The sequence below is a fragment of the Ixodes scapularis genome, unplaced genomic scaffold, assembly GCF_016920785.2.
Source record: "Ixodes scapularis isolate PalLabHiFi unplaced genomic scaffold, ASM1692078v2 PGA_scaffold5__190_contigs__length_132052651, whole genome shotgun sequence".
NCBI lineage: Eukaryota > Metazoa > Arthropoda > Arachnida > Ixodida > Ixodidae > Ixodes > Ixodes scapularis.
This window is the reverse complement of record NW_024609880.1, coordinates 104,111,784-104,183,872: the sequence shown is the minus strand read 5'-3', so window position 1 is coordinate 104,183,872 and position 72,089 is coordinate 104,111,784. Positions and strand designations below refer to the sequence as shown.

At 45.6% G+C, this 72,089-nt stretch overlaps 1 pseudogene; it reads right to left on the bottom strand.

Annotated features, from left to right (window-relative positions):
- Positions 1-45,686: 45,686 nt before the first annotated feature.
- On the bottom strand, positions 45,687-54,179 carry LOC120842720 (annotated as a pseudogene).
- Positions 54,180-72,089: the final 17,910 nt, after the last annotated feature.

The following is a 72,089-nucleotide window of genomic DNA, read 5'->3' as shown; positions in this document are numbered from 1 at the left end:
CGTCAAACCGCCTCCAGTGATCGGGTAAAGAACCACTATGGGAGGGCCTCCACCAGGCTTCCGACTGGCTGTTGTGAGGAGGGCTTGTTCCGTTGCGGCGGGGGTCAATGCTGCTGGGCTCCGGGTTTGCGACCGCACCATGCCGGTTTTCGCCAGCACTTGCAGCAGCAGACTGATGAAGATGGTTCGCTTGGGTAATGTTCTCCGTTGGGCCCCAGCTCACGATAGGGCACGGCCAACGACATCCCACCTGTCGTGGCGACCTCCGCCCAAGACCCTCAGGGGCCCCGCTGTGACCTTCGGGGACCTCTCGACGAGAGTTATCCGAACATACGCTTACGCGCATTGAAGATCACCATGTATGCCACGCCAACTCTCTTGGTTGACGTGGTGGGGAAGGGAGGTATCGTTTGGACAGTCCACTTGTGTGGAGGCTTCGGGGCTCTGCCATGCGTATGCTGGTTCGAGTGCATACTGAGCTGGTGGCGGCAGCACGTAGTTCCGCTCGGCATTAAAAGCTTCCTCGATGAGGCGGGCGCCCCGGGCTAGCTCTTCAAGTTTCTCAAAGGTGCGGTTGATGAGGTAGACGTGGTACCTTGGGTAGCACTGTCTTCTGACCCGAGCTACTCTGTCCGACTCTGGTGACTTTGGGTCCGCCCTCTTGAATAGTGCTTGTATGACCCGAACGTACCGGACCAAACTTTAGTCCGGGTGCTGAGTCCTTGCCTCGAGCTCTCAAGAATCTAGTCGCGTAGCCTGCAGGCAGAAACTCTTCTCGGAGCCCTGTCTGGAAGTCCGCCAGGCTCGTAAACTTGGTGAACCCCAACCACCACCTGGCGCTGGCTTGCAACGCCAGCGGGACAATGCGGTCCACGATGAAGGCTTCCGAGGCACCGGAGGCAAGGTGGTACGTCTGCAGCTCGCCCAGAAAGTCTTGACACGGACTTGACGTCGTCTTACCCCATGTAGACTGGAACAGAGAAGTGTGGTCGGGGCTCTCGCGGTGGGGTCTCCTGCTGGCCAGGCGTGTAAGTAAGGCGTTGCGTCACGGAGTCGCACATCTCCGTAACCTTCGTGAGCAGGTTCATTTGTGCCGCGACAGCCATCGCGGCTTCCTGCTCCCGTGTGAGCATTCCTGCAAGCACAAAAAAAGAAACGCCCCCCAGAACCGAACAAACGCGCAACACAAGCGCAAAACGTTTGCCGCGGTCACAAAAACACAGTCAGAGACACGCCAATACAACAAACGCGGACGTGACGGAAGCACGGAATGACGGTAGGAAACACGGGGAGTACCGAAAGAAGAAACCAACCCTCGTGAAATTCCTGCCAGTGGGTAGCATACCACGGTCGGGCGCCATTATGGTCGCTTTGCCTTGCTGCATACCCGACCCGGAGGAATAACACGGAGCCAAGGGTTTCAAGAACAAGAAACTACATTTAATAGGACAAGGGCGATTACAATACTAGCATAGTTATCCCAGCTCGGCGGTAATCGGCCGACAACCCTTCCCGCCGCTTCTGCCTCGCCTTATCAAGGCGAGCGGCACGAGGCGCGCGTGGCCGGCTGCTTACCGCCACCTTGCGGCCGAATGATGGCCGTGGTATTTCGGGGACCGGGCAACCGTGTAGATTGGGCCCCCAGGAAACCCAGCGGCTAAACAAGACCATCGCCGACCTGATGTCGACGTACGTCGACGTGGAACACATGACGTGTTACGGGATCCTCCCGTATGTCACATTTGCCTATAGCACCGCAGTCCAAGAAAATAATAATGTTACACCATTCTAGCTGGTGCATGGTCGGAAGGTTACCACGTTGCTTGACGCCATGTTAGCTCACGAGCCAGTTGATGACGGAAATGACGACGCCCAAGTGGTTACGCAACGAGCAGAAGAAGTCTGCCAGCTCGCCCGAGTCCGGATCCAATTGCAGCAACTTGTCGACGCTGGCCGCTACAATCTTCGTCGTCTGGGCGTTCGCTTCCAGGTCGGAGACCGGGTGTTGGTGTAGACATTGATACGACGTCGTGGCCTCAACGAGAAGTTTTTAAAGCGCTACTTTTGACCCTACAAAGTCCTTCGACAACTGGGAGATCTCAACTATGAAGTGGTGCCTAACGGAACGCATCCATCATCGAGGCTCCGACCCTGACCCGAGATGGTTCACGTCATTCGACTCAAGCAATATTACGCTCGATAGAACTGTGGACCTTATCTGTTCCAAATGACTATTTGTTTATTGTTCTTTGTATTTGCTTTTTTTTTTTTTTGTTTATTGTTGCATCTGGGTGATGCACTTCTTAAAAGGGGTAGTGATGCCGCGCGCAAAGCTGGTCAAGTAGGTAGCGCGCCCGTGGCCTAAAGGTTATCGTGCTTGCCTCCCACACGAAAAACAGAGGTTCGATGCCTGGCCGGGAATATATCATTTTGTTGTTTATGTGATGTCGTGTTATGGTAAATTCGTGAAACCTGTTGCTTGTTTTAGGGCAGCATGTTGCATGCGCCGAACCTTCTCCGCCGATTGTTCCAGAAGCCCACGCGTCTATATCTGGGCTCCGCGTGGCGAGCCGAAGGCTGTCTCGTCCCAGTGTTCGATCCTGCTGTTCCGCCGACATCGACGGCTGCTGCGCTAGCCTTCTTTCATTTTGCTTTGATCACAAGGTCGCCCCATTAAACGTTTAGTTCCTAAATTATTAAGGCAAAAGCCTTGTATCTCTAGTCGTTCAGTCGACCTTCGGAAAACACGTCGGCGACACAAAAGGCACCGAAACGAAAGGTACCAACGAAACTGCGTCAAAAGTGCGTCGTTAGAGATCGCGTTATTTTCGGAGGCTCGCTATCACCGGGACCACAGCCGAAGCCACGATTCAAGTTACCCTATGAAACGGCGCCAAATGTGCGTCATCAGAGAGCGCGCTTTCTTCTAAAGTACGCTATGACGTTTACATCGGCGCTTGGTCTTTCGCCTTCAAGTCGTCTTAGGGCAACGTTGCGAAAACCACTCAGTTGGAAAACTGCAATAGAGCCTGCTCTGAATAAAGTAGCACCGATCTGTACTCAAGAACCGAGCTAACGGCGATCGCAACGCCGCCATTTCTGCTCCAGCGGCGACTCGGGGAACTGCAAGGAGTACCCCATTCGATAGTGCCCGCTGTGACTTCTAGTTTGGCTTTAATCGGCCATTTTCGCGCCGAAACATATACGGTAGAAAGGGTTTCAGGGATGGAGAAAAATGTATTGACACTGTAAACTGTAAGACATAAATCACACCAGGAAACGGGTACACAAGAGAAACATGTACGCTACAAAGATCCAGGGGCGGATATAACGAACAAACATAACTTAGTGAACCAAACATGGCCGCTCTTTACATCTCACCAGCACACACAAGGAGGGTTCTCTCCTTTACCTAAGAAATGTCAGTGTCAGCCAGGTGTAGCGTTCAGCTGGCTGACGTTCCATCCCCTCCCTCCACACCACCCCGCGCCTCTCACACCTGTGCGAGAGGCGCGAAAATCAAGTGAGTGCGACCACCGACCAGCCGGACATAGCGACAAGACCACCGCCTAAGAAACTCTTCCCCGCCCAACCAAAAGAGCTCGGAGTCTAGGTGGCGGAGCAGGGTACTCCGCAGTCGAGAGAGCACGAGCCACATTGCACGAGATCGTCGTTGCTGGCCAACCGCCGCACAACGATTCTGCCAGAGAACCAGTTGGCCGACTGCCAACCGGAGCAGGGCGAAGCCCCCGCGGGGACACCTACCGCCCGATACGAAGTTCCGAATGCCGATAGCACGAAAGCCATGGTCACCAGGCTCCAAAATGAGCGCGCAACGGGACAATCAAAGAACACATATGTTTTTGTCTCCACCTGTCCACAGTTAGGGTCGGGAACAATGCCCCAGCGGTGGAGTCGTAGTTTTGTTGGAAGAACAGCCCAGCCCCGACGCCACTCAAAATCCTCCACAGTTCGGGGAGGCGACGAGAGACCAACGAGGTCCATGGAAAGGTGTTCGCCCGATCCCTCTGCTCAAGAGTGATTCGGGTCATGCAGAGTTCCTCGACGACGCGAGCTGGTGGCACTTCGTGCACTTCGAGGTCTAGTACGCCTGCCTCAACTCCTCATGGCAAGCCACCGCCGCTTGGAAAAACGGCAGCGTTGCCTCTGCGCTCGAGTAAAGGTTGCCCAACGCGCGAGGAGCAAGCGCTCGGCGCGAGAGTCCTAGAAAATAAAGAGCCATGGACCGTGCCGGTTGATCCCGTGTCATCTAACACTCCTAGAGCAGTGCCTAGGGAGAGGCGTCACACCGTATCGACGCGGGGCATGCCCCTGCGGCCCAGTGAAGTGGGAAGGCGGAGAACCGACCTTGTTGCTAGGTCGGTGCTCCTGCTCCAGTAACACAGGAAGAGACATGAGGTGATGCGCCTAGTGAACCGATGCGGGGGAAGTGCAATGTGGGCAACATAGAAAAGTTGCCCACAAAACACAGCTTTTCTAACTAAGCTCTGTCGCGGACGGAAAGCGTAAAGGTCCCTGCAATAGCAACCTGACGTTCAATCGCGGATGCCACAACCTCCAACGTGGTCGCAATGGCGGTGCCACAACCACTCCACGAAAGTAAAAAAATACGCCGAGAACTCGGAGCTCGTTTACGACCAGGATGTCCGCAGGTAGGGCGGGAGGGGAACCTCCCAACTCGAAAGCTTGGCTCTTGGTGGTGTTTAAACACACTAGAGAGAGAAAGCCGTACTCCAATAACAGCTGTCCAGCAGCCTCAACACTGTCAGAGTTGCAGACGAACAAACTGACGTCATCTGCGTAGGCGCTAACCACAACTGTGTCCCGGCCGGGGAGCGGAAAGCCACAAATCCGGGAGCAGGATGCAAGACGTCGGAGAAGCGGATCGAGGCGAAGCACGAAGAGTAAGGGAGAAAACGGGCATCCCTGTCGTACTCTCCCATTTACTGGAAAAGGCAGAAGCAGGCCCTATGAAAATGTCAGATACCGGCCGGAATAAAAAATGCCAGTTCCGCCTGAACCCAAAATTGGGGCACCAGTTTGTATCCAACCTGGAACCGCGGAGTTCTAGTCACCGCAGTTCCAGACGGTATACAAACTGGTGGCCCAATTTTAGATCCAGGCGGAACCGGCTGGTTCCAGTGGTTCTGCAGAGCCACTGGTACCGCGTGGTACCACCAACCGGTGCCCCAATTTCAGACCCACGCGGTGCGCCGCCGCAATTCCCGCTGCGCTCACCGCTGGGCTCGATAAAAGTACTTCGTGCGATGCCCTTAGCCGTTACTAGCGAGATCGTCGCGATTTCAGACCAGGGCGGAAAATTCCGGGTCGGAAATCGAGACGATCTCTCGCTTTTACCGGCTAAGGGCATCGCGCGAAATACTTTTGTAGAGTCCAGTGGTGAGCGGAGCGGGAATTCCAGCGGCGCACACGGTCGCCCAGATGTCGTCAACAAACACGGTTAACATAACAGCACACTTAAGTAAGCATCCAGTGTTGATCGCATCGGGGAGTTCCGGCGGGAAAGCGGTATCCTAGCTGTCCAAGTATTGTCACCAAGTACACCAGCGCAAAGTGCATCGAGATGCCGAGCTAAAGTGCAATAAGTCAGCAGCTTTATACTATATGAAGATTCAAATTCGACGCTATACACAGCGGCGCTGATGGTGGCGACGCTGTCACCGCCGCGAAACTCGGACTGTAACCGGGGGTTGGCTCCGGTCGCTCAGGTTATTTTCGAAACTTGAAGAGGCTTTGCGCACGCGCGCGCAGCCAGCAGCAGCCTATAGACTCACCGCTCCTGCTTCCATCTAGCGGAGATCAAATGAGGCGCTGCAGTCTGCTCATGGAGCTCATGGAGCTCATGGGTCATGGCCCTGGACGCTACAGTCTTTCCTTCTCACGCGAGTATCGCATGTCGTGAATAGGAAGAAGCCTGAACTAAACTAAAAACAGATGCTCAATCAGGCGAACGTCTCCGCTTAAATAAAAATATCAACGTGCCTGCGACGGCAACGCAACAACGACAGATCGCGAGAACACATGGGCCCATAGGTCGCAGTTGTATGTGTGTGTGTGTTTGTGCGCACGCGCGCTTGTGTGCGGTGGCGGGTTGGTGGTGGGGGGGGGGGGGGGAGGGATGAGTAAAGATAGAAAGAGAGATTCTGTGGCGGTTATCAGAGGCAGCTGAGCTTTACATGTGCGGCAATATGCGCGAGTGTATATGCGTACCAGTATATCTGCGGGTGCGTGTGTGCGTGTACGTGCGTGTGTGTACGTGCGTCCGTATTTCGTTTCCCCACGCAGAATAGCGAAGACGCTGCAACCAAGAGTGAAATTAATGGCGCCTGAGCACTTTATGGTTCGTAAATGGATAGCGTCGCTGAAAAAAGTTTAGGAAATTGTGCTCAGTACAAAATAAAAGAAGACCCCCGAGTGGGAACCAGCGTATATTCGTGCAGAGGCAAGTTACACACCACTGAATGATAATAAGATAATTAAATAAAGTTATAAATTAAATATTTACTTTTAGACGACACTCAAGCTTGAAGTCTCAATCCATCTATATTAACTGTAATGTTTTTTTTTTTTAATTTTGTGACATTTTCCAGGTAGAATAACTACCCTAATTCGGAGCTTAGTATGTCATCAAACGAATATTCGGTTTACTTTGTGTTTCATGCACCCATGTGAGTGCAGTATATAGAAATACGATGTAGGCAAGGTAATACTTTTTTAAAGAAATTGGAAAAGGAAAGCGAACTTGAGAAGAATCTGAGGCAAGAAAACCGTTATTCACCCGTCTGCCAATATTTAGCTCGATTGACAATGCTTGACAATGCCTCGCGAAACAATGTATAACAGGCGCAGGTCCAGTATAATAAAAACAAAACTTGTTAAGCTCGCCATTAGCAACTTGGCAACCACTATGAAAAATATGCTTGTTTAATCACGCGTCTGGTTTACATATTATTTTATTAACGTTTTAATTAGTAAAAATAAGCATATAATAGTTTCAATTAGAAACTTCCTGGACATAATCAAAAACCACTAAGTCAGTCAAACTTCTAAATATTGAGAGCGCGAACATCGTAAACATACGTCCGTCTGCGATGTTTCTCCCGATCCTTAACATCAGCATTTTCGCTGCGCGTGTCCCTGCGCTTGTATCACAAGTGGTAACTTCTGCATATCACTACGCTTCATATGTGATTAAAATCATTCTACAACTGACTGACTTAATGGTCTTCTGTAATGTCCAGTAAAATTCACATTGGAACTATATACAGTCTAGTTTTACCAATTAATAAGTTAATTTAAATATGTCTCTTGATTCACCCCGTAATCGCACAGGAAATATTTTATCTTGCTAGTTTACCTTGCCTCCGAGCCGTGCAAACTAAAGGCTATACAAAACGTGCCCTAACGCGGTCGCTGATCCTCTGAACTGCTGGCCAGTATCAGGTTCTCAAATATCGAAACACTTCAACTTTCTCAGCCCTTGTTAATGAGAGGATTCAAACATATACACACACCAGCCAAACGGAAGTTAGAAGATATGTTTCTTCTTTATTTTTACTTAGTTTACTAACTAGTCGATTCTCATTTTACACTCGTTTCTCGACATCCACTGCTGTCGGTGACGTTATTCCCAAGGAGTGACGTCATGTTTTAACGCCCCCGCCGAGCGACGAGTCCGAACAAAGACAAAGAAAGAAAGGTGACCGCCGCATACGCGTCCACCTTCAAGTAAAAAATCAGAAAGAAAGAAAATGCGAAGCCATTGAAAGCTACTAGCTAGCCGGCCCATTTTTAGCCATCCGTTCAATAACGGGCCGCTAAAATGTACGGGACGCCTAACGGGCCGGCTATGGGCGGCTCTGCGTTCATCCGTGACAGGGAAAAGCAAAAGGGGCACCCGCTGCCGCGAAGGAGGACACGGTTATTCCGGTGGACAGGCTATTTTTGCGTCGTTCTACGTTTGGTGCCCCCAGATTAAAAGTGCGGATGCGCCAGTCCCAAACACGTGACCTGCGAGAGACCAAGAGAAGAAAGCCGGAGTTCACCTCCGACCTTCCCCCCCCCCCCCCCCCCTCCTTCTCCGGTCATGCATGTGCGTGCCCGAGACCCTACTGCAACCAATGGGAACGGATCGGATCCACCCACCACCGTGCGGTTACAGTGCGCTGCATCTCACTGGATCCGACCGGTTACACTCAAAACCGCGCGGTTCCATATCGGATCCGCGCGGGTCTAAACTGCCCACAAGTTTTGAACCGCGCGGCACCGAACTGGAACCACTGCGATCAGACATCTTCGTACGGGCCGGCTGGTCACGCAGCCGCTGTGCCACAGCACTTCGAGATAACGCACCCAACAGACAGACGTTGGTGCCGATCGCGAAGAGCCGCAAGTACTCAAACATCGAGTAGCACACCGCCACGCTGCTCAATGCGAATCCGAGGGACAACCTCATTGAGGGCCTCCGTCGCCCCGGTGCCGAAGCGACTTTTAGCCGCCGTCGCGAAAAAAACCGCCAGGCAGAGTTTACCGCGTCCCACAAGGCGGGAGAAAAAGGAACAGCCGTCATTGATGCCCGAATCGATTGTCGTAAGCTGGAAATGGACAGTTCATCTCGCAGTAGTGAGATGTCTAGACGCCATGTGTCGCCGCGTGGGTACAAAAACACGACACATCAAAAACCGCTGAAACCGGGTGGTGATCGGAAACATAGCCCGCAGCTGATGGAAAGGAAAGCACCTCGCAGCTGAGGAGACGCGATGCAACATGTTGCTGGACATAGACGCGGTCCGGCCGGCTGAATGACGTGCCCCGCGACCACTTGGAATCGTACGCGGCGCCGTGTAGTTCGACCCAGGCGTCGCGCGGGTCGTGAAGCCCGAGAAGTCGAACCAGCCCCTGGGCGTCAGAGGTATTCTGCCCGCGACCAAGCCCGGGAACGTCTCGCGAAGAGTCTGTTACACAGTTGAAGTCCCCGCAGCGGAAGAGAAAACCGTCCGCGGGCACATACTGCACAAGGCCTCTAAAGGAATCCTCAGCCGGCGTGTGGCCGCTGCTAACTGGATCGTAGACTCTTATCGCCCGAAACTTGGTATGACCAACGAAAAAAATGTACACAAGGATGCGACCGTCCGTGTCCCACAGTGAAAAAACACCTCCCATAAATGAAGTGCAGATAATTAAAACGCCAACACCATGCAGGCAACACGGCGCGAGAGAAAAATAACAAGGAATCGAGAAGGCGGGCCTTGAATTCCGCCACGTCCCGGGCAGAAAAAAAAGAACTTGTTTCTTGCAGAAAGAACAGATCGCAGTGATTACACTGGACAAAGTGAATCAGCACGCACTGCAGTTCGGATTCTGAAAACCCTACACATTTAACGTAAAAATGTGTATGAGGCCCATGAAAATAAAAAAAAGCTAAACATGGCAAACAGTCAAATAGAATTCCAGTAATTTCGCATAGTCAAAATTGTCCGCGCCGAGACGCCTCTTTTGAGCTAACGAGGATGGAGTCGCGTCCGAGCCGCCGCTAGCAGGCGAGCGGTCGTCCGGCATATCGCCGTCGGGAGACGCGGACTCTGCGGACGTCTCACGTGGCGTCGTTGTCGTCGAAGCTTCTGGCGTGGAGCCACGTCCCTGGCCTGGAGTCACGTCGCCTTTCTCAGCGATGAAAAGGAGGCTGAAATCGTCGCTCAGATCGTCGACATCAGTGCTGCGAGATTCGAGGGTGGACGCCGCGATCGACGAAGTATTCGATGTTTGGCTGTCGCGTGCAGCGGCCTCGTTCGATGGAACGCGCGAAGCTTGGCTGTCTGAAGCTCCGGCGTTCGACGACTCGTCGGAGTCCGAGACAACAGGGGAGGCGGTGGGGTCCGCTGGCGGATGAAAGGGTCCGAGTCAACACCGGAATTTTCGGGTGCTCGGAGGGCGGGGGGCGTGGGTGGGCCTCCCTGGGTTGCTGGGCGGCAGAGGAGTAGAACTCACACTGGACGCAGTCCGTGGTCGCGTGGCCGTGGCCGCACCGCTGGCAAGGGGCCGTGCAACCTGCCGTCGCATGCCCAAACAGGCTGTATCGGTCGCAACGTGGAGTCGTGCAGGCGGGTCCGATGTGACCCTCCAGGCCGCACCGGCTACACACGCGTCGCAGATCGCGGCAGTCGATCATCACCCGGTGTCCCTGGATGTGGACGAAGTTGGGGACCGCGGCTTCGACATCTCCATCTTGACCACCCGAGTGCCGGTCCTGACGTCCGGGCGGTCTCAAAACGGGGCGTGGTCGATCGCCTTCACCTTGTTGAACTGTGCGAGGACTTGCACCAGTGCCACCTCCGTCACGTACGAGAGAAGGCGGTACACAAACACAACGTGGGCTCCCGCTGGCTTCAGGGGAACTTCCACGTCACCCAGCGACAAGAACCCTTCCGCTACAAGTCGTTGAGCGGTGGCCATGATGCTTACCACCGCCATGAACCTTGCTCCACCGTGGTGTTGCAGGTACGACAGGCCATCCACGCCGGCCAGGGCTTGAATGCTGTCCATGATGGCATCCACCGCAGTGTACGCCAAAGCGATGACTGAGAGGCACTGTGCTCTCGTAGGCGTCGACATGGCAGAGGCTTCGAACCCCGGGGGCCACAAATAAATCGAGGTCCCATGGCGCGCGTGAAAGGGGACACGCTTCCATGTTCCATGTTATAAAAACTTTGCGGGTGATCGGACCGCTATTTTATAAAAATCGTTAACATTGAAAAGAAACGCATAACAATCGTACTCTAAGGGAGACGAAATTCACAAATGACCAAAGGTATCAACTTGTTCGACTCGTCGTCTAAACTCCACTCGTTCTCTAACGCCTACATAGATATCAATCCGCAGTTCTCAAATACCCATTGGCTTCTTCAAAAAAAAGAAGAGAAGGTTAGCTTATCCCAATTGTTATGAGCTGTCAGTGACAAAAAGCATAAACGCCCTTTCACTATTTCGAATCTATAACAATCACAGCACCGTTCCGGTCGCCCTCCTCGCTGACTACGTGAAGTAAGTGTATGGTGCTTCAATCCACTTCACGCGGAATTTGCATGGCGGTGAAAACCTGTAAGCAGATATCGGCTTTTCAGTTGGGAAAACGTACGTGATTTTTTCTGTTTCCAACCTAATTGCTTCAGAAGTATTTTTACAAATTTGCACGCAGCGCATACTCTATTAAGCCTAGGTAGAGGCTGTCGATATCTAGTTGGTTATGTTCTAGTCGTGTTGCGTCATTCTTTAATCTTCTACAAAGTAATTTTGACAAATAAGCATACTTTTTCTTCAATATGTCTCGTTTTGCACGGTGTTCCCAAACGTTTCGATTGCATACTTGCATTAACGCACTCTCCTAAACACCTTCATTTTCTATTAGACGAAAGAGGTGTGGCTCGGGGCTATCACTAAAGTAATTGTTCTAAATTCTGTACACGCAAAAGGACAAGCGTAGCGAAGACCTGATATGGTCTTGGGTTGAATTAAAAAACCTCACATGTCACAGAAAATAAAAACCAATTGTTAAAATACATACATATTTACAAATACAAAAAACGCCAAATTAAAATAAATAAACCGAGCACTATAAATTCTTAATGAAATATATATCCGGTATTGAAGTTCGAGGCAAAATTACGGTGAGGAAAAAACCTCTTGCAGGCGCAGCCAGCAATTTTGAGGTGCTGTAGTTCTAGTCATTTCTGGTCTAAAATAAGACTTTTTTTCGAATTTTGAATTTTGAAATTTTTCCCGGGACTTCTTTCTGCATAGTTAAAGGGACACTGACAGGTTATTTTTGCTCGCCGTTGTTTCTATTTGTACATGGCATATGAGAGCCACACTACACAGAACACAGTTTGCGGATAGAAATTCGTTTTCTTTCCGCCCGAGAACCGCCGATCAAGAACTCGCCGGTTTGAATCGCGCTCACTCTATTCTCCATGGTCACGTGCCGTGTTCTATGATTTAGACACAACCACCAAAGATAATCAAAGTCGTGGGTCATTGGAAGGACACACCCAATATAAAAAATAGTAAAAAGATATGATACCCATTTTTTTATCTTCTAAAAAACCGCAAATGCGTTGATTAGAAAAAAAAAAAAGAAAGTTGCACACCTGCATGATTTTGCCAACTTTCTCCTCTACATTTCATCTTCCTTCCCCAGCCCATTTTCGGTTAATGTTTCAAGCAGTTGCGTCTTTTAACTTTATTCAAAAATATATGTGACGCTGTAGTAAAAAATTGATTGGGTAGTCTTCTGACACCATAATGAATCGCCTCCCAAAAAATAATCAAAATATTTTGGGGGGTGTCGGTGTCCCTTTAACAACCGAGAAGAACAGCAGCAGTTGTTGTTGGCAAATTGTGATGGCTTGTGTTGCAGGACAAGCTGGCACGTACATCTTCGTATCACCATTTCAACCATCTAATAAACCTTATACTTGAAACTTAACAAATGAAAATTTTGAATATTCCAATAATAGCTTAATTACTTCGCTTTATTGCCGTATCTTGAACTTATTAAATGAACGGGACAGATTACTTACCTTCATTTTGTGTTCTATAACACTTACCCATTTTTCGTCGCTGTTTTAATTCGCGTGCACAACTGTGCCACTACGTCGGTAGCAAACATTTTAACAGATATATAGCATGATTCGGTATTCGTCGCATCAAATTCCATTTTTTCGCGGAATGAGAACTTCGTGATGTAGATGGGCGTTGTTGTGTTAAGCCTCTTGAAAAGCTGTAAAAACCAGAAATATTGCTTAATTCTGAAAGTTCCCTCACTATATGACATTAGTGAGGATGCCCCGCCCCCTATGCACTCATTTCAGACCCCAGAAATGTGTGTGGTCTTTACAGATTGGTGAGCACCTTCAGTGCTGTACAATTTCAAAGTTGCGAATACCATACAAATTAGAATGTTTGTTGAAATAAAGTTAAAGAAGAAGAGTCGATTTTATTCAGTGGTCATAGAAGACAAAATACATGAGTAATAAAGCAGAAAATATGTTGCGTCTAGCCACTTGTAACAAGCCAGAGGCGAGACAAAAACTAAGGAACAAAAGGTTATTACAAACATGGGCTAAGAGCCCGCACCAGCCTAATATGACCAAACGAAGGACACGTGTGGTAGATGCTTAACTTTAAAAAAAAATAGCACTAAGAAAGAGAGAATAGAGTTTTCAGTTTGTGTCCTAGCCAGACTTAAAACATGACTCACAAGAAAAGTATATCCGACCTCGGCACTGGTGCTGGAGTTCACGATCTTTAGCCTGTTACATAATTCATTAAGCTCCTATATTGTTTTCGGAACTCACCCAAGAGAAGGGCTTCATTGCTGCTTTGTATGAAAAATGCATCTAATCCGTCTGGCGCGGCTGCGAATATGCAACTCCCACGCGTGTTCCATGAACTGAGTCCGAGTAAGTCCCAAGGCGACGGGAGAGAAAACAGAAAGCGTTCGAAGCGCTCAGAACGTGGGACCATATCAAAGACAGCATGGCGCGGAAGTGGAAGGCCGTTGGTGACAGGCCTGAGCTTTTCCTCACTTCTTCCTAGACAAGTTCTTGGCACTTTCAAGTCCCATACCTCCTCTCAAGTATGGTGTTTGTGTTCCCGGATGGCGACAACGTCTTCCCCAACACGACACCCCGAACGCCGACCCCGCTTCAGTCTCCACCCGCCACAGCTTCGTCCCTGAACCTTGTACCTCGGCTCGTCGGCGCCTCGTCTCCAAAGCACCCAGCGCTCAGCATGGCAGCGAACGGATAAGTTTCTCAATGAGCTATCGAGTTCGTTTCTTTAATTATCTTGTACTTTCCTACCTGTTCTCAGAGCCATCGCTGTGGAAAGCGTATATTTTCCGTGTCTTCCCAAAGTGTACTTTGTTCGTTTTAATGGATAGGTTTTCTCTCGTGTACATGTAAAAACGGCATCGTCTCATTTAACTGAGGTAAATACGTTCCGAGAGTATCACATCTAGAAAATCTGAACCTTTAACTCTTGTAAGTACACTTGTTCATGAATGTATAATCCGTAGCAAAGACTCCCCGCGTTAAAATTGACTAAAAGTTTGACGGAGGTAGCAGCGTTTGCGAAACGTCGGTTAATACACACCGATTATTGACGCTGGACCTTTTTAACCGATTAACTCTCAATTGACTGAACTAATCACGGAGATACATTGAGCACTAAATATACAATGTAAGATATCCAAGGCATTGTTTTTTTGTTTTGTTTTTGTAGGTTCCGTTATCTTTCAACCGAAAGGTATATACAATGTCATAGTTTTTTTTTATTCCAAATGTTACCTACATTCTTAACTGGTGGCTGAACACGTTGGACTTGCATACTAATTTAGTTTTGAAACCTTAAGGTGAAACGCGGCCCTTGGTTAGTGCAACTGTGACCCAACGTATGGCGATGGGATCGTTTTCCAGGCCTGCACATCAGTGCAATAAATCGTATGTGGTGGGGCTTGGACAGCGTGATATTTTTGTATATCCTGAAACTGACATCCCTGGTCCTTCACTTGTTTCTCCCTGCGCGTACTTTCTGTAGAACGCGCCTCGCCTGCACCAGTTCTCGTGCAAAGGGAGTAGTGGCCTGGAGACCTGGAGCGAGAAGACCTGGAGCGGAGCCAGGGTTCACCAGGAGCGAAGCCTGGGCTGCCGGGAGCGTTGGCGTGTCAGCTGCCGCCCTTCGGGTTCAGTCGTCGAATGTCTTGCGCGTGCTTCTCTTTTCCCTTTTGCTCGAGCATATCCTTTCCCTTTTGCTCGAGCTTGCCCCCTTCTTCGCCTTTCGCTTTCACTGTCACTTAAAGAACGTGACAATCGTTCTCCATCTCAGGGTTTACAAGATGTCGATCATTTACCAGCTCGCCTGCACTCTCTCACTGCTAACATGCACTCGCTATTAAGGTTTTGCGACACAGCGCCTGCTCACAGAGAGCTTCTGCCACATGATTTCATGCCCTCAAAGATGTATTTAACGCAAAAGCATTCACCGTGCCATAGAGCGAGTCGACGTCATCAGCTGCAGCACCAAACGGCGAATAAATTCCCCTCTCTAAGTGAAGTTGAAACACGATGGATAGGGGTCCTATTGGCTGGCGCGCATTACAGTTTCAAAGGACGAGGTTCCCATTGGCCGAGGCGCGTCAGTTTCGAAGAAAGCCACCCCATGGCGCTATGTGCCCGCGCCAGAGTGTGCCGGGAAAAGGAAGCGTATAGCTGACGGGGCCTCCCAGATATTTTTTTCGTCAAAATTAAAAATTCGATCCCAAATCCGTGCCTGAGTTTAGATGAAACCACCCAAATTCATTTATCCCAGCCCAAAATTCGTTTCATAGGCACTTTAAGGCAATTTATTTGACAGATCTGAGGAACGATTGTAAAGTGAGAAAATAGTTCTCCCCTCCCCTTCTTCTTCGTGTGTTCAAGTGTTCTAATGACCCACACATACGTTTTTTTACATTGACAAGACAAAGGCCGGACTCCCCGTTCTTCTATTGGAAAACTGTCATCTTTATTTGTAACTTTAAACTACGTTAAGTAGCATATTTTTATTCGGTATTTTCACCGATCATATGGACCACCTAAACTCACATACGTTGTGAATTATTATGTATTGTCATGTAAAACCGATTTTTCTGGTTTCTTCGAACTCAGTCTATTTCGTTTGACTTATTCGGTATTTAAAGGGTTACGGAAACGAAATACTGACACTTATTTCTTTGTTCAGATGTGGTCTATGCTGTGCCATTAACCCAGAAACAGTAGCCTATACTAGAGTGTCAGGGCTTCCGGCAGAAAAGCGAAGAAAACTAACTGTAAAATGAATAAACAACTTTCAAAATTCCATCAGGAGTTGTCTGTGAAGCTCCGTTGGAATGCCGCCATATCTTGGGTTAGCAGCGCCAGTTCGCGGCAGTATGGCTCGCTTGTGGAAGTTCTGAATGTGACTTGGCGGGGCAACGTGCATTCAGCACCATCAAGGTCGCCGTTTTCCGCAGACGGTAGGTGGAAGCAGAGGAGGATTTAGGGGATGGGGGCGGTGGGGAGCCGACCGCGCTCCCTTAAGCCCTTCAATGTCAAATTTGTAAAGAAAAAATTGATATACACCAGCCAAAAGGTCAGTGTTTGGTGGCATAGCAAGTATTAGGTCAACAAAATACATCCGGGCAACGTTTTAACTGTAACGTATTTCAGCAGACCCCCCCCCCCCCCCGCCTTCACTCCGAATGCCTACCGCCTCCCCTCCCCCCAGATGCGCTCCAAATAGCGCGCTCGAATATGGCACCCAGTGAATACCTTATATACATAGCTTACGGGTTTCGTCATTGCTGGGTGCTGACGGTTATTTCTACTGATCGATTTCTACAAGCAACTACTTCTGCTGTGTGAAACTAACACGACGAACCGAACACCCGTGGCACATAAAATACCGGCATGGCCGCGAATGACGTTGCGGGCACGCTATGCATAGGCCATAAGGTGTACAGTCCTCGGATATTACTGCTAGGTGGAATTGTCACGCGTTGACGCCACCAAGGGGCAACGCTCCGAACTACAGTACCCTTGGCCGTGCAGGAACTATTGACGTCATGAGCGCGATACGTATTGCGTTAGTCGCCGGCCGACTTTAAAGCGAGGGGTGGAGAGTTCGCGCCGACGTCATTTCGTTTCCGTACTCCTTCAATTTTCTAACCTATTCCTATATTTAATGTTTGCTTGAACAACTCGCAGCGCCTGATGGGTGTCTTTACATCATTGCAGGTGCACAGTGCTTAATATAATGTTCCAATACCTCTTGCCATATCACTTACTTTAGCAATGGTTTTTATTCCACAATTATCAGTACAAACAACATTTAATTTTTTTACATTATTTTTTTTTTTTTTTTTAATTATTATTTAGTGAGGAGGGGTACCGTAGGGAATATAAATTCAATAAATCACAGATTTATTTGTTTTTCTTGGTAACTTAAGTTAAACGCTTAAGGCGAAGAGTCTTATGGCTTGAATTCAAGGGGTCCTAGTCCCAGTCCTTTGATATTTCGGATGTGCTCAAAAGGCGACCGTACCTCTCCAGGTGTGAACGAGCAGTGACACACTGAATGCGTTAAGTCCATCGATCAGAAGAAGGTAAACCTGATCCCACACAGCGATAGTGTACTGTAGTGCTGGTCTGGTATTGGCATGATCTGCCCCCTAGTCGTATATATTAGGTTTTTCATCAGCACCAATCGTGTACCGTTCTCAGTGAATATATTCAGCCCCCGAATATTTAATGTAATTTATGCCTTAACCATAAAGTTAATTGTTTCATTACATACAGAGTATTACATATCTGCTAATTGATTGTGTTTATTTGTGAACCATATGGGAATACATTAAATGAGGTTCAATCATATGCCAATGTTTCTATCCAACGTTTCAATGTGTTTGAGGACCCCACCAAGCAGTGTGCATTCTGTTTCATCAGGCGCTGTAGTGTGCAAAAAACAACCATCTGCTAACAGACTCATTATAGGTTCAATTCGGTACGACATACTGATGCAGATATATTCTTCTTAAACTTTTTGAATACATTGTGTTGCGCAATACATTTGAGATTTGTTATTTATGTTTCCTGCCCTCACTGTATTGTTGCTCAAGTATTTATTTTCTGGTGTGCCAAAGTTAAAAACGAACATCGATACGTCTACTTTTATATGCGTCCATTTAACGCTTTAACGCAATAAAGTTCACTGTATTGTCTAATTATTTTTAGGTGCACGCAAATTTTCGTTGTTATCGAAGTCAAGGTTTAGTTTAATAGAGGCATAAAGGGGAAACCTTATTTTCCAAATACTTGTAATTTGCTAAGTCATTTTAGTCTAAAAAGAACTGACACAAATAAACTCAGCGAACATTAATAAATGGAACCAGGAACAGACCGTCTAATTGAGACAAAAATATAAATTTAGTGTAGAGAGCGAACATCAATAATTCTACACTAAGTACCTCTGTTGACTGCTTCGTACAGGGGACGTGGTATGGCACAAAGTAATAAACCGCGAAGGTGAAAACACGTGCAGGAAAAAGTACATGAAAAAATGCAGCCTGATTTTCAGGTTTTGAGGAGCGGATTGTTCATAAACGCTAACGTACTGGTAACGTTAGTTGAAGATCGAAGAGATACTCATTTGTATATCGTACCACATGACTTTAGAAACTCCGAGAGCACCTGGGATCAGTTAGTCAACAGACATAACTTGCTCCCAACACTGGTCATACGTCAAGTATAAACATTTAAGGGCTCTGGTGCGTGTATTGAGTATGGCCAATATCTTAAAAAAAGCTCAAAAACAAACCCCTTCACAGGCATTATTGAAGCGGCAAAATATTTTATATAAATCGTTCCCATAGAAAGGCAATACTCCACTGCAAATGTAAGACATGCGACATGCACCTAACGTAAAATGTTCATGAAATATTTTCCTTTTGCTGCTCAAATGTATGTTAATCTTCATATTCTTGCACACAAAACAATTATCATTAGTGAGTTATCAATTAAAATTAATCACTAACTTTGAACTTAGCAATTTTTTTCTCGGTTGAAATATATGTGGTTGGTCTAAAAGATAATGTCACGGAAACCCAACAAGTGTAAGTTCATAAAACTATACCTCAAAGAACTTGTCTGCTGTTGCCTCGGTATCGCTGGTACTTTCTGCCGGCGAAGGTATATGCATTGCGAGAAGGCTACAACCCGCTACAAATGCTAAAGTAGGCTGCATGTTCGCTCAAGTTGGTGTCTTGACTTTTCCTGGAGTCCTACCTTCTGATACTCGCTCTTTAAATGCATCAAGACGGGACATGTGACTGCAGTAAAAAATAAAAATCTTCCTTGACCTTTTGCCACGTAAGCTGTGGGTATTTATATCTTGTTGTTTCAAGTGACAAGAAATGTTGACAGTTGTCCCTTACGTTCTTGCTCTGTCCGTCCGCATCATGGCGTTTCTGTCATGACACATCTTTGAGGCGATTTCATTTCTTAAAATAGAGCTCCTGTGCTCTTTTTTACTTATCTGAAATAACTGCATTTTTAAAATGCCCAGAATTAACTCTTTCATGCATACTATTTATTATCTCAAAATTCCAACTAGTTATTAAGAAAACAGCAAATGAGGGTGATGTCAAGACCAGCATTTAACTTGTCCCGCTCCTTTAAGTAGGGTGACCTCACATACAAAACTTGTAGTTCCAGCGGGCACTCCAGAACACGCTTAAAGTCTCGCATACAAATGTTTTCCTTGTGGTGAAGGAACCTGCCCTAGCATTCATTTCACAGAACCAACTATTTGATAGCAAGAGCTGTTAGTTGCAATATCTTAGGAAAATCACATGGTCGTCCTTCGAGAAATGCCCGGTTACGTCATTATTCACATGATTGCTCCCAGCCACTGCCGCCGCCGCTGATTTATTAAGAAAACAGAACATTCGGATCCTCGAGGCATATTTGAACCAGTGAGTGAAGCCATGAAGTATAGCAATCGTTTGACGCTAAGAGGAAGCGCACCTCGCCTATACGAAAATGGTCCATGGACGTCTATGGAAAATCTTATGGTGAGCTATCACCATCTATGGCCCTATAGGGTCAGCCTTAAGAAACCATAAAACACGCTAAAGCCACCTATAAAAAAATCTATGTCTTCAGAGGTATAGAATCTCGAACATTCCGATCCCTATAGCTGGCTAAAGAATAACTTATGGCAACGCAGCTATAGACTTGCGAGTATTCAATATTCTTTAGCGAGCTATAGAAATGTGTATGTCCTATCACTGTAGATTCGCGACTATTCAATGTGCTTTAGCCGACTATAGAGTGGTGTATGCCCCTAAATCTATAAACTCGGGACCATTGAATTTTCTTTAGCCGTCTTTATAGTGTTTTATGTCACCAAAGCGGCAGGTCTCAGAGCTTTCAATTTGCTTTAGCCGACTATAGAGTGGTGTATGTCCCTAAATCTATAGAACCGCTTCCAATGATTTTTCTTCAGCCGGCTCAATAGCGTTCTATGTTCTTTCAACGTGCTTTCGCCGGCTATAGAGGTATGTATGTCCTTAAATTTATAGAACCGCGACCACTGATCTTTCTTTAGCCGGCTCAATAGCGTTCTATGTCCTTTCAATGTGCTTTAGGCGACTATAGAGTGGTGTATGTCCCTAAATCTATAGAACCGCGACCACTGATCTTTCTTTAGCCGGCTCAATAGCGTTCTATGTCCTTTCAATGTGCTTTCGCAGGCTATAGAGAGATGTATGTCTCCCGAGCTATAGAGTCGCGACCTTTCATCTTTTTTTAGCCGGCTCAATAGTGTTTTATATTGATTAAGCCATCTGTTTTCAACCATTGATGTTTAGCGGACCCCTTGTAGATAGGCGGAGATGATGGAGGACCCCGTTTGGGGTGAGGGTAATAGAAAGGTTTAGATTAATCATGGTAATGATTTTATAAGTGGATATAACTATTTTCTAGTGTGACGTAGACTTATCGCAATGACACACACATGAAAGAACACACCCGAAAATTGAAACGTTTCTTCTTAATGTGAAAAAAGACAACTTATATTGCCTGGCTTGACTGATGAGACAGGGCTTCGCGGACGGGGGTCCGCGAAGCCCTGTCTTAAGCTATAAGCCCTGTTTGAGGGCTTATAGCTTTAGCCAGTGGTTCTCAAATGGGGATTTCAGAACCGCTGGCTTTTTTTTTTTTACTGCAGATGTAGGAAAGTGGAAGAGAGTCATTCATGCGCTATCGGGGCGAGAATTTTCTTTAGCCAGGTTAACGGGACGTACGTCGCCGCGGCTACACGACCGCGATCACAAAGGCGTCCTCAGCTGCCTGTAGGACTAATGCAGTTTTGCCGGCTGCTTTCCCTGCGCATTGCCTTCTTTCGGCGTTGACGTCATCTTAATCTTCCGTTTTTTTCAGCTCTAATTATCTGTCTTTTCCAGTGTATTTTGTAAATATATGTATTTCGTAGTGCGCCTTCTGCTTTGTCCGTGTCCCTGCCGTGTTTGTATTTCTTTCTGCCTCATGTATTAAATATATTTAATGTTGTCTGTATATTTCGTCGTTCTTGACGCGCCATCAAAGAACATAACGCCGCTGCTTACGCCACTACAGAGGTGAGTTCTATTCTTGTCAGGACAGTCTATCGCACTATCAAGTCGTCTGTTGGACTCGAAGAAAGTCTCGGAAGGGCTGTTTCGAATGCCGATGCACATGTCATCAGTGTGTAGGTGCAGCAACGACGTAGCAATCCCGACGCGAGAGCCGACTGCGCCCCGATCTGGCCGGCCGCGCTCGCACTGTGGAAAATTTTAAGCTTGGGACTCTCGAGCAGCGTTAGCTAACTGAAGATGCAAGACGCTACTTTGATGTCGCGAATCCTTTGCCCTTCAAATGGCTGCGAAGCCGTTCCAGCGCCCGACGTACCCTACGCAGCGTCGTCCGACATCAGTCCGCACAGCATCGGAACCTTCACCTGCGAGCGCCGGCGGTTCGTCGTCGCGGGGTTCATGTTTGCGGGTGTTTCTGTTCGCGGGGTTTCATCTTCGCTGAGGCTCATAAACAGCTCCCATTCAAGTCGCGACGATAAATCGTCGGCGCTCGCAGATTGGGAATAGGCTACAGAAAGGTTGCGATGCTGCGCAGGCGGTCGCTGAGAGGCGCTGCTGCCTAGGGTACGCCGAGCACTGGAACGTTTTCGTCGGCCTTCGCAGGGCAAAGATTCTCAACGACAAAGCAGCGTCCTGCATCATCAGCAAGTTAACGCTGCTCGAGAGTCCCACGCTCACATTTCATCAGAGCGAACGCGGACATCCAGATCGAGGCGCAGTCGTCTATCGCTTCGCGATTGCCGCGTCGTTCCTCTGACTAAAGAATTGACACAGTTCTCTTGAGACTTCATGAGCGTTAAATAGGCGCGTCTATAGCGCGATAGAGTGTCGTGACAACAGAAAAGCTTACGCCGCAGGGGCGTAAGCAGCGGTGCAATGTCCGTCAACGCCCGTGTCGAGAGCGGCGAAATATACACAACGACAGAAGTTTACAGCCGATTAGCATCGTTAGGCACGCGCCACCCTAAGTGCCGTCCTATTATCTCTCTGTTCTGCGAATTCAACAAATCAGCAAGCGCTGTCGTTAATTTTACTTCTTTTTCTTCAAATTATGAGACATTCAAGTCGACGGAGCTTCTTGGAGCACACAGCCCCACCATGCGTTATCGTGGTGCGCAGATATTGTAATTGATGACAGTGCTATAGACTGAACTCACGGATGAAAAACGTATTAGGGTAAAATATTTTTAAACCTTGCAACCAGAAATGCCACAACGATGCAAAGATTCCCCAAATTGAAGTTCGAAAATGCGAACTTAATTTGTACACATAATTCAAAATTGCGTGGTAAAAAAAAGAATATATATATATATATATATATATATATATATATATATATATATATATATATATATATATATATATATATATTAGGCAAAGATGCGTACTGTTGGAGTTACTAATACCTGATACCTGATGAAGAGCGGTCCCCGCTCGAAACGTCGTAATAAACTTCGTATTAGTAACTCCGACAGTACGCATCTTTGACTTATTAACTTTTGTCAGTTTATTGTTTTTATATCTACCTTACTCTAGATATATATACATATATATATATATTTATTTATTTATTTATTTTTTTATTTATTTATTTGTGGACATGATGCTCAAAAAAAGCATTCGCCGTTAATTCTTCATTTTAAATTATAATGTGGGTTACACGGCGCAAAATATGATTTTTTCAAACCCCGTTTTGCGTCACTTCTAAGAAGTGCAGCTTTGGGACCCCAAAGGCTGGCCTTCATGGAGCTGTCCTGCTCACTCGGTTGTGACAGCAGAGTAGACGTTATGCGTGTTTCAGTCCAATCGTGCCTCCGGTTAGGGTCAAGTGACAACAGTCTCGAAGCTGGTGATAACGCTGAACACGACACCTGCCTTAGGTCCAAGGCCACACATAGGATCCACTGCACTATCAACCTTAGTCGAGTTGTCAACAGGATATAAGTGACACATTTTCTCGTTGTGTTCAATGTTGGTATGCCCCTGAAGATTATGGTGAATTCCACTCGTAGATCTGGAGCGCTTTCCAAAATCCACGAGGGAGGCAAAATTCCGCTCCGTGGGACCCGCTCCGAATCGACGAGGGGAAGATAAACTTGCATTTTTGGCGCGAACTCCCCCACACCCCTTCCCCCTCCGCCGTACAAAATGGCCGCTGCTCGAACTTGACCAGTCCCACCAACGCCTCAGCCGGCTGATCTATCCGACGACCAGTGACGACTGCCACTGCTTAGCTGCAGAAGTAACACGCGACGCAGACCGGTCGAAATTATACGTACCACGGCGCCCATGTCACAAATAACGAAGACGTCCGCGTTCGGCACCGTCACATACCTTTGGGCCGCCTCGAAGCGGCAGGGCACGGACAGCGATTGCCATCGGTGGAGTTCAGATTTGTAGTACGACTCTAATAAACACTGAGGTAACAAACTATCACTTGCGTGGTCGTTGCCTAACCACTACTTGCTTTATTTCACGGGAAAACGCCGACGGAATGCAGTGTAGAAAGGTAAACCTTCACTGGCTGTAGAATGAATAGGCCTAACCTTGCGTCTGCCTCCGGCTTTTCTGTCGTTCTTTTTCTCGTTCTTCCTCTCGCGATCGCAGACGTCAGCGCTTACGATTTGCCACGCTCCACAATCCCGGCTTTTTATCCCTGATCTACGCGAGGTAGAAGCGTTCGAGCCGTCACAATACAGAGTAAACAACCGACGCACCCGAAGAGATCCAACTCCACGACCCGACCGGCCCGCCGACCTCTCCAAACTCGCCGCGCATGCGCACCGCCGATTTAGACGGAAATCACGTGGGCCGCTCTGTCAACTTCCGGAGAGATCTGTGAAATCCCGCAGAGCAAGTTCGGCGGAGTTTGGGGCGCTCTGTGGAGCGGGCGCTGCCAGAGATCTACGAGCAGAAGGTGACCAACTCGAGCCAGATCTGCGAGCGGAATATGCGCGCTCCAAATGAAGCGCTTTTGGAGCGCTCGAGATCTGCGAGCTGATTTCATTATTAGTCTTTGTGATCGCACCCCCGTTCTGGCCTTTAAGGAGCTCTGCTTTTTAACTCCTCTGTTTTTTCTCTCCCTAAGCTGAAAGCATTGTAGGAGGTGCGCCTCGGCGGACTAATAAATCGTAGACTTTTCATTGCTAGACTCCGCTCTCTTTGCGCATGTAACGGAAGGATCGTGTTAGAGTGTCCAATTCGAACCGACCCGAACCGAAAACCGGATCCGAGCCTTTAGTTTTAGCCGAACTGGAACTGAACCGAACCGAAATCTTCGCTACCATCTTGGAACTGAACCGGAAGTGAACCTAAAAAATGTTAACGGTAACCGGTTCAAAACGGTTCACAGCAATTTTTTTTATTACATGATGTGTGTTTTAAACACTAAAATTGGCTGCTGTATTTTTAATAAGTTATCAAATTGTCTATGCCGAATTGCAATGTATGAGAAATTGTGGGTTTTCGTGGCGTTCTTATGTTGGAACTATGATTAATCATTTGTCACGTGGTCACGTGAGGTCATGCTGTCAAGTAATGTTACGTGATGTGCTCCCGTCACGTAGTCACGTCATCCACTGAGTCAAGTCGACTTAAATTGATTACGTCACTATAGTTTTTTGCAACTCAAGGAGGTAGGGCGAGGGTAAGACGAGCCGGGGAGGAGGAAGCACACTGAACGCTAAAGAGAGAAGGAGGTTTTCCCTTTGCTCCAGCATTCCAGAAGAGTGGTTGTTTGGGCGAGTTGGTTTGACATCTTATACAATCTTGTGCGCCTTGTTGTGTCCTCTTCTCTACTTTTGTCCTCGTCTTTGTTACGCACATGATTGTATACGATCCAGCATTCCGTCTGCTTCCTCTTCCCCGGCCCGGATTACCTTCGCCCTACCTTCTTGAGTTGCAAATCACTATAGATGTATTAGCGTTGTTGACACCGTGACGTAACACGGCATCACGACTTCTCAGCGCGAGCCACCTGACACCGTCATATACTAGACTGTCATGAGATCGAGCAGAGTGATCGGGTTGATGGCAATCAGCATCGCCAAATATTCGGGTAATGGCTCGTGTTCGATAAAAGATGAGAATAGCCGAGCTAGAATAGCTAAAGCTCAACCTATGCTTTATTAGTTGTCAACCCGAGCACATGGCTATGAAGAACACTGATGGTATATAATTAGCGTCAGATCACTTGGCTGCTTGTTCTAACATTAAGTTGAGGAAGAGAAATCTGTTTTTATACAATTTCTTTTTTTAAGCATGCCTTGGAACGGAGAGGAAAACTAAGTGGCTTTCTTGCAAGTTTTCAATGTCAGGGATTAGCTGTTAGCGGTATTTATTGAAAGTACAAAAATTGTTGCAAGACCCAGTTTACATGTACACATCACTGAAGCACCCAAACCTGTTTTTGTTTTTGTTGAACTGTTTCAGAAAATTATCCCCGAGAATAGAGGCATTGAAATGACTAAATGTGACTTATTAACCCGGCGATAAATAGAACTACATGTTTGTACTGGAGGGATACATAAAAAAAAAATCCTAGTGGCTTTAGAAAGACAGTCGAACTTTGGTGGCTGCTCTATATCTCAGAGGAGTGTAGTTCTCAAGTTCTTCCCCAAACTTTGACCATGTCCGTATTTTGCTTGAACCACTCAATTTCTGAGTGCAGCATTTAAAAAAAAAAATTCAGGATTACTGTTAACAAATTTCCCAAATACAATCGTCGAATTAACACGCCGAAACGCAGGAGGGAGTCCCTCAGGAAAAATAAGTATTCTCTGGGAGGGCATCGAAAAAGATTTAAAAAAAAAGGGTGGGGGGATGTAAAAACATACTGTGTTGTAAAGGTTCCTCTGCTCTGCATCTTCGGAACAGACCAGAAACTGTGCTCCCAGAAAATACTTTGTTAGCAAAAACACTGCTGCCAGAAAGCGCGTTTTCGTGGTGCCAGACGCTCGCGCCGTTCCCTACAACGCTGCACCAAGCAGGAATAATATGCGTCCGCACTAATCGCGAACCTTCTGCAGTGTGCATTCTGGACGACTGAATTCGATTTTCTCAGCAAGAACCAATCGCAATGATCACCGGCATAGAGTGCGATGACGTCGCGTCGAAGCCATGTTAAACAGTTCATGTTTCTGGTGAAATACGATGTTCTCAAGACTATCAAAAGTTGCTGTTCAAATTAGGGGATCGGTGTCCGAGTGGGCTAGCGCACACCAGCTCGGAGCACGTAGAGCGAAAGCTCGCTCTGCAGAACCCAGGGATCCTGGGTTCAATCCCCACCCCTGCCCGTTTCGATCTGGATGAGCATCGTACCGTCGTGCGATCGTGTATCACTACCCCGTGATGCACGATAAAGACTGTACTGCACTGGATAAATTGCTCATCTACAGCGAGTGACTCGTCACAACTTTGAAATGGCTGACCAACTACACGCTGTATAAATATCGACACAACCCGAATTATTATGATATTCAAATTGTGAAGTTGTGCGGTATATATCAGTCTCTTGATGATATGCGGCAGCCTAATAAAAGTTTAGACTGCGCATGACTAATAATGCAGAGAGTTGCAAGGTGAGGGCCGAAAACAAGTTCACGAAAAACTGAATATAGCATTGCCTTCCCGAGATGATATTTTGGGAAGTTTCGAGCTCGTGCAAGCCGATTTGAAAATGTGACTTATGTTAGAAATATATTGTCTGTCCTTAGCGCCATTTATAAGTAATTAGGAATATTATTGAATGCATCTCCGTGTATTTATTTTGGCTGTAATGGCGTGTGCATGGGATTGGTTTGAAGCCTACCATTTCTTATTTATCTTTTTGCACAATTTGCGTCTTTGTCCTCAGAACAATTATGTGAACACAGAGTTTTTTGTGACATACCCCGCAACCCGGCGTTTCACAATCAGCGAAAAAAAAGCACGTTTCCGCAGACACAACCACTGGCGTTTTCGAGTATCGTCCTTCCGTGTCGGTCTCAAGCGGTTATGTGAACATCATGTAGTGAAATTTATTGATGAAAATAAAAATATATTTCATTAGTGACTGACGATTAGAATATGCATAAATAAAGAGTCGATCACCTTAAAGATATACATCATAAGTAAATGCACCCCCAAATTACCTTAAATGTGCTCTGCAAGTCTTTTTCGGCATTTTTTGTTTATTTTGAAGCTGTTTTAAATAACTTTGTTTCTGACAGATATTGAACATCTCAAGCATATATAAATACCTGTCATTGCATCTCTTATGTGATGAACTTCACATTTATATGAATGTGGCAGTGCTGGCGGTAACCCGTTACAAATGATGACGGCGTTGCAGGGGACGCGTTACTTTTCTCGGTAACGTAGAAACGTACGGTCGTTACTTTCTCTGATCAGTAGGGGGTAATGTGCATACGTTACTTGTTTCGAGTAACTGGTAGACCAGTTACGTGACTCGTTACACCTTCTCAAATCCTGAAGGGGAAAAAGTACACCTAATTTTCTTGTATTTGTTTCGGTACTTCGTGTCACGTTAAGTCCAGACCCAGCCGACACTACAGGTGGATGTTACCAAACAGAGAGAACCAAGAGGCCACCCTCGTGGTGTTCGCCGTGCTTCTTTACGTGGTCTATCATCTCTGAACACATCCTAAACAGGGAAGGCCCAGTGACTCGCGCTTTTGACGCTGCTTGACTGGTGTCTATTACCTCGTAGCGCCGGCTGCACCTGGACTTACGCTGAAACAAAGTATAGGCGACCAGTCAATAATTAGGGCACTCATTCCACGAAACTTCAAAAACTTTGCCTGTCTAATCCCCACCCAAAAAGTCTCACTTTGGGAAAACGCCCAGGCCCTTTGTCCCAATGTCCAAAAACTCTGTCGCCTAAAGAAATCCTGCTACCGTTAATTCATAATTTAAAAAGTAACGCAAAAGTAACGCGTGCATTTCTTTTTATCGGTAACGGTTGTGGTCGGTTTGCCTTGCTGCATACCCGACCCGAGGAATAACACGGAGCCAACGGTTTCAACAACAAGAAACTACATTTAATGGGACATGGACGAGACGATTAACATGGTTACCAGCGGCGCCTGAGTCCAGGCAGCGACTCCGTGCGCCGCCTCTGATCTGCCTTATCAAGGCGGCGGATCCGATGTGCGCGTGGCTGGCGTGACGTCGCCGCCACGCGGGAAAAGTTCGGCTTGAGCCTCGCAGTCGGGCAACTTGGCTTGGGAGCCGCCAGGGTGCCCACACGGTAACGGATTCCTTTTATTTTGATCTAATGTAGGTCAGTAACGCGTTCCTTTATTTTGCAAGAAACGAGTAACGTATTCCGTTCGTTTTTTTTTTTTTCGGACACGCCTACAACACTGGTCTGTGGGCTGGACAAAAACAAAGTACACAGGGTTGGGTGGCGGCACTATTACGATTGTGCACACAGACCGCCAGAAAGTGTCCGTTTAAGTAGCTGCAATGTCGAGAAGAGTATGAAATACTACTTTGGGGGAGGGGGGGGGGGGGTTCTGTTTAACAACAATTCACCAACTAGCAAGGGTTAGGCTTACTTGCGAATCCAATTAACCGGAATTTTGTCAAAACCTCGAATGCCAAGTTATGCCGGAAATATTCACTCGGGTACACGCTATTTTAGGCCAGATTCGATCTGAGCACGAAGGTGCGTATACATTAGAGTGGACAATTTTGAACACTCTTTTCTGCGTGATTATTCGCCTGCATCACGGTTGAGGTTGAACGATCTCCTAGTACAGTCTATTATTATGGCGCCCGGGGCACGTCTTCAACTGGTGTGTTTAGCGTCCTATCACGCCCATAGATAAAAAGAGGTCCCGAAGTGGCAACGAACGACGTCACAGAACCCAAAGTGTCATGCTGTTGCTTATCTCGATCTTGGCGGTTGGTCGAAGAAATGCGAACGAGAAGCTGCGAGTAGCGCGAGCGAACGCAAGTGTCGCTGTCGTCACGGCAACCCACTCCTGGCTGCCGAAGCTTTAGTGGACTGCAGCACTGGAGAGCAACCTGCAGCAGAACAGGCGTCTGCCACAAACGCCGCAGCTGTTGGGACGCCGTCAGGATTGCTGCTGAAAACAGCCCGACACTTCTCTGACGTCATGAGGCGGAAATCGAGGGACCACTTTCTTGTACTCCGTGAATACACCAGTCGGATCGATATGCGCCGAGGAGTCAAATATGGCAACGTACCGCTATATATGGGAGTTAATACGGCCAGATATTGCCATATAAGTGGGCAAATACTGCCAGATCTGGCCATATCAGTGCGTAAATATGGCCATATACGCGTGCAAAGATAGCACCCAATATCGATATAGGTATACGGGCCCATTTCAGTCGTGCAAGCAATAAGTCATATGTACTCAAAAAGACACTAGTTGATTCATCAATATTGCATGAGTCTCATGTAGTTGGCTAACTATTGTTAACATCCTTAATGTGAAGTTACTAAAGTTATTTCGACCAATAAATCGATTGCGCATTTTCAAGATTCAAACACAAATGAAATTTGGTTGCATGTTTGACGTTTGACAATATGACGAAGTGCATCAGATCGGAAAGCGAGTTAATCAAATAATGGACTTTAGAGCGCAGCTCTTAGGCTCCGGCCATTTCCGACTTAAGCGGTTTCGGCGTAGCCATCGTTGTAACCGCCCGCTAAATTTGGCGAGAAATTGAATTGGTATTTATGTCACGTGAGGTCAAACTTCCCGCTAAATCTACCAGTGAAACTGATTTTGTTCATGTTTCCCCGCTGAATTGAGCGAGGAAACACGAACCGTTAGCTTACAGGAGATGGAAAACGCGCTACTTCGTCGTCCTGAATCCTTTTCACTTCGAACGGCTGCGAAGCGTTTGCGCCCGGAGTACAATACGCAGCTTTTTCCAAAAACCGTTCGCGCAGCATCGCATCCGTTCGTTTGCGAGCGTCGGCGATTCATCGTGTCTTGAAAGTAGGAACATGTGCTGTCCATGGTGTCTTTTATGTGTAACTCTTTCGCAAAAAAGTTTAAAATTTGAAAACGCGTACCTAACTGCATGTGTACACATAATTTTTAATTTATTGGTAAAAATATATACAAATTTATTTATCGATTTATTTGCGGTCATGCGCAAAAAAATAGTCACGCTTTTTTTATTGAACATTATGGTGTGGGTTATACGGCGTAAAACATAATATCTTCAAATAATATCGTTGTGTATATATACAGGGTGTTTCACGAAAAGTGGACAAATTCGATATCGCGAAAACTACGCATCGCACGAAAGCAAAGCTTGTGTCGTTTTGGTCTTGGGTCAGGGGCCCATTCGAGAAAATGATTAAAGTTCGCGGTAATTAAGTTGTTAATCATTTTCCCTTATCTATTTTTTTTTAAATATTGAGTATAAGGGCATGGTTTTATTAGGAAACTTGCTTAGCATCATGGAAAAACCCCAAATAAAAATATTCGAGTGGGATAGAAGGCACGCGCTGCATTTCATAGCTTTCTGGAAAACAGCCCAATTTTGACGAGTTTTCAAGCTTCAGTTTGCAATCGGAGCGCATCTCGGCGTCGACGGTACCGGAACCTGTGGAGAAATAGTGCAAACAACATCTTCGTTGCCCTCACGCAACACAGTAGGGACAGGTTGCACAATTTCTCCAAGGGATGCGGTGCCGTCGGTGCCGAGAAGCCTTCCGTTTGCAAACCGGAACTTAAAAACCTGTCGATGTTGTGTGGATTTTCAGAAAACTGTAAAAGTGCAGCGCGTGCCTTATATAACACTCTATTTTTTTATTTAGTGCTTTTCGATAATGCTGAGCAAGTTTCCAAATGGAGCCATGCCCCTAAACTCAATATTAAAAAAGTATTTACAGGAAAATTATTAACAACTCAATTATCCCAAGCTTTAATAATTTTCCTATATAGGCCCCAGGCCTTGTACCAAAACGACACAAGCCTTTTCCAATGCGATGCGTAGTTTTCGCAACATCGAATTTGTCCGACTTCAGTGAAACACCATATATATAGATATATAAAACAAACACCGATCAATTACGCCAAGTCCTGAAAGAACAAAGTACCCGGAAAAGATCATAGACGATGCGATCAATAAGGCACAGGTCCTCGATCGTGGCCTCCTGCTGAGTGAGCGGAGCCCTCAGACAGAGGAGCGTCGGGCGAACCTCGTACTAACTTTCAACAATAAGTCTCCGAATGTCGCACCCATATTAAAAAAAACAACTTAAAATTTTACAACAAAGTGAACGTCTCGCAAGAATTATCCCTTCCATTCCTCGAGTAGTCTACAGACGCTCACGCAATCTTAGGGACGCCATAGTTAGGTCTGAGACAACCCACACTGAAAGCACTGGCAGTCGCCCTTGTGGAAGAACTAATTGCGAGGTCTGTCAACACGTGACACCTAAAACCACGGTAGAGGGCACGAATTGCAATTTCAACTACACAATCCACGGAAACTTAAACTGCGGCACAAGTAATGTGATATACCACCTCACATGCGGCACCTGCGGTAAGCTGTACGTGAGCCAAATTAGCGCAGCTTTCCGATTGAGGTTTAACAATCACAGGGCGCATGTAAATTCATTTCCCAAACTCCCCTTTCAAAACAAATGGGTTTACCCAAACACCCGTCTGACAAAATGGACGTTACATTTTTACAATCCAAATTCAAAAGCAACCGTGATCGCGAGCAGAGAGAATCGTATCTTATTTACAAATTTAATTCAATCCTGGCCGGTATTAATGAAGATCCAGGTATAATGTCATCTATGCATGCAATCTACCTTGATTGGCCTGTAGCGGAGTGACTGTAGCTAATTCAATCCCATTCGTTCAACGCTTTAATTTTTCCATGTATTTTTCTGTATAACCTGTCGATAAGTCAACGCGTCATGACCTTCAAAAGGCATCTTCCACCTGTTGCTCCTTGTTGAACTTTCTGGGACTGTAGTTAACACTGTTATATTTACGTTTTTTTTTTTTCTTTTTTTTTGTTACAGATTTGTTTAGGCGCTTTGGCCGAGCGTTTGCTTGATTTACTGTGTGCGCTTTTTTCTGTCTTTTTTTTAATGCAGGAGATTTGTTTATGCTCGTTGGCGTTGATTTACTCTGTGCGCTTATTTCACCTTTTTTTTTCTATGCGTTTCGGCATTATTTACTGTGTGCGCTTATTACATTCCTCTTTTCTTTTTTTTTTATTGACTGTGCTTTGTTTGGCTTTGCGTCCTTCCGCGGCGTGCGTTGCTGGCCATCTGGGCCGATCTAACTCTGTGAACGTTACTGCGCCCTCCTCCCATGACGTTCCTGGGGTCACGAAATCTGAGGTGGCCTTTGGTTGGCTCCGATGGCTGGGGGCGTCTGCTGCGGCCGTGCCTGGAGTGGGGGGGGAGGACAGCGGCGTTTTTTTACTTGGGCTATTTTACTTGGGCATTTTTACACGTGATCTGACAGGTGACGTGGCCTGGGTCTGGAAACCGAAAACAACTCTAACCGATTCTGGCAACCAATCTTGAAGAAGGCCTGTCTCAGGCTGAAACGTCGACTCACTAAATGCTTTAAAACTCCAGCAACGTTTCAAAGTGCCACTTCATTACTTTATATATATATATATATATATATGTAATATATGCCTAATTTTATACATGTATATATATATATATATATATATATATATATTTGTTTTTTTTTAAATAGAATGTGTTCATGTTATATGCATCTTGAAACCGTTTCTTTTTTAATAAACGCACTTACCAAGTTTTAGGTTTCTTTTTTTTCATATTATTACCTTTATTTTTTGCTCTTTTGCTAGTCATGCATTGCTGTTGTCGTTAATATCTTTGTCTTTTGTTACATCGCGTACTGCTGTACATTTATTAACACTGCGAGTTGGGCTAGTTGGTACTTATACATGGTGAAAAACACGCGAAAAAAACACGGGGACAAAGAAAGAAGCACGCAGTACGAAGCGTATTGCAACTGAACTTTTCTGAAGGAAGCACATAAAAAGAAGAATAAAACCACACATGCGCAAAGATGATGGGCTTTCATTAACCACGTGGAAAGTTTGCCGTCACTTTTGAGTGACCGATAAGAGCCTGCTTCTTATCAGATAAGGCAACAGAAGGAGCACTGATACACACATTCGTGTCATGGGCCCTTATCACGAATGCCTGATGTATCTCGCGTTCCGATTTAGTTTTGAATTTTCCCACAATCTTGCTGCTATTAAACTCGGCCTGGGCACTCACACCTATCACAATGTACAGCCAAGTGGCCAGACGGGGATTGCTTGGTGGCGGCGGAGTGTTCTCCTATTTCATATTTAATGCACCTCCCCGTCTGGCCAACATAAACCCTACCGCAACACAGGGGGACCTCCTAAATGACCCCTAAGGCACATTGCCGAAACTTGGTGGTATGACGATTGCACCACACACCCTTCGAATCACACGGCACTTCTGCATAATTTAGCACACAGTACGCCTAGTTCTGAGTGCTTATTTGTATGTCACTGTGTTTATTGGTGTATTTTCATCTATGACGTACCTGTCTCACAACGCAGGCCATTGGTGACTTGTCAGTAAAGTTCATTCGCCTTATGTACATTTGGACTAAATTATTCTTGCCTTGAAAAAGTAAAACAAAATAATTGACTAAAATATTGAAATAATGTAGATCCGGCATTTTAGGCCCTAAATTTATTTGCCGTAACATATGTGACATACTTACTATATTTTTGTTTGATTATTCTTTAAAAACTTCTTTGCAGTGAGTTCAGTCCCGGAAAAGCTCCTGGTAAAAGTTCATTGTGGATTTCTTTTGGTTTTGCGAAAGCAATCTAGTTTTGAAAGTGAATACGTATTGCGTTCACGGCACGTATGTACGTCTGCTCAAAAACTAATCCTCCGTATAGCTCAAAGACCATGCAAATGCTGAGTGCGAAAAGCAAGCTTGTAAACATGTCAGTATTCCGTTGAGGGCAGCCTTTGAAACATAACAAACAATCCCTTCGTGTGTCTTGCCATTCGTTTCTCTCAGTGCTTTTTTTTTTTTTTAAGGACTTTTGTATTTGATCTTTTAGGTTCGTCGTTGTTGAACACAAGGACGACAGTTAAGGTTAGAGGAACAAAAGAAGGGCAAAACATAACAAACAAGTACATTTTTGTAGCAAATACATTTTCTATGTGCTCATACGTTTGGTTTGCGCTAATGTCGAGTTACGTGTCCTCGTGTCCCATGCAATGCATGCTTTACCTTTTGTTCACAAAAAATATGCCCTATTGAAATTAGTATTTTGATATTTTAAGGGTTAAAATTCTCTCCAGTGATATTTAGAGCGATAATGATGCGAAAGCATTAACTGGTCCCATGGAGCGGGCCGACGCAATCAGCTTTGAACCCGCGCCAATAGGGGACCTAAACTCATTTCTCCAAGTGAAACCGAAATCTGATGGCTCCCCTATTTGAAGCCGTGCGAAAAGTTTAGCCAAACGGCACCTGGTTTCCCTGCTCCCAGAGGAGCGGATTGAAGACGAATTTTGATGGATTTCGCCTTCAATCCCATTGGCTGGTACGCGTCATAGTTTCAACAAAAAACGAGGATCCCATTAGCCTTTTCGAGACAGTTTCAGCGATTGCCAACCAATGGCGCTGCCTGTCCGCGCTACCAGCGCGCCGGTAACACGAAGCGTCTGGCCGTCAAGCGGGGCAGCGGCTCCACGCCCAAGGTCAGCGCGGCGAGGAGAGCGCGCGCTCGGCCTTCTACGCAAATACGCCGCAGACGAGATAAGGGAGCGGAAGAACGACGTGCATGCTTTCGCATTCACAACTCATAACAAGTGCTTAAGTGTACCTAGAGCCTTTTTTTTTCATTAACGACCTGATTATGAAAATTAATTCGCCAAACCAGAACATATAACTAAAGCGCCGCATAACTACAGTTACTTCTATATAATCTTGTATTTTTGAAGTATTTTTGTTACCGGTTTTCGACTCTGCAAGGACAAATTTCGCATGACAGAAAACATTTTTTTTAAACAGAAAACACCTGCTTCTCTGTATACACAAGATGTTTACTGCATCAATGAATTACTCCTCTTAATAACGTCGTCAGATCCCCACGAAAAAGGACATCATACCGATGAATTAAATTCGAATGTAAATGTGTTATTTTTTTGGTCTCGTTGTATTTATTGGTAGTATCGCTTAAAAAATGAACGCGAACGCTCTTCTTAATTTAGGGAGCATCGCTATTGTGGTTTCCGCAGGACTTCACAGTCATCTATTTGACTGTGGTAATGATTTTACAACCGCGAGAAGTGGGTTTCTTTTATCGAAACGCTTGACCTACAAAGTCGTCTTAGGCACAGCTACTTTGGGCGTAATAGCGGGCCATTGAGGGCGAAAGCAGCATAATTACGGTCTCAGACTTTCTTGCTGAATATGCACAGTATGAAACACCGCGATCTCGACGATCACATTGATCAATCATGACAGCGATAACGCAAGAATTTAAAAACAAAGAAGCACATTCTTTTATAGCCCGCACCTTTACATCTTCCGCACCCCCCAATGAAGAATATAAACTACAAACCATAGGCAATAAGTCGGGGGATTACTTCTGGGAAAGTGCTGTACCTTTTAAAGGATCAGAAAACACAATTTTGTTTTCTGGTACTTTTTTCTTCATTTAGAAAAATAATTGTTAATTTACAAATGCGGAGGTCTGCACTTTTTATCTTTATTTAGAAACTCCCAGGTTCAAGGTTTACGAAGGGGGGTTTAGTTAATTGCAGGAATTGAGCTATTGAATATACTTTTAAAAGAATTTAGCAACCCCGCGGGATGTGTGGTCGAATTTAAATGCAACCTCAATATTTTACTTTAAATGAAATCTGCAAATTTCACTGCAGCGTCTTAAAATAATATAACATTAAAATGCATACCTTGTAAAAATAATACTGAATAACATAGGTTTTGAAACAAACCTTAATACGCTTGGCCTTTATTTAAAATAACTCATAACCGATAGTGTTTAGTAGTACGTCTACACAAGCCTTTTTTTATAGCGTCTTAAAAAACAACTTACATTCCATTGCCTTTCGTTTTAAACTTAATTTCCCCAGCGTACGTAGAAAACATGTCACATAGGTTGCAAACTAAGTGTGCAATGAACGTAACAAACTCACATTCGAATCATTCCGAAGTTCACAAAGGCAGTCATTCAAAAAATGCTCGATCTCACTCGAAAGCAAAGGTTTTCTACTTTTGCGTTCGTAAATATATTCGCGTTCAGCTTTGATTTATTCGTTTTATCGCGTGATACGGGTTGTATCAATTGATAAGACGGATAATACGGCTCGGATCTACTTGAGTAAGATTTGGGACACAGCCAATATACGTTCATTTGGATGCCTTTAGCAGTATTGCATTGAAATGAATTTTATAAATCTTTTTGGCTAACTCAAGTGCTACTTAGCAAGCACGGGTAGCAAACTGTTGTAGCCGAAACCAGTTTTAGCCTGATCGCGTTAGTTTTTCAAAGCGACCGTAAATCGCAGGGAAATAAGATTATTTTATAAGCAAGATGCCTTAATCCGAATTCTAACGAACTGACTGTTCGCTAATACACGGTGCTTGGTGGTAGCGGAGGCCGGAAACCTATATATTATTGGAAATAAAAATCCCTGCGGCTAATGCTGCTCTTGGTTCAGGGCAAGAGAGATATTTCAGAAGCGCTTATATAGGAATGAACAGAAATCGAGAACAATACTATAGTCGGTTACAAGTCAAGAAGGTAGGAGAAGCTCCTCCCACAAGCGTGATGCGCCCGTTTCAAATTTCTCCGCAGTCGAAAGAAGAGTTCGCTGGAAACGCTCCTTGTTCCGCTTCAATGGATTCCAACTTGTCGCCGATCCCACTTTTTAAGAAAGCGACCTTTGTATTCATCGGGGAGGGAACCGAGCCCCTGAAAGCAGCCTTTGTATCAATCGGGGGGAAGCTAATCCCCGAAAGTCGTATTTGTTTCCGTAGGTGGGGGAAAACTCTAATCCCCCTCTCGTGGCTTCCACAATGCTAAGTCGAAGTCGAAAGATAAAGCAAATATGTACAGAAAGGCAAGACCCTCCTCGCGCGTTGGCCGCGACGTCACGGAAACGATGGGACGCTATTGGATACGGAGGTGGCGGAGGGATATAGGATTCCCTTTGAGGGGCATTTGCCGCTACCTTCTTAACCTGTAACCGACTATAATAGCAGAAGAATGAAATAAAAATAGCGTCAATATAAGATAGGAAACATAGTCAGAAATTTACTCGCCTGTAGCAAATACTTTTTTTTGCGTGTGCTTATGCATTTGGTTCGCGCTAATCTCGAGTTCCATGTCTTCCTGTCTCATTTTATTCTTGTTATACCTTCGATTGACATAGATAAGTCCAAGTGAAATTGTGATTTTTTATTTCGCGCATTAAATATTTCTTTAGTGATTATTTCAGCGGTAGTTACTGACACGACTTGACTAAAAAAAGACATTCTGTAAACGTACATACCAGGATGTCATTTACGTATCTTCGCACTATTGCTTTATTGCACTATTACGCTTGAAAAATTCCTGTAGAGAGTATCGTGGACTGCACGATCCTAAGGGTTAGGTAAATTTTGACTAACATCGGTGCGACGGATGAGTCTATACGAACACGTCCTTTTTGTATAAACTTCCTTCCTTCGTACTCTACAACCGTTTACTTCCGATAAAATCGCAGGATTCTCATGAAACTTTCTACCGATATACCTGAGCCCAATTGGAACTTAACGACATTCAGCTCCACTGACTCACTCTCTGCATTAACCGCGTCTCTTCTAGAGAACAGTACAAGCCCTTAATGTCCATCGATAACACCGAACAACGCCTCCCATGATGAGTCTCCAAATCGCCAATCAATTTATTTAACTCTTTAAGGGATAGCGACCTCTCTAAGCATGCACAACTCAACCCTCGTTGTAGAAACTGTTAGACCCCTTTCTACCGTATCCCATTCTCAATAATGACCACACAAAGGAACATTGTCGGCTTATGGTCTTTTAGAAAAACTTGATTCATAAATTTGAATTCGTTGCGCTCGTGATACCCCCATTTTGCTATATCCTTCAATTCATCCTGATTCAGAACTGCACAAATGTTTCTTTTCAACTTTCCAACGTTCCCCACCCATTCCAAAAAAAAGGACGCCCCATCGTGCGGTCAAAACTTTTTTTTTTTTTTTTTTTTGATGGGGTTCTGCTTGGAACAGTCGAAATCATCGACGGTGTAAAACCGCGTGGCTGACTGCATGATGTCCTCGCCCATCTTAACACCGTAGTATGGCTCGAGACGCTCCCACGCCAAAACGTTCACGAAGTCGCTATAACATTTTTAGAACATAGCTCGATGCCTCCGGAATTAAACGTGCGGCCTCGTTAAGTTACACTTGCAGGCACAAACGTGAGCTGCTGGCATCTCTCCTGGTAAGACGGTGCATTGAAAAAGGATTCTCTGAGGTTTGCCCACCACTCGTCAAAGTTAAGGCAGGAAGGTTAATAAAGTTTTCATAAAGCTATTATATTGTACGCTAGAGGTTCAACCGGCACTAGTGTCTCTGAAAGTTCCGTGACGCAAATGGAAGTAGACAGCAACCAGTCTACTTTCGCGATGCTTCTGCGCATTCCTGTGGGAAAACACACGTGTATTTGCTCTCTTCGCCAGAAATTAATATGAAAAACTTTGGTTAGTTGGGCCTTACCGAACAGTATGTACCTTTATTAACAATGTAAAAGTGTAAATGCTTTAGTTAGCGCATTTTTCTTTATTAGTGAATGATGTCTAACTTCGCTACATTTCAGTCCCAAACATGCGTTCCGCAGCAGCTATGTAAAAACCAGCGGCGATTTGAAGCAAAATAACAATCGAAAGGATTTGTCACAAAATCCGACTGTGTTACATTATTCATGTCACAAAATTCGGCTGTGTTACATTATCCATTCTCCGGGCCTGAAGCGTCCTTCCAAGAAATTCGCGGGGTGTGAGAGCTGGGACCCAGCTTCCACGAAAACGAATCGATGTTGCCCTTGGGGGAGAATGAAGGGACGAGCGAGCCAGCGTCCTGGGGTTTGGTTTCTTTTTGTTTGTTTTTTCCACGCCTAGGTGCTGGAATGCGGGGGCCCGTTGAAGGGGACTCCTTGAGGCAAAGGCCAGCAGTGTGAGCGGGAAACTCGGAAGCAGCAGACGGGGAATCGAAGTGTCGAGTCCGTGGAGCTCAACGGTAGCGGGCCAGTTCCGGACTGAGGAAGACTTCGACGACGAAGTGTGTGTGTGTGATTGTGTGGCCACTTCAAGCCGCGTAACCCACCGTGGTACCACCGGGACCATTCCTTCCTCCTTCGGACAGCCCCGCATACAAATCTTATATATGGGGCATATCTGGCTATATCAAATATTATATGATTATATACGGCCTATATGCAGCCCTATCTGGAGTACATACAGCCTTATCTGGCGTGTATACAGTCTTATCTGGCGAATATAAAGCCTTATCTTGAATATATACAGCCTAATCTGGCGTATATGCAGACTTATCTGGCATATATACAGCCTTATTTCAGGTATACACTTCGTTATCTGGCGAATATAGAGCTTTATCTGGCGGCCGGTTTTCAATATATAAAAAAGTTTCAAACAAAAGTAAAAAAGTGCTTTGTTAGCAAACTGTGAATGACTCATTATTCGCGAGCTAAATATCAGCGCAAATAATCCCAAACTTCAGCTTCGGCAAGCTGAAGTTTGGGATTATTTGTGCTAATTTTCACGAGGATTTCAATGTAGCTTAATTATTTCGAAGTGTTAACACTACGCCCGAATGAACAAGTTGCTAAATCCCCCAAGCGCCTCGGCCCTTACTCGAAGAATCATGAGGACGGCGTTTCCTCCGCTGCCTAGTGATAGGAAATTTCGACCAATTTATGGTTGCACAGTTTTGAGTGTAATTCGGAGTCACCCTGAACAAGTGTCGTATAGAACCCAAGTACCTGTCATATCACTTTTAAAATTTCTCGCCCTGTCCAAGCTTCAACCTGGATAAGCTTCAGACATATCTCTTACATTAGTATCATTCTCGTACAGCTTCAAAGACGCTGATATTAGGTTAGAAACGCTAAAAATGCTATAAACAGCTCCCCTGAATCCGAGCTAAATTTCGGTTTTTGGTTGTGATTTCTCGGCTTTTAAGTAATTCCTGCTAAAACAACAACCACGAGAATGTTAATATAGTAAGAGATTTCTGCGGCTCAGCCTGGTTGAAGGTCGAACAGATTGCACAGTATCATAAACGCTGCCATTGACCAGACATTTGAAAAGTGATATGACAGGTACCTGAGTCCTATGGGACGCTTGTTCAAGGTGACTTCGAATTACACTCTAAACTGGTAACCATGGAATTGGTCAAAATTAGCGATCACTTGGGAGCTGAAGGATCACCGTTCCCACAATTCCTCTAGTGGGGGCCAGGGAAGTTGGGAGAATCGTAAAAAGATATAAAGTGCTGATTTCAGGCTTGTGTTCTTTTGATATGCCTGGCCAGATCTGGAATTTCCATGCTTAGCCAGATCTAGGATTTCCATACCTACCCAGGGATATCAGACTATATCTGGTATTATGAGGCTATATCTGGCAGATATACCATATCAGGTTATATGTGCTTGTCTCCCGTGCGAAACGGCGCCGTGTTGTTTGAAGACCGGTGGCGTCACTGCATTTTCATAGAAGCTAAGCCTTTTTCTTTCTTTACTTTTTCCTCTGGTAAGTTCGCTCTTTGAAAATTTTACAAAACAAAATGCACCATCTATGGGCAACGCTGCACAACGTCGTAGCGTGATAGGTTAAGAAACCAAATTTTGCGGTTGATTTCATGAGCCAGGCGTCTCCTTGAATCACCCTGTAAATAGTCTGGCTGCGTTTTGTCATATAAAAAGGGAAACAGTCACACAGTTTCAAGGAACCGCTCCGTTGGGGAAGGCATCGGGGGGAAATAGGGATAGCAGACGACACGAAACAACGCTGCGTCCTTCGGAACATGAAAGAGGCGCGGAGGGGAGGGCCGGCTTGAGCGTCGCCCAGCCATTGCAACGTCACTATCTACGCCACCTCCCATTGGCTCCTCTCTTCTGCGGTGCAGAGTGGCGAGCTCTGAACCGCGCAAGGAGCGGTTGGCTCTGCGGCGCCGTACGTTGCGCCGTTGAAGCTGAAAACTGGTTTCGGTCCGCAGCCGGCAGCGCCGACCGTCGCGCCGCAGGCCTCCACGACGCCAATGTAGTCGTGCCTTAAGGGAAACGTCCCATAACGCACCGCACGCGACACTCGTGACGTCACTCATGACGTCATGTGTGACGTCATCGGTGTCCCGCGCGGTGCGTTATGGGACATTTCCCATAATGCAACGCGCGGGGAAGGAAAGAGGAGGAAGGGGAGGAGGACGAGGGGAGGGGAGGAGGATGAAAGGGAGGGTAGAGGGAGGAGAAGGAGGTGAGGAGGAGGACGAGGAGGAAGAGGAGGGAGGACGAGTAGCAGGGAGGGTGAGGAGGTGGGAGGAAAATTGTACCCTCCTCCTTAAGAGCTGCGGTCTAATTCGGCGTTACAGGGGGTTGTAAACGTCTTTCATTTTTTGTTTTGTTTCTGCTTTGCTCTTCGCTGCTGCGTTGATGAGTAAACATTTAAATGGCGGCGTCCTCGTAACGCTTTTCCTGCATTTTGCTACACCCTCGTGCACACCGCAGCTTTATTTTTTATTCGGCGAGTAATACTTTATTACGGATCCAGTTAAAATGTGATCGCTGACGGCGTATGGACTACCGTATTTACTCGAGTAATAGCCGCACTATTTATGAACACGGCCCTTGCGTCTACTTTCCCATAGAACACGTATACAGCCAATCATCTCGTTGCGCATAAATAACATAGCGAATAACCAGATCGAGAACACGATTCTCCATATAAATGCAATGTTCGCAGATGATACCTTCACACAAAGACGCTAACTCTGTTCCCTTAAACAGCTGGAATCATGCTGTCGATCGCAGTGATTGGCAATCTGCGTGCTCCGTGGAAAAGCGAACCCTCAGGTTTTCTTCATAAATAGGTCGGCTATTACTCGGGTAAATACGGTAATCACGCGGCTGAAAACACCAACACGCTGCCGAAGAAGGTTTAGTCGGCAAAGAAAAAGGTCAGCACAAGAAAACGATATCCGGTTCAGGGAAAGGTCGACATGTGGCATTGCAGCCCCGCAAAACACCTGGCCAACACATCGGGGCCCAAACCGTTTCGCTCGGACAACCTTTCCGGCTTGGGGGAGTTCCAGAGTTGCCGCAGCGCGTTTCTAAAAAGCCGTTGCACTGCCCCAGGGATCACAATGCCTATGTTTTCTTTTCTCGCTTCCATCTCGAGAACATCGATTCATGTTATGTCAGTTAGGAAGGACTGAGATCAAGCTTACAACACTCCCCACAGTTAGGGAGGTAAAGTCGCTGACAACTTAGGAAATGGAGGGCGTGGCTCAAGATGTCTATTCTTCTCGTTTCAGAATTCATTCTTCGGCGTTCTTATGCGCCGAGAAACCAAGGGAGAGGAGACGAGAGCGCACCGGGACGTCGGAGCTCCCAGCTCTGGTTGGAAGGACTAATGGGTAGACCTAAGGCTGAGAACTGTTTTTCAAAGAATTATATATCAATATAAAAGCTGGCTAAAAAAAAAATAGAAACACCCGTAATATGCGATGATTATTAAGAATGGGCAAATAAAATACTGAGTGTTTTCGGGAAGACATTGGAAATTTTCTACCAAGAGGGAGGTTGAGAAAAAAAAGCTTTTTCTGGAACAAACTGCCAGCGGCGGCGGACGTGAGGGAATGCAAAAAACAATACTGAATAGCTAATATATATATATATATATATATAGTAACTAAAATGTACTTATTATTATTTTAATTAGAGCAAATAAAGGCATGCCACCTATTAAAACTTGGCTGAGCGTCATTGATAATTTTTAAATGAGTCAACTTTAGAGGGAATTTAAGAACGTGTGAAGCGCCGGAGTACTCTAAATTTACAACTGGTGCAGCAGGCACAAGGCTGGCCATGCGAAAACACAGATTATATTCTTGTAATCCGCGTTTCAGAAAACAAGCCTATACCTATAAACCCCTCTAATAAATCTGGCAAGAGCGAAACAAAAGAACGCTAGATCTATATAGAGAAACTATACGAAACATGGGTTGCGCCATGTTAGTTTGAGGTCGTTGATTGCTTATTTTTGAGACATATTCAGAAAAAAAAAGAAGAGTATTTTAATATTGTTCCAAACATTGGTGTGCTCTTATAAGTCGCTTTGTTATATTTTCAACTTTTTTTTCTTTTGAACTGCGTGTCGTTTTTTGTTCATACCTGCTTCCTGGCTGTTTCTTTTTTTTTTTCCTTCTGTTTATTGAATAGTATGGAAGGCGCAGAGTAAACAACAATGCATGGCGACACTTATACCATGTGGTCTGATAAAAGTCGCCCAAAAAAAACGCAAACTCTCGCATGAACAGCTTGTTTATATGCACGCTGATTTTTATTGTTACTCTAGAGTCTAGTGAGTTGTGCGGCACAGCAACAGGCGGTGTGTGTGCGCTATTGAAAACATACCAGCCGTTTCACAGGAGGGTTCTATATTAAATCTTTTCACCGTCATAAGGCGTGGCTCACCAGTAGTTAAGCAAAAAATTCCAAGCTAAAGATGACAGTCGCAAGATGCGAGTCTTTAAAAAGCAGAAAATACGAACACGATGATTACCCCAAGACTGGGGGATAGTAGAGTTTGAAAGGAAACTGAAGCGGCTTTGTATTTCGAAAGAAACACTTAAATCGTCTTTCTTTTGTCTCCAGGATCACGAATATCGAGATTGTTTTTCAATTTGGTGCATGGAGGCTGCATAAAATTATTTTCGAAATATCGTTAAAGTGCTTCTTTCCCGGAGCGTGCCGTCATATTAGGAGTTTTCAGATTTTCCGCTTTTGCGCATCTTCAGCTCCTATCACGCCTACGCACGCAAACTCTTGCTACTTAAAAATAAAGTTAGAAAAAGACGTCACGAATGGCGTCAGTGCCTGGGAATACGCCTGGGAGGCCTGAAATTCAACACGGCAGAGAGTTGGGCGAGTTGGTTAAGCATCTTAATAGGTGGGAACAGCGCAGGAAAAAACTGACGAAGGACGAGTAGAAGAAGTGCAGCGCTGTGTTTGTGCACTTCTTCTACTCGTCCTTCGTCAGTTTTTTCCTGCGCTGTTCCCACCTATTAAGAGGCCTGAAATTGCACGCTCTGCCCACACGAGCGACGTGCGCTGCAAGGAAAAGATCCTAGTATGACGTAACGACTGGTTGGGGCTTTTTCGTGTTTTCTCGAATTTAGTAACATCTTCGGCGAAAAAGAACGTGATAATCAAATTCAGGGAAAAAATACTCTAAATTTCACCTCTAGCTTGAAAACTCAAGAAACTTTGTTCCTTATCTATTCAAAACTTGGCATCAAGGACATAATGCGTGCAAGCAGGGCAGCTATGTTATGGTGAACGTAATATGTTCATCGTAACATATGTATAATCGCCTCAGATGTGCATTTGAGACTGCATTGTAACGTGCCTTTCTTGATGGTCAGCAGTATATTATTTGTATAGGAAAAAGCACCTAGTAAGAGCACTAAACAAACAACTGGAATGCCAGATATAAAATAAAATATTAAGAAACAAGTTTTTTTTCACGACTGTGCGTTTGCAAGTCTTCTATATTATTGAGATTGATGTCGCACACATTAAAGTTTGAGGCTCTAAAAGCGGCCACACTAACGCATTTTAACAGTTCTATCATTATATCTTATAAAGCACTTCAATACTTCACTGCACAAAAAATATATGAAATAAAATATGTGGCTTTTGAAAACAGCGACTTTGAACTTGCAAGGTTTTCCAAACACTTGTGTATTCGAGTGCACGTAGACTTTCCCATCAAAATGAAATATTAAACTTATAAAGCCACCAGCCACTGCATCTCCTTGCGCGAGAATAATGACGCAAGCAGGGGTTCGGTTTGTAAGCCGGGGCCTCGGTTGGTTTGCATGTAGGTCTCAAAGACAAAGAAAACGTTTATTTTAGATCAAAATATAGGGGATAATTCTTAAGCAAGCAAAAGCGCCGAAAAAATATACAGGGACACAGACGAAGGGAAACAGGACAAGGCGCACTCTCAACTGATGTTTCTATAGTATAAAAATGGCTCACATTTTTATTTGAGATTTTTTATGACTGGGTACAGACACATGCAGACTCCAGTTTATATAGGTGGAGCAGTTTCAACACTGAAGAGGACGTTCTTTGTGACAGGTGCTTTTATATGGAGATTCTGCTAGAATCATATTACAGTTTCCTTCGTAAATGTTTTCGCATTTTCGATGGCATTCTTCGCAAGTTGCATTTGCTTCTGGAATAATTAAAATACAGCCTGTAAGAACAGAGAATGTTTTTTAGAAATAATATTGGAGTCGAATCATCGAACTCATCTGGAACAAAACTTTTTAATCTCAAACTTCACAAAACTCAGGAGTCATTATGTTCTAAAATAGGCTAGTGCCGATATTTGAATAAGCACCTAGTTCTCTATTAAGGCGTCTGGTTTAGGTTTTAATATTTGTTTTGTCGACTAACAATGCTTTTCGGTTAAAGTCCCTATGGCCACAGCACCGAAATAACCTTCATGCAAACACCTTATATAAGATATATGTATATGACATAACTAAAGTATTAGAACAAAAATAAACGACAAAATTATTCAAAGCCAGTATGCTACGTTAACAGAAAACACAAATGGCAATGAAAAGAAAACACAGGCGTGTAGTTGTAAGACTAATTGAAGTGAATCAAGTTCAAAACAAAATAGTAACTTGATTAAAGAACTCACTAACGACCGAATATACATTTTTTCTTTGAAACAGCTGACAGAACATGGCTTCAAGACCTCATCCTCAGATTTTAAGGATAAAACACTGGGTAGCAGAGACAACACACACACACACACACACACACGCGCGCGCGCGGGCGCGCAGGCACACGGGCGCGCACACACACACACAAGCACACAACGCACGCGCACGGGGAGAGACGGACACACAGACATACAGACATATAGACAGATGGTGAACTGATGCTTTCCTGTTTCCTCTTGCTGCTCGGAAAAAAAAAATTGTAACATGACGACGTGCGCGTTTAATGCCGACTACGTCTCTATTCATTTTCCATCTTATGCCGACAAAGTCTCTATTTATTTTCGGGGAAAATGATGGTTCAGGTTTCGGTCAAACATCATATAGACCCGACATGGTAAAATTTTCTTTAAAATGCGAAGGTCGCCTGGCACGAAAAAAAAAAGAAGTTTGAATAACAGAGTCACCGCTGATATCCCCGTCCAGTACAGATAGTTGAACCCATCTAAAGCCATCGCAATGAAAAGAAGGAAAGTGCTAGATTAGTGTACTTGTATGCGTTACTTGCGGGCCCTGTGATTGATATTTTGCGAGAATGTGGTCACAAAAGCTGCAAAACGTTTCTCATGAATGTCAATATTAAATGCTAGGTAACGTAACTTGGGAATCCTCTAAATGTTTATAGCCCTAAATGTCATCGCCAAGGCAGAAGAAAGGAGGAGGATTACGGTTGAACGGTTGTTTGATTTTTTAAAGGCTTTTTGGCACGCTAAAATTTCTTGGCCAAATCCAAAGGTTTTTTTTTTTTTTTTTTTAAGCGGTAATTTTATTGACATAGTTAAGCTCGTGCGGTACCAGTGCCGGGCACTCTACGTGCCGGGCAAGCTCTAGGCAACGGCAGACACCCTTTCTCGAGCGTCCCTGGCGACGACTATATGAAAGTGAACCGAGGCCACCAAATCGACTCGGTCGAGCTTTTCGTCAGCGAAGTGGTTAAAGGGTTTGAGAACTTCACTTCCTCTCGTTTCAAGCGTGTAATGGAAATTTGCGTAATGGCCTTTCACTCTCAGAAAGGGAGATGTTGCGTGACTCTACATTTATGACGCGGCACGCCTCGTGACGTGCGCAAGAGGCGTGCGCGAATCTAGCGCGGGAGCTGTCGACAAAGCTCACTTGGGTTTCGGGACTCTTCGCGTCCGGCTGCCTCCTTGCCCACGTACACGCGGCTAGAACCGGGCTAGTCGCGACGGGGACTTCACTAGTGAGCGTGTACAACACGGTCTGGTGCTTGATCGAGCTCAAATGTTTTTGGTAGCATAGACTTTTAACGTTATTTTTATTTCTTGTGTACAAAAAAAAAATAAGAAATCTGCATAAGGAAGAATAAGTTAGTCAAAATATAATTTGAAATTGTCTCATGGGGATAGAGACTAGCAGTAAATTTAGAAAATTGCCGCTTGACTGCTTGTGCACCCGTTTCATCGGTGTTTTTCCGAGAAATGCCCATATATGGCCTCCGTTTTCAGAACGCTTGCATTCAAAGAGTATTGGGACATTAAACGCCTTTTTATAAGAACTTTAATTAGATCGTTCTGATGACTCCGATAGCGATACTCGACACTCCGCCGACGCCTTTCCGCACGCATCGTGTCGTTATCGGAGGGACTGGAACGATCTACTGAAACTCTTTATGCTCAACTCTCGAGCGACTGCTTTTTTTATAAAGTATCCATACAGTCAAAAAGCGCAAGTTTTTGACTGCATGAGTATAGGCTAGCCGTGATCTACTCACTGTGGAAACACACAACCATTTACACCTATCGAATGACACAAAATTCCTTTAATTTCTGAAATCTGTAATATGCGTTGAATTCTGGTCAGCTGAAATATTACAATCAGTGTTACCACCTCCTACAACGTTTTTTTCTTTAAAATAAAATAAATCCATCACATGCTGAAATAATTTTTTTTCAAACACATCACAATGATTATCCTTACACGAACACTGCTGGGAAGTAAACTCGCATTCTTACACCCGAACATAGGGAACTAGTTTGTCTACATTAAATAGTTGTGGGGCTTCGTATGTCTAAAGTCAAGTTTTTCATCAGTTTAGAATTATGACTATTTCGTCACGCTCATTGCTAAAACATGACTGCGGTTAACAGACTTGACATAGCAGTCACTGAATAGCTTTTAAATCACCACATAGAAACACATTACTGAACATAACGCTGACGTAGCATTTTGACCCAATTGTAAGTCGCATCCCGCTAAGTGGTATGGTGTCATTGTTAAACGACATGTTGTAGGTGGAAGTGAGTGTTACGGCCCTACTGGCGCCGGACCTGTTGCCATATGACTTAGCAAGTGTCATGATCAATGGTATTCGGGCAAAAGGAAAAAAAAAGGAAGTGCGTTAATTTTTTACGAACACGAAAATAAAGCTAAAATAAAGCAACGCTGCGCCGGAGTCGGAGTGCCTGCTTCGGAGTGCCCGCTAGGCCTATCTGAGCTCGCTTGGTCGCGGGTCGGTGAATTCGCGACCGTTCTGGCTTTTCTTGGGTCTTTGTGGATCCAGCGTTCTTGTTCGTCGTGGTTTGTTTCAAGTACGTTTTCTTGCTGCTTGAAGTCGGAACGAGCGAGAAGAACACATAGAGAAAGAAACGTTCGTTGGTCATTGCGCACTAAGTAACAGAGCGACGCTGGGCCCTACTGCGCACGCGCAGTAGTTGCTTCGTGTACCACACGATAGGTGCCGCTTGGCCCTCAGCATTATCAAATTTGGCAATTTTCGTCACATCTCTAATTATGCGACTGAATATTATTTAACAAAACTTTTAGGAAACATTCGCCGGCTATTTATTGTTTACGATCGCGGTGCTGGTGAGGCAGGCTCTTACCCAATAGGCGACGTAAATTCGGCTGGCGTGCAGCGTTTCCGCGGATGCTACGCAGTGAAAAGGCAGAAAGCTTTCGAAGGAAAGAAGGCGCAAAAGAGTCCGGTTTTCTTTTAAAAATTCTATAGCGAATAATTTTTTTTTGGCTCCCTATTTTTGTGTTTTTGTGTTTTTTTTTCACACCTTTTACGACGTGCGGTGTATGAATTTCGATTTCAGAATAATTTCATGGTCCCTTTAACCACCTAAATTGTAAGAACCTGATCGGCAAGATTAATGTATTTTCTTTTTGCATACCTTAAAAGAAATTTTGCACAAAAGCTTTTTTTTTTTCGTTCTAGCATCTTGTATTAAAACGCTTAGTGCCCCAGCAGAGTTCGCACGCGACTAGGTCACACCTCTTTTTTTTTTTTTTTTTTTTTTTTAATAGTCACAACAGTTAAGTAATATCAGAGAGGGAGACGGCTATAAAGAGATTTCGAAAATTGTTGCAAAGGCCGCTCTGGAAAATATCTTTGCCTATGACCCTCAAATCCTAAAACAGATTCAAACACAGTGTTGATCAGGTACGTTCGCGGCAACTAGAATCTTAGCGACCGCGGTGTGCCATGGTAACGTGTGATCGCGGTCCTTATCAGGGAGGGCAATGTTTTCCAAGTGAAAATAATATGCGCAAATAGATGCGTACTTGGTCGGAGTTTATGCAAGATTATATTCGGCTTGGAGCGTCCAGCGCTGGTTTTAAACTGGAGTGGAGTGTCAAATCGAGTGCTGCGCAATGCAAGAGTTTTTTGTAAGCAAACTTTAGATATACCAGCATTGGTAGGCAGTCTAAAGCCACTGACAACCTGCACTGTTAGCAAGTCCCGTGTATTTGGCGAATATCTGGGGTGACAAACACGCTATTTACACAAATTGCCATACATTTACACGATGAGTAGCGGATAATTCGTTCAGAAATCATGCGAGGTTGTAAAAAACGTGTTTTGGTTCGGTCATAAACGCATAACCGTGTAGCCGACCTCGATAACACGCACCGCCCCCGGCGACGACCTCGGCATTGCCGGCTATCGAAGCACCGGAATGCTTGGGGACACACTTAGAAAGGACCGTCGAGACAAATGCCGCGGAAAGAAACATGTCTCGGAGACAGATATGCACCAAAAGCAATTGCGCCATGTCGCAGGACGTTGGCGAAGCCCGCGCTTACCGTGCTCGCCGCCATCTTCTGGTCGATGGCAATGCGGCTTCCCTCATGTCGCCCATGTTTGTATTTAGTCTAGGGGTCCTGATAACAGTTTCTTAGACACCACAAAAAAAGTCATGAATCTAATTATTCGTTCCAAACAGTTAAAATGGATATAAAAAGCATGTCCTCGATGTGAACACGTGACATTGCAGTTGGTTTCGTTTTTGCTTCAACCTTCAACTGCAAGCGATCTGGCCACGGCGCAAGCGCGACGCCGATGTACGCTGGAAGCAAGCGCCGGTTGGCTTTCGTTGTTTTTGTTTGACCGGAGAAAATCTGGCGAGTACGCATGGCGCCGCTGCTGTTTTGGTTTGACGGGACGCGAGAAGCTTCGCATAGAGCTTCGGAGTTTGCGAGCACATAGTGAAGACGTGACCGGAGAAGTGCCCCTGTGATGTTCCTGGAAGACGGAAAGTAGCATTCGTAATCGTCGTGTGTGCTTTGAAAGCGAAGGGAGTCACAGGGTCCACGAGTTCGCAACCACAAGCCAAGGTTCACGACAGCGCGGCGTTGACTTCGGCGATCTCGTTCTGTTTGGTGCAACCCGGCGATGCGAAAAAGAGCTGAAACATTCGTCGTGTGTGGTGCGGTGCTTTGTATTCCGGGTCTGTTTGAACCACGCTTTTAACACGGAACGCAAATTGTTTGTTGCGTGGTGGAGGTTCAACGGGTACAGTACCGTCGTCGTCAGCTGATCCGGTCCAGCTGGTCCGGGAGGACGCAGCGAGCGTTTTTAAAAGTAAATCTTCCCTCGTTCCGTTTCAAACTGTGGAAGAATCCCGACACATACCGTGAGTAAGAAGAAGCGGGCGTTTTCAACAAAATTACGTTGTTTTAATTGAATAATGGGCTCCGGATTGTTGTCTTAAATCTGCCGTTTTTTATGCTTCGTGTTGGACTGCGTTTGCATAGCGACGCACACCGCTCGAGTAGATGATTCGGTCCTGCAACGAGTTTGTTGCGCCAATCATGCGGCGTGAATAAATTAGGGCAAGGTTTCCTACCTGCCCACAGATGCATGTACTGAGTCCATTTTTTACGTTGTGAACGTAGTGCTCTTTCTTTATTTTGGAAGACGCGTTGGTGCATTTATTATGGTACAATCACTTGAGAGTTGAGAAATTGGAGAGCGAGCAAGCTTTCTCAACTTTGTCTCTTTCTCTCTGGCACTGCCCTGTTTCAGTTTCAGTAGGCATATCTACTAGCAGGTACAATCTGCTCTAAAGCAGGTAAAAAACGGAAAGCTTAGGGCGGTGCGGACTCCGAGTTTCGCGCTTTTCGCAAGGTGACGGAGTAAATGCTTTTGTGAGATATGCGGAATATGCAAGCGATTTTGTTATGCCCGTCGTTTGCGTCTCTCCAGCAAAACGAATAAGATGATCTTCTACAAAGGCGCAATCACAAGCCAAGATTTAAAATAGCAGTCGTTTGCTTCGGTGATCCGTGTAGTTGTATTTTACCCTGCTCTCTGCAACACCGTGCCATGACGAAGAGCTGGAATGGTCACGGTTTGTGCTGGCCTCCCGGTTGACAGAAACCCGCGTCGCCCGCATCGGCACCGAGTGCGCTTGGGCTGTTGATGCTCAAGCCTTTCATCGGCGGCTTGTCGAAAGCTCATCCTGCTGCTCAACGGTGAGGAAGCGGCGAGAGTAACCTCGGAAGTGAATGTAAATCCTCGTTCATTCAGTTATCCGGTGTCAAAGTGTGGAAGATGTCCAACGTGTACTGAGGGCGGGAACTACGAGCGCTTTGCCTTGCTTTTATAACCGAAACCAGACCAACGAGATAACTGCCTTGCGTACTCTAAAATGACGGAAGCAATAAGTTTCAACAGGTCGAGTACGTCACCGGAGATGTAGGCGAGACGGTGCACACTGTTTAAACGCTTGCAGTATCCACAAGTGGTACCAGGAAAGCGACGTCAACAGAGAAGGAGCTCGCGATTCAGCATAATGCACTGCTACGGGCCCGTGTATCTTCAAAGTTCGGGGTGGTGGCAGTAAAAAAAAAAAAAAAGACGCATCAGCGCCCCACACCAGTGTTCACGAATAACACCGGTCACAAACTCCCAAGCCCCACCGCTCATCTCGACACCGACGCGACATACGACAACAAACTGCATTGACTGCATCAAAACGCCCCAAAAGTGAAGGCGTCTGCTCCCGTACTGCAACTGCTGCAACTAGCGGAAGTGAAGTGTTGGGCGGATGTCCGGATGTCCTTCACAAAAGTATATAAAAAATGCTTTGCGCAAGGATCATTTTCATTTATTATTGTATACGTAATGACAAAATCCCAATAATTTGTTTTCCTATCTGATTCAAGCTAGTCGGACTGCTCATAACACTGGTCAAGCAAGAAAATAACAAAAATCTGAACTTTTTCATGACCGGTTTAAGATTTATTGTTAACATATTGTTATTTATTGCAAAGAAGTAACATTATAGATTTTGCCTCCATACTTTTTAAATGCAAGCAGTTCTAACACATGGCTGTCCATTGCGCCGTGTTTTGTGTATTCTTCTATAAATCTGTAATTGTCAGCGACCAAAGAGCTCACCCGCACATGTCAAGCTTATATCCGCCGCGGGGAGAAATGGATATCGAGTAGGAAGTGTCGGGCGCAGTGTCGGTTGTTGTGTTTCTGTACATGTCGGTGCTGTGTAGCTGTGTGTTGTGTTGCCTGCGTTGTATGTAGGGTTGCTGTGAAGTCGTGGTCGTTCGCAGTGTTAACAAACTCGTCTTTTTTTTTAAAACAGGCTGCTAGAAATCTCGATAGGTGGCGCAAGTTACCGCCCGATTCTAAATAGTTTGCTCAAGTTATTTATCCATGTAAGTTCGGCATTCGTTTTTTTTTTGTTTTTTTTTCTGTCTAGCGGTTTGTTGAAGCCACCGACGCCGCCGACCGCCGACAACGCTCGTACCTACCTTTGCAAGTAGCTACGTCCGCCGCTTGGAGACTTTACTGTGTATAAAAGACATCGAACGAGAACTAACGCGCCCTGTGTACTTTCAATTCGGCTGAAAGGCGCGCGGCTCGCTGGGCTCGTCTCTCGCCTGTTCTCGGCCGCTGGCCGCCATGTTTCATAAGGAACACGCTCGAAACGGTTTTGCGGAAGGCAGACACGGTGTAGCGTGTTAAGTTTACACAGCACCTCATGTGCAGACGAAAAACACAGATGGCCTCGTGTAAAACGAACACGTTTCGACGTGTCCGCTATGGGACAACGGTTTACACGTCTGGGCGTGTTATTTTTGCTAACAGTGTAAGAACGTGATAGACGTGGCCAGTCGCAACTATCTCGTCAGCTCTGGACAGTCTGTAGAATTGCAACATCACCGAGTTCGTTTTATGAGGAACGAATCACGTGAAGGGACGAAAGCTGTGACAACTGGTCACTTCCTGTTGTTATTAGGTTGTCTGTGACTTTAAGAGTGATACACTGAGCATTACGTTGTTCCATTGATTCGCAGGCGAAGGTGAAGCACATATGTTCCGTTCTCGTATGTCACAGTGTTCCAAAAGCAATCTGCCCCAGGTGAGGGATGGTAAGTAGAATACTTTATAAGAACGTTTTTCATCAGGACCACGAAACTGAAAAGAAAAAAAAGGAAAGGAAGTACATTACTTGTTTAATTTGATTTTGTTTGTCCGCCGACGACAAACGACAGAGAGTCGATCAATTAACGCGCGTTTTTAGACGCATCGCCGCTCATTGTCCGGAGTACCGGGAACTAATAAGGGTTCAGATCAACAAGTTTGTCTAGCACAGGCAGCCAATCTGGTGGATCACTCTGCGACTTACTTCTCGTAAGTAACAGACACTCACAATGAAGTAGTTTCGGACCGGTCGAGCATTCACGTCGCCGTGTTGTACCGCCATCTTAGACTTCCACAAACTCCGGAGACTCAACAACGTCAAAAAGTCATAGGCACGCCCCTTTCGTTTTCTGTCGTAAACAAGCGGATGCCAAGAGTCAACAGCCGATATATGCCAACGCTTTATTAAAGTACGCTGCAGAACGTCTTAGTAAGACACTGCGTCCCAGCAGTCTAGAATATAAGGTTTACAGTTTCTGACTTTTTACATATGGCAGACTCCCCCCAAAAAATAAAGACGTCAGAAATATTAAAGCAGGCATTGTTTACTTTTTTTCCTGACTCCCTCCAGCACACGACTCCAAATAAAGGACAAAAATGTCGGAATTAAAGCAACACTCGATTAATTTGAAAGTCATCCGATGAACTGCCCAGTCCCGATATGGATTAGGTTCGGGCGGAGCGCTATCGGAAGGTCACGTGAAAGTTGCTGACTGTCATCAGTAAAAGTGTGTTGCTCCGGCCGATGCTGACTGTGTCGTGGTGCGGCTCGTTTGTTGGAGTTGCAGAGTCCACTACGTTTGATTAGACGACCATTTAGCCAGAAATTTATAATAGTAGTCTGATGACATCCGCGGCCGCTCCCGAGAAGATTGAAGCGGGTGAACCTGCACTATGGAGAAGAGCGTCTAATAGCGCGCATTACATTATACTCGTTTTTTCCGCCCGCGGAAGATATAACACTTTGTTTCACGTGTTTCACTTGTCTTACCAACGAACAGATTGTGGATCGTAACTTGAAGAGGCGCTCTCTTCTGCTCGCAACGTAAAAAAAAAAAAAAAAAAAATTCTGACTCCGAAAAACCGTTTAAAGCAAGGAGCTCGCTTTTATAGCTTTTGGTGCGCTCAAACTATATGAAACACAAGTATAATCAATTCTATTACTTTATTTCTTTTGATTAAGTGCGCCTATGTGTATTTTGCGTTCAATTGCGATTTTTTTAGTTACATAATATTTTTTCTAGAAATCCGACATGTTTCATCCTAAGAAATAGTCGCATAATCAAATGGGTAGACAAAAAAAAAAGAGCGAGAACACGCCAACGAGCATTCAAAATGCAATGTAACGGCGCATTCAAAATTAGTCGTTAATTTTTTAGAGAGCAGGAGTTTCGTAGGGCAACATTGTTACCTGTTGTAAATTATAAAATTTACTGTGGTTGGCTTGGGGCCTTTAACGTGCATTACGCAATATATGTGATAAAGGATCACACGACGGTAGGATGCAGATGGGCGAAAGAAACCAGGGTCCCTGCTAAAGCCCCTTGATAAAGGCGTTTTTTACAAGTACCGCCAACATTTGGTGTGGAAACGCGCAAGGCACGTGCCACGAGCGGGTGCTCCGCAGCCATTTGCTTTCATGGGCCAGTAATTGACTCCGTAAGTGTGGCGTCATGGGTCCAAACAAACCGTTGCTAGGGTCGTTGTTATGGACAAATACATGTGGCTAGGTTTCGCTACGAAAACCCGACCGTTCAAAAATCAGGAGTAGGGCTTAAACTTCTCAAAATCACAGATGTAGAAAGCTTGAATGTCATATATGTTTCGACAGAAGTGTGCCGGTAATCGCTTGTTTCTGACATATTTACGACTGCAACTTCCGGTCCTCAAGGTGCCTGCAGCAGACGACGAATGCTAGAAGTATGCCGCCTTCCACATGCCCGTAGGCCAAGCCGGCGCCGCCGTCCGAATAAACGCGGTATTCTGATATTGTACCTCTTTGAAATATAATGAGTGTCAAAAACTTATAAAAATTCATACAGGGTGCGATGCAAAATATGGTCTATCAAAAGTCCGGGCGTTGATCGAGATGATCGTCTGCTAAAAGATCGTATTGCACCTGTGAGAAGAGCACTTCAGGTGATCGGTTGAGATTCCAAATTTTGTTTGCGCACTCGCGGTATGGGAGGGTGCATCGTACCTAGTTGTAACCATCGCGTAGAGAAAGCTTCTTGCAGTTTCTTCAGATTTCCGGAAGACCCCAGGGCGCGAAAGAACTAAATAAAAAACATGAGGTTAGTTTATTACAGATTGTACTGGCATCGCGGATTCGATGGAGTTCTTCACCAAAAGAGCACATCCACGGGATTGGATGTATACCAAGGGGAAAAAGAAAAAAAGAAAAATATTGCGAGATTCTGATAAACATGATATTTCTTAATAACCTAACAACCTCAATAATAATAATGACAAACGACTTATCTCGACGGCTTACCATTTGTTTCTCATGCTGGCCTGAACTTCGCCGGTAATGCACTTCAGGTCGTCGTCGTAACTGATCTGCATGACGTGGGTTGATTTTACAGCATTTTCACCCCTCTGAACTAAGCTGGGTTCCTCACAGAAAAAAAAAACGCAGATTGCGGAGGCCTCTACGGCCATGGCGATGCACTTGTGTTTGTCGCTCGTTTACCGACACAATTTAATGAAGACACGCGCTGCAACAGACGCCAGCGAATCTATCGTGCCGTCTGCTACCAAAGCAAAGCGGAGTGTAAAGGCCTGTTCCCACATGCAGCGGAGCGCTACAAGCATAGCGCTTACCTCGCGCTGAGCGCGTGCTGACGGGAGTGTTCACCAGCTTTGTATCGCACCGTCAAAACTGTTGCTCAAGGCAGACGATAAGTAGCTGACGGCGCGTGAGGAGCGCTACATCAGCGCTTCGCTGCATGTGAGAACCGGCCTTAATACTTCAGAAATGGCTTTCATCGTTGCAATACGACACAGAGACGACAAGAACATCTTCATAATATTAGAGAGTTTTAGTAGATCGTTCCCATCACTCCGATAACGATACCCGATACTTTGCCACCGCCTCCCTTGAGCATGCATAGTATCGTTATGTGGGCTATCGGAGGTATCGGAACGATCTACTAAAACTCTCTAATATATCACAAAGTTAGGTGGCTTACCAACATTATTTGCTTACTTGTAAGCAAAAATCTAGCCTCATGTGGAGTCTCCATGCATTAGTCCATAGCAACGTCCCTAGCAACGGTTTGTTTGGATCCAGACGCCATGTTGTGACGTAGTCACTTACGGATTCAATTTTAGTGCTCCGCAGCCAATTACCTCTAAGTGCCGCTCGAGACACGGGCCTCGTGCTCTGGCACATTTGACGTTACTTGAAAGACCAAAGCAAAACACATCCAGGAACTTCAGTCCCTGCAGGTGTTGCAGCGTGAGCTCCGTGCTTTGAACGGAGCTTGCACTCGCGCTTTTCTCTACGTGCTCTGATCTGTGGTGCAACAACACAAAGCCCCTCGATGTGTTTGCGTTTGGCTTGCATGTAGCGTCAAACGCGCCAGTGCGCGAGCCTCCCGCATGGGAGGCGAAACGTCTAATGAAGTTGTTTTTTCTGTTATGTCAAGTCGGCATTCTTATTTTAATTATGACATTTCCCGGCTTTTGGAGTATTTTTACATTTATCCGTAACATTTACGGTTCTGTGGCCCTCAGGAATGTGAGGGAATACCTGAACTTGTCAACGACCATAGTACGACTGGAGTGCCACCAGGACTTCAACCGTCAACGCATTCAACGTGGCCTCATTCCTCAAGGGCTGCGCTGCAAGCCGCTTGTGGATACCCTCTACGGGGTAACCGGACAAAAGCTCACAGGACAAAAGCTCACCGGACAGAAGCTCACCGGACAAAAGCTCACCGGACAAAAGCTCACCCGTTTTTTGACAGACCCGGACAAAAGCTCACCCGTTTTTTGACAAACCCGGGCAAAAGCTCACCTCGATTTCTTTTTTTTTCCTACCCGGGCGAAACACGGGCTGAAATAAAGTGCGGACGGAATGGACATTTGACCATTTTTAGGAGAACTTGTACCTCATCCACCATTGAGTTGCGATTTTTTAAAGAATACTTTGAAAGAACGGGAGTTCGGCCTTTTGGAAAAGTACAAGACAGATGACCAATTTAAAAAAAAAAATTGTGCGGGATTTTAGATAGGCTCGGGTTCCTTCCACCACAGCTTGTTCCACAAGAACTAACCACCAGGGAAAAGTCTACCGGTGACATCGCTAGCTGTTGGACTATTTTGATTGCACGTATCTCAACGGCCGCTTCCGTTATGCTTCTGTTCCATCTGCGGCGGCACCCAGAGCGAATTCTTCCCTTCGCCTGACTCTGCGCCGACGGCGACCGGAGTTTCCCCCGGTACGGTGGAATATGTACGACACCACTCTTCAAGATAAAGACCGGATGAGCAACACCTGCGAAAGATAGAGTACCGGGTTCCAGAAGCTCGTCGGCCACGCCCATCCAAGCGTCTTGAGGCTGATTGAATGCCTACAGCAAAATCAGGCGCTCGTTGCCACGGCATTGACAAAAGTCCGGAGACGTGAGCCCACCGTAAAGCGGGTGCGAAAAATTGCTCTGCACCTGAGGAATCGTCTTAGAAATATTTGCGAGGGCTTGCATGTACATCGAGATCTACCAAGACTGCTGGAGCTAGTGGGGGACTGCATTCGCTTCTAACCAATCGATAAATAAACTTGTTTCTACTAAAATCAACAAACCATGCACCTGTCAGATTTAATTTATCGTTGCCTTTTTGTGTCGCACGCATGCACCTAAGTTGTCCGCACTCGTGTTAAGACCAACATGAAATTTTCTCGTGGTGAGCTTTTGTCCGGATTTGTGAAAATATGGGTGAGCTTTTGTCCGGGATTCCCCCTACGGACGCAAGCTCGCTCGAGATTTCAGCCTGAACTGTGTCAAGGCCCGTGTTCAGGATAACAAGCAACGGATCAACCACGCCAAAAAACGACAGGCGACGGCGGAACGGAACCTTCGACACGTGCTGCAGTATGATGACCTCCGCAGTATTTTCGTCGCACGAAAACAGGCCGAGGACATGGAAAAGAACAAACAGTCAGAACTGCTCAACAAGAAGCTCGCACGGTTAATGCCCCCGGAACCAACTTCCCAGAACGAGAAAAGGACTGTGTTCAACTACTCTTCCAAGGAATTGACGGACCACCACGTGAGTCTTCCTTCAAAAGGTCTCAACTTTGCAATGGCACCTCGATACGTCCCCAAGCGTGACTTCATTGTCGAAATCGAGGAGAAACTCTGCCACATATCTAGCGAGACTGGCGTCAACCTTGCCCAAAGTCGAGTGTTGTCCATTTTGAACAATGCCAAGCCGCCGCAGCCAAACCTGGACCAGCATGAACGCAAGGCGTTGCAGGAGTTGAGAGCTGATGAGTCGATCGTCATTGTACGTGCTGATAAGGGTGGGGGAACGGTGATTTTCGACAAGACTGACTACGACCAGAAAATGTATAACGTTCTTAGTCATCCCGCACACTTTGTCAAACTAGCTCGCGACCCAACTGGGAAAACCGAACGTTCGTTAGTTGATCATCTCCGGGAACTTCGAAAGAAGGGTAGGGTAAATGATTCTCTGTACCGCCGCCTTTTTTCCTCCGATGGATGCACACCTAAAATGTACGGCCTACCTAAAGTGCACAAACCAGAATGTCCTCTCCGCCCGATTGTATCCTTTATCGGTAGCCCCACGTACGACCTGTCAAAATATTTGGTAGAGCTGCTGGCGCCGGTGACAGGGAAAAATGGTGTTTGTGTGCAGAATTCCCAAGAATTCGTTCAGTTAGTCCGCGCCCAGACCCTCCTTCCGAATGAGGGCATGTTTTCTTTTCATGAAGTTTCCCTTTTCACTAATGTTCCTAACGATGTTGCCATTGATGTCGCACGCGAGCGTCTACTTGATGATCAAAACCTAAGAGCACGCACGTCACTTCACGTTGAAGATATAATTTTACTTTTGCGTTTTTGCTTAAACCAATGTTTTTTCGCCTTCCGTGGGGAGACGTATCATCAGGTGAACGGGTGTCCGATGGGGAGCCCGGTATCCGCCAGTGTTGCCAATCTCGTTATGGAGCATATTGAGGAGAAAGTGCTGAACAAAAGTTCTGTTCCCGGTCAAATTTTCCCGCCGATATGTGGATGACAATTTCGTCATTTTAGATAAAAGTCATGCTAATGATTTCCACCGGGAGCTAAACAGTGTTCACCCCGCGATACAGTTTTCTTGCGAGGTAGAACAGCAGGGCGAATTGCCCTTCCTAGATGTATCTGTAACAAGGGCAGGCGAGCCGAACCACAGGATTGAAACGGGGGTGTACCGCAAACCATGTGAAACAGATAATTTTTTGGATTTTTTGTCCCATCACCCAGTGCAACACAAGAAATCAGTAGTGCGATCGTTTGTACAGAGATCAAATACCGTGTCATCTAATGAGCTCCATGGCGCAAATGAGATGACTCATTTACAGGGAGCTTTGGTGAAACGTCACTACCCGAGGCGTTTTGTTGACCAGGTCAAAAACAAAATGAAACAAAATGTGGAACCGTGCGAAAGGGAAAGAGATAAGAATGTAGTGTGCATCCCCTATGTCAAAGGAGTCTCCGAACCTCTTAGTCGCGCTTTGAGGCCCCTTGGCATCCGAACTGTTTTCAAGCCATACAGAACTATTGGAAATTCCGTTTCCAAACCAAAGGACCCAACCCCGGCGAACGTCCAAAGAGGCGTTATCTACAAGATCCCCTGCAGTGACTGCCCAGCGTCCTACATTGGTGAAACCGGACGGAGGAGAGATACCAGACACAAAGAACACAAGCGTGACGTCACGTACGCATCCCACGCGACGCGACTGAAGACTGAACTGGTGGACCATGCGTGGACAATGGGGCATTCTTTCGACTTTCCGGCCGCGACGACCTTGGCGAGAGAGGACAGATGGGGGACCCCGAAAGCTTCTAGAATCGTGGTTTCTTCGCAGGGACACATCCGTGTGCAACAAAAACCGCGGCCCTCTCCACGAAGCTTACACGGACATTCGTGATAAATAGCGTGGAGTTTAGGTTGAACCTTGCATTTGCTGGGTAACAACTGAGGATGCCTCCCGCATGGGAGGCGGAACGTCTAATGAAGTTGTTTTTTCTGTTATGTCAAGTCGGCGTTCTCATTTTAATTTAAAAAAATGGGGCTTTATTTTGAATAACTGGAGCTCTTTTGACGTGCAACCGAAATTTTAGGTTGGCCTCCGTCAGATTGCGGGCACCTCGTCCAGTATTTAAGGGAAACTCAACCGCTCGTCACTCAATGGGTGAACTTCGCTGCACAAACCTGAGTTTCAGGAATGCACGATAGTATTCATTATTTTGGGGGTTACTTGTGATAACGTAAGGAAGGTTGTACGGCCTTGGATTTTTTTGGAGCACTGGAGATTATTAATAAAATTCAGAAATACGACTGCTTTGACTCTTTTTAGCGCGTTTTGAGGCATTCTTGAAAATACAACTATTTAGAAGACAAACGTTACTAAACGCTTGGCCGTACATACTAGGGGTGCCTCTAATCTTAATTTTACGACCATGACGAGAAAGCCAAATATTGTTAAATTTGAGTATTTGTGTAAATAAAATTACCCTCTTAATTTTATTTCCAACTTGTGCAACGAGATGGCAACACTAGTACTAAATGTCTCAAACTGGAAATTTTCTTGCTGTTGCTCTTGTTGTTTTTCTCTCGAGCTCGATTCGACCGTGATGTCTCGTTGCTCATGGATCGGTAGCACGTGTAGTGACAGCTGACGCTGTAGAGCTCACTGATTGTGGATTCAATCCACCGCCTCCGCCCGTTTGAATCTGGATGAGCATCGGAAAGGCGTGCTGTCATGTATCACTATTGGGTGATGCACGTTAAAGTCGACAGACAAGTAGCGGTATACTGCACTGTCTTTCATCTGCAATGAAGACACCAGATGCCCTCAGAGCTGACTAACTTCCCGCTGTATAAACATAGCCACAACAGAATTACAATTGATGGCTCCATCACCTGGGAGACTCGTCGCCTGTTGAGGCGGACCAACTTCTAGGCTGTATAAACATACACACAACCTAATTTGTTTTGGTCGGCACGGCTTGAACGTTGAAAACAAGTGTAACTAGTCATCAGCAAACTCCTAGCGAAAGGCCTGATAAAGCTCTGAAGGTGATACTTTTGTTGATTTTTTTTTTTTTTTGTTATGTTAGCGCGCATGGTGAACCCTTGCATACGCTACAAACGTGGCTCGTAAGCACCTTAAGATCGTGCAGGATTGAACAGAGATATCCTAATATGTAGGGTGCCTCAATGTCCTTCTGCTTAGGGTGAGGCCACCCTTTGTTCTACCCGATGCCGACAGCATGCACTCACGTGTAAAATACAACTAAATTGACGAAAACAAATGTCGCCATAGCACAGTCAGCGCCACAAACGCGTGCCGGGACACGCTCTTTCACGCGCTTCGGAAAAAAAAATTAAAGCGTGGGACAAAATGGCCAGCTGTTTCCACCATAAGCAAAGCACACATGAAGGCACCCTACTAATATGTATTTGGAAATATAAAAATGAAATAGCTGATTGAGTTGCAAAGAAAGCTAAAACACTTATTCCGAACAACATTTATTTGATAAAACATTATTTCAGACATTTTCATTTTCTGTAGACCTTGTTTGGTGGCTAGTGGATATGGAAAAAAAAAAGACGCGTGATTTCTATTATTTTGAACAATTACAATATATTTTCTTAACCAACAAACAAGTGCTTACTCTGAGATGCAAATTGAATTTAGACGTTAGCGTTCTGGCGCGCGAAACATTTTTTTTTTTTTGTTTGTATATTCAACATTTTCCGTTTTGCGGATTACTAAGAAAACCAAACGGGCCATCAACAGGTAGAAAATACGTTTCTACCTAAGGTAAGGCGTACGTTTCTCTTTCTTTTTTTTTCTCTTCATTTTTCTAATTTTTTGGCAAAATTAAATGAACCTATAAATAACTTTAGTGTCTTCATAAGTACGCTTGGAAGTTCACTATGCTATTTTCCGTTGTGAACACCTTTTTCAACAGTGATCTTACTACGTCACAGTGGAAGGAAGCAGGGCTACCTTACCTGTCTGGAAACAAATTGGGGTGTGTGTATGTTTATCCAGCCTAAAACATAGTCTGCCTCAACGCGGGCGACTTGTCCCCCAGCTGTGGGTGACCAATTTAGCCGGTGCAGTACAACCGGTAGCCTGGGGTCTTTAACGTGAATCACGCAATAGTGATACACGACCACACGCCGGTACGATGCTCATTCAGATCGAAACGGGCAGGGTGGAGATTTAACCCAGGATCCCTGGGTTATCCGCGACTCCAACTAACTATAGGTGGCGCCACTCATTTTCCAAGATGGCGGGTTTAGTGAGGGTCAGAGATGCGTGCCGCTGTTGAGCATGTCTAGTGTGCTGGCTTCACTGAGCGACATAAATTATTTCTGCTAATACGAGGAAGCTAATGTTTTATGAGCGCAGGTCACCTCTTTAACCTGAAAACAAGAACGGTGTTTAGCCTATTAATTACAGAAGGATGCGCGTTTTAATTCCGGAGCGAAACCGAAACTTACCTCTATTTTGGATTTAATTTCTCGATATAGGCCTTAATTTCGAATTATTTCACGACTCAAGATGTGTCTCACATCGTAATTATTTACTTAGAAAAGTTGTTCGCGGAAACTTTATTCCGTGACATATTGTTCGATCCAGGGTGATATTTGTAGTTGCTGAAAAAATCAGTGCTGATATCTGTGCGTTCTCGCAGCCTTTCTCTCGCTCAGATAATTGTCATGGGAAATAATGACAATTATTCCAGCACAATAATAAGAAAATAATTCTAATTTTTATATGTCCACGAAACGTATAAACTAATAAACGCTGCTCTCACTGCAACAACCCAAAGACAGAATCCGAGTCAGACAGCTGAAGTGTATGTGTGTGTTTATAGCACCGCGTGACGTGTAGGACTTCATATTACATTCATTGTTTGAGTGTTTATCTATCTTGATAACTATGTCAGAGTTTTTCATATGCTAAAAAGAAAACAGAATTATACCTTTCTGGAAAGACTATTATTGTTAAATAGCGTATTCTCGCGATCTTGGCGTTAATTGGAGGCATACTTTGCCGCGATTTGTATTAATAATAATAATACTAAAAGTCACATATTTGAATAAGTAATTCTTCAAGTTCTAATATAATTTGTTGCTTATGATCTAATTTTAAACGCGCGAAGAAATATGACAATGAAAACTGTGCTAATTATTATCACTGGTTCCAACTGCTGCATTTTAATTACCAATAAAAAAATTGTCTAAAATCAATGAAAACATTTTAGCGAATGAGAGGAATCCATGTAAAATTACATTAATTGTGAATAAAGTATATTCTGCTCAAAGTCGCGAATTTTGACAACCGGCGAAACGCCCAAAGTCGCCGCCAATAACCTTCCAAACCAAATGTCCAAAAGTAAAAAAAAAAAAAAAAAAAAAAAAAAAAAGAAGAAAGCTTTTTTTAATTATTAGTATTTTCATAACATTTATTTGCTTTTGTATTTGCTCGCCGTTGTTTTGCCAATCTCAACTTTTCCAGTTCGAAGGAACGCCTACCTGCTTGCACGTCTGGTCACTGCAGCACGTTTCGTTGGCGTTGGAAGCCGGTGAAACTAGGGTGCCTCAATGTCCTTCTGTTTAGGGTGATGCCACCCTTTGTAGTACCCGATGCCGACGGCGCGCGCTCACGGGGAAAATACAAAGAAATCAATGAAAGCAAAATGTCGCCGTAGCACAGTCAACGCCACAAACGCGTGCAGGGCCACGCTCTTTCACGCGCTTTTGAACAAAAAATAATAATAAACATGTGGGATAAAATTTCGAGATGCCACCACCCTAAGCAAAGCGCACATGAAGGCACCCTAGGTGAAACAGTTGTGAGTTTTAATATTGCGTATACGAGCGAACTCAAGCCCTGTGTGTTTGCGTTAGCTTTACGTGTTCCACACTGCGCGTGCGCGGAGCCCGAAATTGCGGTCTTGGATGGCGCATGGCGATGGGGCGCACGCACAACGTGGGGTACGGAACTCTAACGCAAACGCATTCCGCTTGCGTTTGCTTCTATGCGCAATACTAAAACTCTCCAGTAAGGTACAATCCCATACCGGCTGCAGCACTACGTTGGGACAGTGAAAAGTCTTGTTTACATTCGGAAACGACATTTCGCGAGCCATGATCGCGAGCAGTTCCGCCATGCCCACTGAGCAGGAGAGTCGGGGGACCCTCACTATATAGAGCGCTTCCCGTTCCCGCCGCGGGAGGGCGAGCGTCGAGCTGGAGACGCGAATACAGCGCGAGCTTTCGCTCCACGTGGTCCGAGCTGGTGTGCTCTAGCCCACTCGGCTACCGATCCTTTTTTTCGTTTGTTTGTTGCACTTGACCACCGATCACTCTTTATACACCTTTGCAAGTGGGATCCCTGCTTAACCTCGAACCGCGCGCCAAGGTGAGGCGGACCTACTCTCCAGCCAGGACGTTCGCTGGTTGTTGTACAATGTTGCCAAGCGCCTCTCGCCGAAGCGTACACCACTGAGCGCAGAAAGAAATTTAAAAAAATAATTATAAAACGTACACGTGTCGTCTTCGACAGCGAAATAGCAAGGACAATTAAATAAAATGCCTAAAGCGGTAACGAATCGAAAATTTTCAAAATGATCTAAAGTCTGAAGGCGCTCTCTTCAGAATGCGCCAAAAGTCGCATGGCCTTTGCATCAACGATGGCTGCGCTCGCGGCAGCTCTGGCTTCCACAACATGCAGGAACAGAGGCTGCGATCGTTATAAAGTCAGCTCCAAACCTGAAAGATGCCCCGTCCTACAATATGTGACGCTACGATTCTGTGTGGATACCTCCTCCTGCGTTCCGAGTGCAGCTAACGTAAGCCATCGGCGATGCAGCAAGCGGCACCATCTTGTCATCGCGCACCCCAATGACGTGCCCCTGGCGCACCCCAGCATGGCGGAAACGGTACGGGGCGCCAGCATCGCTCAAAATGGCAGCGCACAGGAGCCTTTCTTGCAAACGTGTATAGACGCTTTGCAGCAGCTGTGCATGGACGCCGCCATAACTGACCTTCAGTTTTTCTTTCCTCTTATTTCGTTTATTTCACTTCACCATTACCCTAGCAGGCCAGGTTATTGCCATATTAGATTCAACTGTGGCCTTTTCTAAAGCATCGGCCTTTGTAGAGGATCGTCAACTACCGTTTCAGTTGCTCGGCATCTCGGTAAGACAAAAGAAGGTCGGCAATGGCGGCTATAATTTGGCGCGTGTGTAAAGCGTCTATATACCTGGACTAAAGTCCTTCGATGGGTTTGTGTTTGTCATGCAAGTGGCGTTAAATGCGCCAGTGCACGAGGCCCGTGCCTCGAGCGGAGTTGTCGGCGAAGTACTGAAATGAGCGGCCCTTGGAAGCGAATGGCAGCGGAGCACCAAGGAGCACCCACTCCTCGCACGTGTCTTGCGCGTTTCCACAACAATGGTTGCCTATACTTAAGTTGTAAGCGTGAATTTTATCAAATGAATTTAGTCTGCAATTGCCGGCAGTGCCTTCAACTTATGGAATTTACGAGCATAACTCGAGTGCAACATGGCTTTGTGTTTGAATGGTTCTTTTTCGCTGACAGGCATACAGACGGAAAGAGCCCTTTCTTGCCATACCCGTTGCCAATCTTGTCACCTGCTGTGCACTTGGCGCGCGATTGGGGACGAGCAGTAGAGCCGCGCCACTTGCTTGGACAGAGAACTCCTTGGTACAGTTCACGGGTGGGAAACGGTTGCTTCTTGTTGCTTTTGACTCGACGCGCAGAAGTGTGGACCTCGCCACTAAGGGCCGGTTGCACAAACGTCGCTTACCTTAACCCAAAGCAGCTCTTTCCTAAGTCGGCTTAGCGTGCTAAACCAAGCTCGGATAAGCACGGGTTTAAATTCCGGTTGCACTAACGCTAACCCGGCTTTACAGACGCGCCCCTTGCTAAACGCTGGATTTGCCTAGGGAATGTAGGGACAAACAGAGCGAACGAGGGAACGCTCAGAGGGACGAATACGATTGAGGGTGAGGAATCTCGAGTGTAAACAAAAAACCTGCTGTAGTCGGCGTCTGCTTTTTGGTGTATTTCTTCGGCGAGTAAGGAATAGAAGGTCTCCAAATTCAATTCTTTTTTCGATAACTTTCAAAGACTGGACTCAACGCTTTATATAGACACGAATGCTCTTCACATCTGTGATTGTGTGTTTATTATCGGTCAATAACAGAATATTTTGACAGTGACAGTAGTTCTCGTGCTCACATTTTGAAATAAAGGAGCCATCGGGGGCCCCGTATCTCACCGAACGCGAGAAGGACGCTTTACTCGTTACATCGCTGAAGACAAAACATCATTTAAATAAGTTGGCAGGTAAGATGACTACTAAAATCAAGTCATGCTTGAGACCGATAAAGTTCAAAACAGTAACGAACTCGCCACGACAGCTGCGAAAATGCCCGGAAATTGTCGAGTAGAGGTCGTCGAGTTGTCGTCGCCGCGAATGAAAGCTATAAAGCAAAATGTTCCTAAAAAACGCGACCACCAGAAAAGTTACGGTTATGGAACGATACAGTTTTCTGAAGCCGTGATTCTGCTCGCGAGACAAGAACAATTCACCGAAGATTGTCTCGGAACTCAGGAAACGGAAGAAATGGACTTTTCGCTGTTTTATATTTTAAGAGCGCCGCAATCTCATGCAAACGGCAGAAGTGTCAACAATCAGCTGATCGCCGAGATCATGTACTGCCACTATTCAACGCGCTGATCGGATTGAAGGATATGCGTTGCAAGTAGAAATAAACAAGGTGTTAAACAACAATACGTTATAGCTATGCGAAAATCAGTAGAGTAAGTACATAAGAATAGGCTCGTTGACAGAATAACCAACGGGAAGACACACGTGAGCCCCACAGCTCCGTACGTATCTCGGTTAGGGCTAACGCGCACTGAAAGTGGAGAGCCAACTTGAAAACAGGGGTCGATAAACACTTCACGCGACCATCCTTGTCACAATCGAAGGTCATTCTGTCGAGACTTTCACGCGGTTGTTGCCTAAAACACTTTGTACAACCAATTTCGTCCACCGAATCGACCGCCACAAACCAGCCGCCATGTTTAAAATCCACGATTAAGAAACAACGAAAAGCAACGCGCCCAATGTTGAGCGCTTACGATAAGCGTAGTTTAGTGCTACGTTTAGCGATAACCGATTTTGGTGCAACCGAACGAAACCCAAACTTAGCTTAGGTTCCCGGCTAAGCTCCGCTTTGCGCTAAGCGGCGTTGGTGCAACCGGCCCTAAATGAGCTATGCTTAGGATCGGCACTCTGTTCCCCAATACTGCTGTGGACGCCGTCAACTTGGTGCTTGTACAGAGCAGACGCAACTGCCAATCGTCATGATTCAAAAGTGCGACTTCCTCGGCATTTGATTTGGTGTTAGGAAGCTCATGTAATATTTCTTTGCTCTCACTCGAAGCGTTTAAACATTTGTGAAGGACGTAAAAGCGTTCCCTGTGATTTCGTATAAATTTTCAGATAACTGGCAGCCACGATTTTAAGCCACCATATGTACAAGTGTCGTTACCCTGAAGCGTAGCTTATTTAGTTAGTGGTACTAGGGAAGATCATGGCGGAACAACGCAGCATCAGCTAGATTTCAGACGCCATTGGTTTCTATATATAATGCCACTAAATAAGCTACGCTTCAGAGTAACGACGATTGTTCATATTGTGTCTTAAAATCATGGTTGCCAGTTATCTGAAGATTTATCTGAAACCACAGGAAACGTTTTTTCCGTCCTCCACTAATGTTTAAACAGTTTGCGACAAAGTAAAGCAATATTACATGACCTTCCAAACACCGATTCTAATGCTGAGGAAGTCGCACTTTTGAATCATGACGATCGGCAGTTGCGTCTAGTCTGCACAAGCACCACAATGTCTGTGCCCACAACAACATTGGGGAACAGAGTGCCGATAGCGGCTCATTTAGTGGCTCTAAAGGGCCACCCACACTAGCGAGAAAACGCGCCCGGCGCGCCGATAAATCGGTTAAGCGGCAAGATAAAGGGCGTGTCTCTGCACGCGCTCGTGGCGCTGACTGTGCTTCGGCGACATTTTGTTACTTGCCGCGATCGGCGTGCCACGCGCGTTTTCTCGCTAGTGTGGGTGGCCCTTAATTCTTCCCAGAAGTGGCGCGCGGCACGTGTCTCGAGCATTTCCACAAAAATGATTGGCGCCACTTTTCAAAGTATAGATGGGGTTTACTCACAACCTGGGAGCAGGTTTGCAAACCAGTATTCAGAAGAAGAGCAGGCCGATATAGGACATAAAAAGCGCAAAACTGCGACATTATTTTTTGTTTGTTTTGTAGCTTGAAATTAAGCTCTAAATATATATACACACACACACACACACACACACACACACACACATATATATGTATATATATATATAATTTTTTGTTGCAAAACAACGTTTGCGTGTTGAATGTGGTGGTCCGAACGGCCGCAACGCCGCACCTTGTGCTTTCGTTCATTTCGAACGTAAATGGAACTTCAAATTCATTCTGAAATCAGAGCTTATTCTACGTTTTTTAAGCCACTGTAATCTATGTATGTACTGGCCCATATCTCGCGCCGCCTGCTGGCCGCTTCCGGCAGCGGTGGACGCAGAGCGAAGAAGGTCTAGCTCGAGATCGGCGGCGAACAGCCCGTGGCCCAAGCCCACCTCGAGCACCCGACCTGCATGCGCAGCTGCGAACATGCAACTTCTTTGTTCCGGAAAATTCTGCGCCATCTATGAGGAAATGGGTACAAATAAATAGCGGTTGAATCGCCCTTAAACAAAACAAATGTAGATTCAAGGGCCAGCGCGTTGGCTCAGAGACTGAGACGTTTTAATGTTTTTTTATGTTTTGTTTTAATATCATTGCCCTTTAAAGGGCCTCTGACGTGCCAAAATTTTTTTTTTCATGCTAGGCGTTAAAGTGGCATATCAGAACATTTAAAAAAATACAGATTGTTTCCCTATTGGCGACGAGCGCGACCGAAAGCGTCGCTGTGCTCGGCCTTCCACGATTGGCCGAACGCTGACTTATGACGTCGGAAAGGGTATATCATGGACGGAAATAAGAGGAATGAAAGAACTTTAATTTTGACGGTGTTGGAAGTGTTCCTTTGAGAGCTCAATGATTTCTAGCTTCCACCATGCTATTTACAAACACCATCGAACTTGTTGTTCGCAAGGTAATGACGTCACAAGGGGGAACCGTAGGAGGGCGCCACCATAACTTCTCGCCGCTAATAGAGTCGCGTAGTTTTTTTTATAAAAAAATAGAAATACGAGGGCCAATTCAATGTTCCCGCCAGTGCACTGTGACGTAACAGTGTACCGCAGAGTGTCGGGGCGGTCAGAAGGGAGGCATCGCCGGAAGTCACGTGAGTTGTACCCCTTCTTGCGCTTACCGCGAGCGCATGTAATATTTTTTTTTTCATATTTTTGTTATTCTCCGCACCTCCACGAGCGATCCAAGCGGACAATGTTGTTGCAAAGGTAGAAGAAGAGTCACTGAATTGACGTGATCAACTACAATGGCTAGAAGGTGCTGTGTGAGGGACTGTCCCGGTATTTTAGCAACTGAAGATGAGATCACACTGCACGCATTTCCTAGAGACGGCAGGCATCTTCAGCCTGGAGAATGTCCCATGATTTAACGACCTCGGTGTCTGAACCTTCAGCAATGTGATCGGGCGTGTCGTATGCTAGCAATCCTAATTTCTGCGAGCGTTCTAAATTTCTTTTTCAAAACTTCATACATTGATTTGTGCCCAGTATAGCTCTGTGTCATCGGACTGACGGCGTGCATTCGTACACTGGCTTGTACTCGCAACGCTTTCATCATTGACCTCGATCACGTCGATCCACTGACTTTTCGTCCTCAACTTTTACAGCACGCAAACTAACCAACGGTGCAACGATAAAGAGCTAGTGAAACTGAAACTTCGTTTTCTACGATCGCTTGTACGAAGACCAGAATAAAAAGAAAAAGAGTCTTAGGCACGGTCGCGGAAAGCACGAGGAGTGAAACTAACGTGACTTCCTGCGAACCCACTTTTAGTGACGTAGGTCGATGCCTCCCTTCTGACCGCCCCGACACCTTGCGGTTTACTGTTACGTCACAGTGCACTGGCGGGAACTTTGAATTGGGCCTCGTATTTCTTTTATTTATTCTTTTTTTAACTACGCGACTCTATAGTGAAACATTTTTTTTCTTTTTTTGTAATGTCCTGATATGTAATTTCAAGGTTTAGCATGAAAAAAACATTTTTTTTTTGGCGTGTCAGAGGCCCCTTAAGGGGGCCCTGGAATCATATTTAAGCGTCTAGCTTTTTTGTGGTTTCCACGTCTCTTGGGGTTCGGGCAAGCCAGCGGGCACGGAGAGAGTAACTAAATATCAGTGCGCCATATTTTAACCGGACGACGCGGAAACCTCCTCCACCGACAAGGGCGACCCGCTGTACCGAAAGAGCGCAAAATGTGACGTCTTTGGTCCTGGGCTTACCACTGGTCAGAGCCGCAAAAAGCTTTTTTTTTTTGTTGTTGTTTTTTAGTCGAGATACAAAATATAAGTGTCGCGTACCATTTCAATTATTTATAAAAGTAATTTTTTGTTCGGTATTTTAGATCAGAAAAGAATCTAATGCAGCTCATAAATTACGGAAACAAGAAATGACCCGTTGACATACCCGCCACCAAGTGGTGAAAAAGGCG